At 36.8% G+C, this 68188-nt stretch overlaps 2 protein-coding genes and 1 long non-coding RNA gene across 6 annotated transcripts; 2 read left to right on the forward strand and 1 right to left on the reverse strand.

Annotated features, from left to right (window-relative positions):
• Positions 1–18953: 18953 nt before the first annotated feature.
• Positions 18954–36388, forward strand: LOC114388051 (nuclear-pore anchor-like). 4 transcript variants are annotated; one of them, XM_028348384.1, is made up of 14 exons: positions 18954–19510; positions 20558–20690; positions 32142–32311; positions 32585–32681; positions 33140–33218; positions 33366–33406; positions 33606–33655; positions 33746–33848; positions 33934–34032; positions 34125–34187; positions 34519–34740; positions 34849–34896; positions 35563–35619; positions 35696–36388. In XM_028348384.1, exons 1-14 carry the CDS (start codon positions 19155–19157, stop codon positions 35780–35782), a joined length of 1605 nt encoding a protein of 534 aa, XP_028204185.1. In that variant the 5' UTR covers positions 18954–19154; the 3' UTR covers positions 35783–36388. The 4 variants fall into 4 exon arrangements, with proteins under 4 accessions (XP_028204185.1, XP_028204186.1, XP_028204187.1 ...); XM_028348385.1 differs by having other exon boundaries at positions 19388–19510; positions 20620–20690; XM_028348386.1 differs by having other exon boundaries at positions 19399–19510; positions 20563–20690; positions 32590–32681.
• A 1997-nt stretch (positions 36389–38385) lies between these two features.
• LOC114386581 lies at positions 38386–43530 on the forward strand. Its single transcript, XR_003661116.1, has 3 exons — positions 38386–38847; positions 38908–38996; positions 43217–43530. It is a non-coding gene; the product is annotated as an uncharacterized LOC114386581 (long non-coding RNA).
• Positions 43531–44225: 695 nt separating this feature from the next.
• Positions 44226–45161, reverse strand: LOC114386125. Its single transcript, XM_028346126.1, has one exon. It carries the CDS (start codon positions 45159–45161, stop codon positions 44226–44228), a length of 936 nt encoding a protein of 311 aa, XP_028201927.1.
• Between the last annotated feature and the right edge of the window lie 23027 nt (positions 45162–68188).

Raw genomic sequence — 68188 nt, forward strand, 5'->3', positions numbered from 1 at the left:
ACAATGGATTACTATTGGTCTGTAATATTTGCACCTTAAGTTCATGCATTCTACTTTTGTCAAATTCTGTCTAAAAAGGGGGAGTAATAGTATTATGCATGATTCATGAATTTGAGCAGTAGGATACTATGTATGCAATAGTATGGCAGTAGGATACGATGTATGCATGATTCATGATTTTGAGGGGGAGTTGTATGTACATGATTTTGAGGGGGAGACTGCTGCTGCTGATGATGACTGATGTAAGCTACTAGTAGCTGATAGAAGATGCTGGGAGCAGAAAGCTGATGTCACATGAGATGTCTTGACATCCTGGAAAAGACTAGTAGCTGATAGAAGATGCTGCAGTAGGAGCATGGAGACAGGGGGAGCAGAAAGCTGATGTCACGTGAGATGTCTTGACATCCTGGAGAAGACTTGTAGATTTGCAACTTGCAGAATTTTGCTGCCACCACTACAAATACCGCTGTGCTTGATTACTCTGATAATGAAAGTTGCTGATCCCACTTGCATAACTGCTCGTACCTGCTCAGGAAGTGTCTAAGTATGTTTTAGACAAAATTTGCCAAAGGGGGAGATTGTTAGTGCTTAGCTCTACTGAGTTTTAAAAGATTGGCTAAGATTTTGTTAAAACATAAGCACTTAGACAATGAAGGAAAGCTGGAGTTGCTGCACATGATGTCCAACGTTATGTCAAAGAATAAGATCGGGCTGCACAATGCACAAGGCAAGATGAAATGTCAAATGAAGAATTGAAGCTGCAGGATTCACGATGTCGGATACAATGTCCAGGACATCCTGCCTGAAAATACTGGAATTGCTAAAAGCATTGAAGCTGCAGGATCCACGATGTCGGATACAATGTCCAGGACATCCTGCCCGAAAATACTGGAGTTGCTAAAAGCATTGAAGCTGCAGGATCCACGATGTCGGATACGATGTCCAGGACATCTGGCCCGAAAATACTGGACATATAAATCTGTTATATCTTTAACAGATTATTGTGCAGTTAGCAAGAGATAAGATGATCTATCTTTAGGAACGAATTAAAAGATAATTAAAGTTCGAATTACAAACTAGAAGAGTTCGTTCAGGGATTAAAGATTAAAGATTAAAGATAAAAACTAAAAGATCAAACTGTATCTTTTAGATCTTTAAGTGCAGATTTTTTCAGAAGAATGATAGATCTCATCCAGCACAAGAAGTTGCAGCCCAGATACGCTCACTGCTATATAAACACGAAGGCTGCACGAGTTCTGTACCAAGTCCGGGATTGAAGAGTTATTTTGTGAGTTTTGGGACTTGAGTGTTTTGTGAGCCACCTTGATGGTACCCTAACATCAAGTGTTGGACCTGAGTGTGTAGAGTTGATCTCTAGTGTGTAGAGTTGATCTCTAGTGTGTAGAGTTGATCTCTTTTGTTCAGAGAGCAATCTCTGGTGTGTCTTTGATTTATTTGTAAACACGGGAGAGTGTTTGAGAGGGAGTGAGAGGGGTTCTCATATCTAAGAGTGGCTCTTAGGTAGAGGTTGCACAGGTAGTGGTTAGGTGAGAAGGTTGTAAACAGTGGCTGTTAGACCTTGAACTAACACTATTTTAGTGGATTTCCTCCCTGGCTTGGTAGCCCCCAGATGTAGGTGAGGTTGCACCGAACTGGGTTAACAATTCTCTTGTGGTATTTACTTGTTTAATCTGTTCACACACTCAAATATAACCTGCATGTTCTGAAGCGTGATGTCGTGACATCCTGTACGACATCTGGCATTGGTATCAGAATTTCAAACTACCCACATTCCTTAATTCATTTAATACATGGGAACTTATTTCAAGGATTACCTAATGAAGACCCCTATGCATACTTGGCAACGTTCATTGAACTATGCAACACTGTTAAGATTGCCGGTGTACCAGACGAAGCTATTAGGCTCAGCCTTTTCTCATTCTCATTGGCAAGAGAAGCCAAGAGGTTGCTCCACTCATTCAAGGGTAATAGTCTGAAAACCTGGGAAGAAGTTGTTGAAAAGTTCCTAAAGAAATACTTCCCAGAGTCCAAGACTGCGGAAGGGAAAGCTGCAATCTCTTCATTTCATCAGTTTCCTGATGAATCTTTGAGTGAAGCATTGGAGAGGTTCAGAGGCTTGTTGTGAAGAACTCCCACTCATGGGTTTTTCGAGCCAATCTAATTGAATATTATAGATAGGCTGAGACCACAAACCAAGCAACTGTTAGATGCTTCTGTAGGGGGAAAGATAAAACTGAAGACCCCAAAAGAAGCAACTGAGCTAATTGAGAACATGTCAGCCAGTGATCATGCCATTCTATGAGACAGAACCCATTAACCCACGAAGAAAAGCTTGTTAGAGCTATCATCACATGACGCTTTATTGGCACAGAACAAGTTGCTTTCTAAGCAACTTGAGATTTTAACAAAAACACTCGGTAAGCTGCCAACTAAGTTGTCTATTGGTCAACCTACGCACTCTTCTATTATGCAGGTTACAGGTTGTACCATCTGTGGTGAGGCTCATGAAACAGGCCAGTGTATTCCCACTGAAGAAAACACTCAAGAAATTCATTATATGGGAAATCAACAGCGACAAGGGTATACTCAAGGAGGGTTTTCAGGCTTCCAGCAGGGTCCCTATAATCAACAAGGACAGTGAAGGACACACCCTGGCAACCAGTTCAACAAAGACCAGAGTGGGCCTTCAAACAGGCCAATTCAACAAGGACCTAACATATTCCAAAGGACTACTAAGCAGGAGGAGACCTTGACTCAATTTATGCAGGTAACAATGTCAAATCATAAAAGCACTGAGTCAGCACTAAAGAACCTTGAGGTCTAGGTGGAACAACTAGCCAAGCAGATAGCTGACAAGTCATCCAACAGTTTCTTGGCAAATACAGAACAGAATCCCAAGGAGGAATGCAAAGTTGTGATGACAAGGAGTAAAAGGTTTGTGCAGGCCGAGGATGAGGATAGTGTTGTACATAAGAAGAAAACTACTGACAAGAAAGGTACTGATGGCAAGAAAAATAAGGTGAGAGGTGAAAGTAATCAAGAAAAAAAGGAACAAATAATGGTCAAGAATAAAGAATTGAAGGACCAAGAAAAAGAAAAATAAGTAGAAAAAGAAATAGAAAATGAAAAAAATGAAAAAGAAGAAAAAAATAATAAGAATGCAAAGAAGAGTAGAAGTGAAAAAGCTATGGATGAAGGTGTGGAAGTACCATATCCTGTGGTATGTTCCAAGAAGGAAAAAAATTGTCATCTGGCGAGATTTTTAGATATTTTTAGGAAACTGAAAATAACCATGCCCTTCGGAGAAGCTTTGCAGTAGAAGCCACTCTACTCTAAATTCTTGAAAGATATGTTAACAAGGAAGCATAAATATATTCATCAAGAACACATCATAGTGGAAGGAAACTGCAGTGTTGTGATCCAAAAGATCCTTCCACCCAAGCATAAAGATCCTGTGAGTGTAACTATTCCTTGTTCAATTGGAGAAGTCAATGTGGGAAAAGCTCTTATTGACCTGGGAGCCAATATCAATTTGATGCCACTCTCCATGTGCAGAAGATTGGGAGAGTTGGATATAATGCCCACTCGAATGACGTTACAATTAGCTGACCGCTCCATTGCCAGACCATATGGAGTAATTGAAGATGTGTTGGTCAGAGTAAAACATTTTATCTTCCTGACAGACTTTGTGGTAATGGATATCTCTGAAGATACTGACATCCCTGTAATATTAAGAAGGCCATTCATGTTGACCGCAAGCTACATAGTTGATATGGGAAAGAGAAAGCTGGAGCTAGGTTTTGAAGATCAGAAAATTGATTTTGATTTGTTTGTTAAAGACAAGCCTGCTCCAGAACACAATGTCTGCTTACAGGTAATGGAAGGAGGTCAAGAGGTTCTGAAAGTAAGAACCAAAACATAAGATCGCCCAGTGAGGTAAAAGTGTCAAGCTAATGACGCTAAAGAAGCGCTTCCTGGGAGGCAACCCAGTTTTAATTTCTGTAATTTTTGTTTTTCATGCATAAGATCATTGGGAACTTGCTGCATAATCTGTACATAGGAGTATATCAGCCTATCTTTGAATGTTAGATATAAGGGTTTCAATTTGTTGAGGAAGGGACTGAAAAATAACTTATAAAATATTTAATGAAAAATAGTTCTTTCGCTAAGCGCCAGCTTTGTGCTAAGTGCATCTTTGGTCATGTGCTAAGTCGAGAGTCTCAAGCGCTTAGCACTCAACCCTTGCATCTGAGGCTGATTTGGTCAGCTAAGCTGGCCAAGGATGATCTTAGCCAACTTCAATTCGATCTAAATTCGGCTAAGCTACAGGCTGATCGCTAAGCGACAGCTTATCCTTGGCTAAGCGCGACCTATTGTCGCCAAGCCAAATTCCTTACAGCCATAACTGAGGTTCATGAAGCTAAGCGTCAGTCATGGCAGCTAAGCTGAATTCCTTGTAGCAATGTGAGCGCTAAGCGAGTCCTTATCAACTAAGTGCATGCTCCTTTGTACTTAAAATGAATCATTTTAGCTAAGCCGGCCATAGCCTGGCTTAGCGAGAGTTGCAGCTTTTCGGATCTACAAACCTCGCTAAGCGGTCTTATCCTCGTGCTAAGCCAAGCCTGTGTGCAAAAAAAAAATGATTTTGAATTTGAAACATCGGCTAAGCGCGCGGGTCCGCTAAGCGAGCCTCGTTGAGAAACCAAACGTCTCTCTGGCTCGCTTAGCACAACGGTCCGCTAAGCGAACGTATCAAAAACTGCTTAAGTGAGTATAACAGCACTTACACTCACACTTGCCAGATTTCGAAAACTTCGTCTCTGCATTCTCTCTCTCCAAAAATTTGCACATTTTGCCTCTGTGCTTTCTTTTTGCATTATCAACTTCAAAGCAACAACCATACACCATCCAAGTAAGTTCCTTGATTCCTTTTCTCGGTTTTCTTGTCCAAACTTTAGGATAGAAGACTTCACTTGTAGTTTCAGATTTTTAGGGTTTTAATGTTTTGTTAGAATTAGTTTAAGATTAGGACTATATACATTTGTATACTGTATTGAGTATGATGCACACATTGCATGTCTAATATGCCTTTTAGAGGCTTGAAAAGTGCAAGAAAACAAACTACGTTTTCTGCGTTTTCTGGAAACGCGATGAACTCGCTATGCGAGCATGCTGCGCTTAGCGAGTTCATCAGTACTCATTGTATATAGGCATTCTCTGAAGAACTCATTAAGCACGCATACCGTGCTAAGCAAGTTCATCACTACTCATTGTATATAGGCCTTCTCTTAAGAACTCGCTAAGCGCGCTTACCACGCTAAGCGAGTTCATCCTTTGAGGATGAATACTCATCCTCTTGCTGAACTACCTGTGGCTAAGCGAGGCAGAATCGCTAAGCCCAGGTAACTTAGACAATTTTTTGTTGATAGCCGCACGCTAAGCCGAGCTTTCTTGGGCCAAGCACAATTTGTTACGGCATTCACTCGCTAAGCTCCCAATACTTATTGAAATTTTTGAAGAGTTGGTGCCACTAAGTGCAACCTTTAAGGAGCTTAGCGCATATCCTTGCGGCAGATGTTCAACTTAGTGGGCACTGTCCAGCTAAGCCAATTCTGCAGAAGCTGAATTTTTGCAACTTCCGCTAAGCGGCTCCACATGTCGCTAAGCGGTAGTGTTTTATTTGCAAAGCTAGCTAAGCGGACCATGTCTCACTAAGCAACCAGTGTCTTTTTCAGTTTTATTTTTCAGTTTTGATTTTTAATAAATTGAGTCCTGATCAACTGTTTGATTCCTTTGTCTACAGATGGCTTCCAGAAAGAGAAAGAGTATTGGTTCAAGACCCACAGTGTAGTATGACACAAGGAGATTCTCTTCCTTAGATGCTTGGACCAAATACACAGATAATGTTCTGGGGAGAAACATTTTACCAGAGAGGAAAGTAGAGATATATCATTCTGAGCTAGATGAGTTTAAGGTTGAATTGGAGAGGCGTAATTTCCATAAATGCCTCACCAATTTAGTCGATGGGAGCATAGACCTAGCTTTGGTGAAAGAAATCTATGCAAATTTATACAGTTCTGAGGATCATCCACCAAAGCAGTCCAAAGTCAGAGGTCATTTGGTGAAGATTAATGCTAACAGTCTCAACACATTCTTGGAGACACCTGTGGTATTAGCTGAGGGGGAGACCTTACCCGCTTAGTCCAGATACTACAGGTTGCCTACAGACTACAGAGAGATAGAGGCTGCCTTATGCATACCTGGCCGAGGGTTCATCTTGAACTGAGAGGGCCATCCTGGGAAGATTTTTAGGAAGGATTTGACTACACTAGCTCAGGTGTGGAGTGTCCTCTCATACTCTAACTTGGCCCCTACATCACACACTTCTGACTTGACAGTGGATAGAGCTAGGCTGGTATTTGGCCTAGTCTCTCGCTTGGATATGAACATAGGAGCGTTGATCTCTGGCCAGATGACCTCTATAGCCCAGTCTAACACTTCTAGACTTGGGTTCCCTGCTCTAATCATCGTATTATGTAGAGCCAGAGGAGTTGTCTCTGATAGCCTCACTTTTGAGCGCCTGAGCCCAGTCATTAACTTGGCCTACATTAGGAAGAACTATTGGAACACTGAGGATCTAACTGTTTCTATTCGAGGGGCTAGGAGGGCGATGCTTCAAAGCATTCATCGGGGACAAATAATTTTACTACAAAGTTTACAGGTGGTGGCGCCTCCAGGATCTATTCCTTCAGTGGAGCAGTTCACTGAGATGGTAGCCTGGCCCGGGACCCAACCTTCTCTTCACAGGGAAGATGAAGGTCCCACAGCCCAGGTACCTCAGTAGGTGGAGGATGAGTCATCTGAGGCCACCATCCCAGAGCCATTTGTTATAAGAGAAGAGGCAAAGGAGACACAGGTGAGACAGGTAGCTGTTGCCACACTTGAGCGATCCCTTGAGTCTACTTCAGAGCCTTCTGCACAAGGGGAGGATATACCCTCACCTCAACCTGCAGCAGACCCCTCCACTCCTTTTCTAGAGATGCCAGAGGACTCGACTACATCAGTCCTGGCTATGGACACTTCTCCTCCAGCTACTCCAGTATTGCATCTAACAGATGAGGAGGATGTTCAGACACAGGACACCTAGGACCAGTCACAGGAATTTTGATTCCTGATGACACTTTTTGTTGTTTGGTTTATTATTATTATGATTATAGTTTCAGTCCAATATTTCTTTTATGTTTACATACACTGCTAGTTTTATTTATGGATAGTTGGTTTGCTTATTCTGAAGCATATGGAACAGTTTGACTTGATTTTTGATGATATGGCAGTGAAGCACTTTTATCTTTTTGTGAAAAATTGGTGTATGACTTTATTTTGAATTGAATGCATGATTTTGATGGAATTTGTGTTTCTTTTCATGAGTTTGAGCAAGTGTGTATGTTAGACAAAGAAATAACAAGAATGTGAACTAGCATTTAGAATTGTTAGTCAGTAGACAGATTGATTGTGAAAGAAAAGCTTGAACCAAAACCGGTGAGAGTGTGACCTTACTCTGTGAGTGAACGACTAGCTGTGAGTAATAATCTTTGCATGAATCTCTGAATTTTAGAATGATATGTGTAAATGAGAACATGATGAAGGCCATGATTTGTGTATACACAAGCCTTTTGACCAAACAACTTACCTTGCAAGATAAATGTATCCTTTGCTCCTTTTATAAGCTGAATGATTTTGTCATAAATTGAACCCTGAACTTTAATAATTATCTCTTGATACCTTGCTTAGATTCTAGGAGAGCATATGGTTCAAGACAAAATTTACCCCAAATTTGGGGGAGTAAAGTCAGTTAGAATACAAAGAAAAAGGTAAAGCATCAGCACACACAACAAATAAGTTGTATGTTTAAAAAAAAGAAGAGAAAAGGAAAGAAAAAATTGTGTTGTTACAATAAGGTCAAAAGCAAATTAAGAGGAAAAGATAGTGAGAAAGCTACTTGTATGACACAAGATCATTTGGATAAGTCTAGGATTTATGCTCTCTTAGAATCTAAACCTTTGAATCCTAGAAAAAACCAATGAATTTTTTGTAGCCAAGCCTCACTACAAGCGTGAGAAAGTCCTTCTGATTCTGCTTATACATTTCTGACTTTATGGCATGAGATGAAATTCAAAGATTGGACCACCTCCTGCTAGTTGTTATTAATGAATAGCTTAAATACTTGTGCTTGAGTGAAACAGTAACTGTGAGATTGTGGTTTAAGCTACTTTCCTTAATATCTGTCTTATGATTAACTTCATCTAATAGTACAGCTTACATTTTATTCTTCTCTTTGAATGGCTGCATATTTTGTGAAAGACAAGTGATGAGTACATAATGCTTCATTCTCTTATCATGTAATCAATAACTTTTTGTTGCATACACCTTTGTACATAGTCACTGCATGTTATTGTCACTTGAGGACAAGTGAGTACTCTTTTTGCTTGAGGACAAGCAAAACTATAAATTTGGGAAAGTTGTTAGTCAGTGAATACGACTAACTTTTGTGTATAAAACTTGTGTAAATTGTATCAAACTCTTCCAATTTATGGTCATTTTGTTGTGTTATAAGTATTTGCTGTTAAGTATAGGTAATAAATACTTAGTACTTCCATTTTGTGTGTTTAATAATCATTTTCTCTCAATTTTAGGTTAATTAGGCAAGCTTTGAAAAGTATTGTTTTTCACCTTCTCACTATGCCAATTTGCTGGCTTAGCAAGCGTCCGCTAAGCGCAACACTCATGGGCTAAGCGCGAGGAAGACTCTAGAAGAAGATTAGTTGTACAGGTTCACTAAGCGCACCGCTTCATCTCACTAAGTGCACCGCATCAGTCCATCCGCTAAGCGAGAAAGGCACGCGCTAAGCCAAAATTCACTAATGTGCGCTAAGCGGACCATAATTGCGCTAAGCACACGAGAACGAACAAGGACACCTATTTAAGCCAGAAATGAGATTTTGTGAAGGGATTTTGGAATGGGATTCAGAGCTTTGCATGCCTATAGATTCTAGAGAGAGAAAGGTCCAAGTTCCAGAGAGTTTTGAGAGATTTTGTTGTGTGAAGATCTACAGAGACTAGAGCTTGAAGCAGAAGCCGTTCTAAGAGCTTGAGATGAGTTTGTGAGTGATTGTGAGATCCTAGAGGTGAAGGAGACATCCTCACCACTTGTATTTTTGCAATCTTTCATCTTGTTCTTCTCTTTGTTGTAAATGAGGCTTCCTGGTTATGGAAAGCTAAATCCTCTGTTGGATCTTCCCTGTAGGTACCTGATGTAAATATATTTCTATCTAATTAATGATGTTTTATGTGTTCTCTGTGCTATCTGCTTTTCACTCCAGTATGCTTTTACCTTGATCACGCAGATGCATGCTTTGTTAGGGTCATTTAGCAGTGGAAACTGGTCTGATTCTAAAGTCCTTGATAGTATAGGGCTAAGTTGTCGTACTATCATGAGGAATCGGGGTGCAATAATTTAGTTGTGTATGTGTGTCTTAATGCGGTCCTGGTTGAGTTTAGTCCAACAAGAGGAATCTGTGGATGATGCTTGATCAGGATTAGGCTAAACTATCATGAGGAATCAGGGTTTAGTATCTCAGGAGACACCATAGGAACACATGAGCGTTGTTAGATAAAGAATATCCTTTTAGCATCAGACACCTATTAGGAAGGCCAACGTGTTTTCTACTTGTTTTTACACATCATTTCTCTCGCGTGATTTTCCTTTTTGCACAAATAGTTTACACACCTGTCCATATTAACACTTATCTTTACACACCAGACACCTATTTTCTGAAATAGCTTACCAAATAACACAAGTTAACCGAGAGTTCGATACTCAATTCTTACCGTTTTATACTACTTGTGCGATCTGGTGCACTTGCCGGAAGCGAACAAGTGGCTGGAAGCAATTGCTAGTGCAACTAATGATGCAAAAATAATGATTAAGTCCTTAAAGAGAAACATCTTTGCTAGGTTTAGAGTGCCAAGACTTTCAAAGGTCCTCCAACACTACGATATTCGACACAAAGTAGCACCACCCTATCATCCACAAACAAATGGATGAGTTAAAGTTTCAAATAGGGAGATCAAAAGGATACTAGAAAAGACCGTAGCTACTTCAAGGAAAGATTGGGCTACAAAGCTTGATAATTGTTTATGAGCATATACAACAGCCTTCAAAACATCCATTGTCCTCTCCCTGTTTCAAATGGTGTACATAAAAGCATGCTACCTACCAGTGGAATTAGTTATAAAAGCTTATTGGGCCATGAAGTTCCTCAACTTTGACTCTAAAACATCTGAAGAGAAGAGGAAGGTACAACTGCAGGAACATGAAGAGATGTGACTCAATGCATATGAATCATCTAAGCTCTACAAAGAAAGAACCAAGAGGTACCATGACAAAATGATCCTCCACAGAGAATTCAAGCCCATACGACAAGTATTGCTCTTCAACTCAAAATTAAAGTTGTTTCCCGAAAAATTAAAATTGAGATGGAGTGGTCCCTTTATCGTCAAAGACGTTAAGCCTTATGGAGCTATAGAGATAGAGGACCAATCCAAAGGCAGCAGCTAGTTGGTTAATGGCCAAAGGTTAATGGCCAAAGGTTAAAGATCTACTTTAGAGCAACACAAAACATCAAGCTAGTAGCATTAAAGAAGTACTTACTGGGAGACAACCCAACTTTTTAACTCTTACTTTTTACATTACATTCATTTAGGATAGTTTTTAGCAATAAGTTTGGAGTCCAAAAAAAAAATTATTATCACTCAGTAGCATAGCACTAACTTGCATTTTTGAGTTTTGTTCATGTGCAGCCTTATTAATGGCCAGCTCGTTTAAAGGACCATGTACTTGCTTTCTTGGGAGGTGGCAAGGATGCAATGGATAAGAGAAGATGTTGAGGTCTCTTCAAACCTAACTAAAACTTTCTCTACCCCTTTCTTTTACTTTTTGTTAATTTCACATTATTAGTTTAGTTGTTTGGTATATGTGTGGTAGTTTAGGAATATGTTTATTATTACAAAGATAAGGAAACACAAGTGATTAAGAAGCATCACCATTTTCTTGCAAAAAACACATAAAATAAAACAAATTTTTGTGCTTAAATCATTCTTTGTGTGGTTGAACTCAAATACTAAAAGTGAAGACCATTGATTTTTCTTGATTGAAATGTGTAATGAGTTTGGCATGAAAAATTAAAAGCAAATAAAGTAACTTTTGTAGACCTAGCCCAGTGAGTGAGTGATCCTTATAATGATACAAATATATATTGAGAGGCATTCTTATTTCACTCACAATAGACTTTGATTGAATCTCTTGTATATTGATTGCAATTGTATGCATTGAAATGATCAAGGCCATGCTTGCATGTTTAGCCAAGAGCCAAAAAGCCAACCCTACATTGTTTATCCCTTGCACCTTACTTTGAGCTTAATTGATGTATTCTTTTATAATTCCCTAACCTTGAAATTTATATTTTTATATAGCCGCTACTACCCTTAACTTAAAGGATAGGAGAGCATAAGTCTAGGAATTGGGAAAAGTTTTAAGTCTAGAGTGATAATGCACCACTCAAAGGGAACAAAATAAAGGGTACCAAACAAGCTATCACGTGAACAAAGGTTGAAAGCATTATCCTCATTCTCTCTTGCAAAGTATTGAAAAACGAAAAATCTGAAAAACAGACAAATAAAAAAAAACAAGAAAGAAGCAAAGTAAAGAAAAAATAAAAAAAATTGAGGACAAAGCAAAGTATGCATGAAATTGAAAATCTAGGGTACAAAGGATTGGTAGGAAGTGAATGAAATGAAATGAATAGACTAATGCTTTCCTTCCTCTAAAATTACTTTGAAATATCTAGAAAAACCAATACTTAGCCCCTTTACAAGCCAATAAAGTCCTTAGTGATCTCTGCATGCCTTTGATGTATTGATTAACTTGAGATGAAAGTCAAAGTTGAAATTTGGTGTTCTAAGATGTGAATTAAGTGAAACCCTTACCCAAGCGAAATCATGAGCTTAAGAGTGAAACACTTTATGAAAGGACAAGTTGCTATGTGATTAGATTTGTAATGCAACTCTTGTTGCATGTTTTGAACTTTGAAAATGATTGGTTGAGCTAAAAAGCTAAATATAGGCATCGTACTTAGACGATTGAAGCACATAATCAAATAAATCATTGAATAAAAAGGGGGAATGCAAGAAAAGTGTGCTTATAACTTATCATTGTGAATCCTTGTTCTTATTTTTAGTCTAGTTTTATTTTAAGTTTTCACTGGTCAGTTTTTTTTTTCGTTCAGTCTTGCTTGAGGACAATCAAAGTTCTAAGTTTGGAGTGTTGATAAACGTCAAATTTAACGTATTTTCATATGAAATTTGAGACGTTTATTTGATACTTTAGGCCTTGTTTCGAATCAAATTCATTATGTTTTTAATTTTTAATATATTTTAGATAGGAATTATGATCTTAGAAGTTTTTAATATGAATTTGTGAGTTTTTACAGAGAAATAGGGCAATTTTATAAGGTAGCCTCCCTTACGCAAAGTATAGGCCGCTCAAGCCAACTCAAACAAAGGAGAAGATGAAATTTTACAGAAGATATCTCGCTTAAGTGAGGAGCATGCCAAACAATATGTCTAGAAACTGAATTAATTCAAAACAGAAATAATTATGGAGATAAAGCTCGAAGATAAATGAAGAAAATCACTTGGGAGATAATTACAACAATTAAAAAATATTATATTAGCTGAAGAGATAATTTCCTTGTATAGATTATATTATTTTGTAAAATAAGGAGATTATTTGCCTTTATTAAACACATCTATGATTCTATAAATAGAGAGGCATAAGCAACAACAATAAAACACCTCAATGTTAGCATCTCAATGTTATTGTTTCCATCTACAATTATTATCATGCCAACAAGTAACTTCTTACCTTCTATTTTAATTTCTGTTATTAAATTTTCAGCACATTAATCTCTAGCAAAATATATATTTTATTTTTTGTTTTTATTAGTTTTAGTTTTAGGTATTTTAAAATATGAAAACACGAAAATATTTTTATCCAAAAGGTTTTAATTTGAATATTCATCCTTGCACTATTCCCTTCGGAGACGACCTAAGCTTCGGTTCAGTACTACAATTGGAATTCGATTACACTAGGTCGACGTAAATCCTAACATAATTAAAACATTAGCAAACATCAAGAACATTTGTCAGAAGCTCTAAACTTGGTCCAATTGTGGAAAGAAGGATATACAAGTATTGATCCCTTTAACTATCCAACATGGGGAACTCATCTAGATGGAGAGGTGTCTGTTTTTCTTACTACAAACAAGAACTTATTTTTAGGGAGTTTCCTTGAAGGGAGCATGTGAAGCTTAATCTTAATGGTTTAATCATATAACACTCTCCTTCTAGCAGAAGATGATATCCTCCTGGAGTTCAACTGTAAAGAAGCATTGATGCAACTTCAAATGCCATGTTGTTCTTAAAGCTCGTGGATCTAAAATAGTTGATAGGGATCATTGTTTTTCTTAATATCATCTTGCCCTGGGTCTACTAGACCTTAGAACAACATTCTTTACTAAAGACCTAGACTTAGGTTATTGTGAAGGAAGTTTAATGTTCAAGCTTTGGGAGAAATTAGACTATAATATTGAACTAAAGATGATGTTGGCTGTCTACTGAGAAGAAATTCACAAAAAGGAAGCATTTTACTCTACAAAGACACGATGTATGTCTGCCTTTTCTGTTTAGAACACAATTTCATTGTGTTGCCACTCCATCCACTCAGTTCAAGATATCAATGGGCAAATTGACTCATTTTGGTCTTGTTCATTGCTACAAAGGGAAGGAAAAGCTAGTTGAAGAAGATGAAGATGGACCCCCAACTCACTATATTAGAGTTTGTTGAGGTTGTCCTTTTCAGCATGAGATTGATGAAATCATGACAAAGCTAAATAAGATCAGTGAAGACTGGAAGACTCTTTTTAGGGTAAAGAAATTCAGGGCACCCTACTCTGGTTTGGAACCAAAGGATAAATTCCCTATAGATGGGTATCATCTAAAGAATGGAAAAACCAATTTCTGCTTTGGTCACCAAGGCTTTATCTATCCATCAAATCATAATACACTTGTTAATCGGACAACGTGATTCTATTATCAGTTGGACAAAGGATACTCCTTTGTTGTTTATCTACCTCACTTAATCTTTTTCTTCATACGACCAAAAGATGCTATTGTTGAAGATCCAAACGAGATTCTACAAGAATATCAACCTCCATATACTATCAATACAATTATGAAGATTTGAAGAATGAGTTGTGGGCAACTTAGGCTACTCTACAAACTTCTCTTCTATATCAAAAATATTCTAAAAAAGATACTAAGAAGAAAAATTTGATTGCAAACTACTTCTACAAGAAGCTAAGTTTGGCACCTTCATCATCATCATCTGACTCAAACTCAAATTCCTCACTTGGACCTTTTCCTGGTGAGAATACTTGAGTATTTTTTTATGATTGCCAACTAAAAGGGGGAGTGGTTATATAAAAAAAAAAAGACATGCTTTGAGGTAGCAAAAACAAGATTAAGAGAAAAGAAAGCAGATCATCATCCAAAGGGGCATCAATCTCAATGGGAGTATTTAGTCTTATCTTTTTCTCTTCTTGTTTTATTCATGTATCAACCATAACACATCATCTTGATGTGAAAATCTTTATCTATAAAATGAGATGTTCTTGAGACTTTATACTAAATTCTCTTTCTCCTTTTATAGCTTCTTTGATATTTGATTGAAACATATCTTTTAACATGGCTCATGGCTTGCGTCTTAAAACTCTTGCATCTTTTCTTATTGTGTTTTGTTGTTTTGGCTGATGTATCTAACACTTGATTCCCTCATGGCTTTTAACATTTTTTTTCTATATAAGGTTTAGACACTTGGTTCAACAAAACAAATACTATCATACTTGTATAAATAAATTTGAGCTAATGATATCATTAGTACTAATTCATTAATAATATTATTAATATATATATATATATATATATATATATATATATATATATATATATATATATATATATATATATATAGTGTGTGTGTGTGTGTGAATTTGAAACCAATTAAGTTATGTATGTTATACTTTTCATTTACATTTCAAGAAATCCTATATGCCTAATGGTTAAAGGGTATTTCTTTATTGTGAAAGTATAATGTAAAGGATTCTATCCTCACCACTTAAACTTTTGATCGATAATATTTTCTCCCTTATTTTCATAGGCCACACCAACAATGACACATTAGTATCCGCATTAACTATCTCATCAATGCCATTTCATTGGTCATGTTATTCATCAGTGCCACATTGCTCTCTGTTTCAATTGTCAGTGCCATGTTAGCAAAATCTATTAAAAATTAGATGATTGAATTGGCTAAAATGAAACTTGGGGAACTAGAATCACATAATTGTGATACTTAAGAGACCAAAAGTGCAATTAAACCAATTAGTTTTAGGTCCTTACATTTTTCACTTTATTGAATTAGCTCCATATCCTTATTATTTTTACTTTTTCATCCCTGAATTTTTTGTTGTCACTATGATTAATTCCCACTATTAATTAGTTTGTCTATGTTAAAGCCCCATGCCACTTGAATTCCAAAATCACCAATTGTCATGTGTTAAAAATTTGCATTTATTCATCTATATATTTTACTTCATTTTTTGTCATCCTACTCAAACCATTGTGCTTGCTTACCTCTTCCCTTGTTGTCGTTTCCCCCAAGGTCCTCAAGCCCTTCTGGTTCATCACATGCACCTCTGTTAGCTCCCCAACCTTGATATGGCGACAATCTTAATGGGCCAAGTGCAAGTTAGTTGTTTCTTGTCGCTAATATTATTTTTCATTCATGACTTGCCCCATGCACATCATCATCATGATTCATATTAGGGTTGAGGAGCTACCAGAGGTGGCATGCAACAAACTGGAAGGGTTTGAGGACTTAGTAGAAACATTATCAAGGGAAGAGGCAAGTGAGGATAGTGGTTTAGAGTAGAATAAAAAATATGTTAAACATACAAATGATTGGAAAGGAATGGCAAGTGAGGTCAGTGGTTTAGAGTAGAATAAAAAATATGTTAAACATATAAATGATTGGAAAGGAATGCTTCTATGAGAAGGCTAGGGCAAGAAAGGAAGGAAAGTAAAATGCCCTAAATGAGCAATTGAAAAATTATTGAGGCTTGCATGTGTTGTGTAGACAAATAGTTGAATGTGTGTGATTTTTCTCAATTCTTATTTTTTTTATAAAACATACAAATAATAAATTAAAATTAAGTTATATTAAATAATTGGGTTGGGTTTGGTGCATGCATTCAACACCAAAAACCACTACCCAATGTAAACAACAAAGGATTTGATTATGTTGGATAGGATTTTACCTAAACATCTAAAATACCCTACCCACAAAGAATTTGGGTTGGGTTGGATTGGTTTGAGTTCATAGGTACTCATACTTGTGAACGCCTCTAGTTTTTATTCCTCTTCATAGTTGCCTAGATTTCCTTTTTGGGTTCCTCTCAAACTTGAGTCTTAGGTTGTCACCCCTTTATTCTTGGAGAAATTATCAAGAAAACCTTGAACAACTACCTATATATGGTCCAACCAATATTTATACAATACATAATTAAATTTTATGATTAACAAAAAAAAGTTAATAACACTAACAAATACTATGATAATTGAGGACTACTTAATAACCGAGAGAGCCAAAACTCTTTTTGAGATGGACTCGTTTGTTGCTATCAAAATGGTTCATAGTGGGAATGCCCACTCAAAATATCTGGGATATTGTCTGCCCTAGTCTTGATGACTAGTCTCCAAATCTCTCATACTCTCGGGGAAACGAATAAATGTGCAGATTTTTTAATCAATTTTGAAACAACAACAATCACACTAGAAATGAGGTTGAATAGTGTCTTAATCAAAGATAATAACTTTATACAATACAAAGTTTATCACAAGTTCAAAAAGATATATATACTGGAGTCTTCTACTGATAAAAAATAAGTTTTGATAAAGCTGAGTTCGAATTGTCTAGTAAATATATGAAATAGAGTTCTATAACAGTTTTTCAAGTCAACACTTGGTACAAAAAAAGGTGACAGAAAAAGCTAAGAAAATGCTTAAGAAAACCGATAAGGAGAAACATAGAAACACTTGATTTATACTGGTTTACTCAAATAGAGCTATGTCCAGTTCTGCTTTACACAATAGTAAAGGGTTCCACTAATGAAAAACTTTGATTGCAAAACAAGTATTTTATTCTGCCACTCCTGGCTATAGAAGAATTCTTCTAGCCACTTCTGACACTATCTTAGACTCTCCCTGAATTTAAGAAAACCCAGGTATTTTTTAACACAACCATTCTTGGATTTCACAAACAATAGTTTGAATAAATACAAAGATTCAACAACACTCAGTGAGTGAATAAACAATAAAGCTCAAGTATAAAGTAACTTTTCTTAGCAAAGGATAAACAATGAAAGATTAGATGTATTGTCCAATAATTTCTGTCGGGTTTCACTTAAGAGATTTTCTCATTTCTTTATGATATTTTTTCGTTGTTTGTTTTTGGATAGAGACTTCCTTTTATAGACTTCAGTGAAGGAGCCGTTATTAGATTTGCATTGAGTCTTTGAAATGACCATTGTCTCACACTGAGAGGCGAGGCGACATGGCACACTCTGATTGGAGAGGAAAGGAATAAAAGTACAGATAACACATGTGTTCCTTGTCCTCATCAAAAACAACCCTTGAGGAATATCTTGTATATATAGACATTCTATTCTCTTCTATTTTGTTATTTCCTTAAATTCAACTTTTAGTAATTCAAATAGAGACAAAATGAATTTTTGAGCAAGAATATCTGCACTTCCCTCTTCAGCTAGCATAACTTTTTATACTTCATTGGATGTCACATATAAGAGTATATAAGAGACTTATATCAACTGGACACTAGTGTTCAACACACTTAGTGTATAACAATGATTATCATAACGAGTGGACACTATAGTTTTTACAACGCGTTGGACATTGGTTGTATATTTTAAAACATTTTTCACCTTTAGTATGGATGAGTATGGACGAGATATGTAAATAACAAATAAGTTTTTTAACAAAGTTGATCTGATCCACTTAACATTAGTTCATTAGATTATCAATAATTTATACTTTTTATAAATATCAAAATCTAAGATGTGAATGATTGTCAAGACCTAACAAATTTGAAACATTATGGTAGTTACATATCACTATTTTAGATTAAGCTTCTCCTTTACTCGCCTTGTTCATGAAGGACAACTCCACTAGAGGTTGCTCTCTTTCTGAGTCTTGTTTTTCCTTTCATTATCAAAGAAACATATATAAAAAAATAGAGGGACCACACGGCAGTTGCTAACAACGACCTTACACATAGTTGTTCCAAACCTTAAAAGTAGCGTAATCTATCAGAAAAATAAGCCTTTGCCAGGAAACTGTGCATGAAGACAAAGCGCTATAAATATATATCCAAATGAAGACAATTGCTATTAATTTGCAGTTTTGGAGTCAAAGTTCAAGAACCCCAATTAGTTTTGTTTGAACACAATTGCCTTCTCAATTTCCCCTTGAGTTTCCAAACCAAGTTAAAATACGGTTTTGGATTTGGTCCGTGGACCCCACGCCTCAAATTCAACCTCAATTTGGCTGGATATCTACCTTCTCAGAAAATGTTTACATACACTTAACTCATTCTTTATTAATATTACACTAGACTCGTTCTCCCTTTTGTTTCTTCTACGTAATTACACTAGCTATCAACATTTAAAAAATCAAAAGTGAAGAACTCGGTGAAACAACATGGAAAATCATGCAACTAAAAGAAAATAAAAATACGAAATATGTATAAAAGGACACTGATCCATTCTTCCACGACTCCAACCATTATTTACCAACTACGTAGCACTCTCTTTTGGTTTGTTTTAGACCTCTAAATTTTGTGATAAGATAATCACCAGGTTTTGGAATTTGGATGCCCGTATATGGTGGACCTAAATTGGCTTTTTGTTTTACTTGGTTTGGGAGAAAAGGGAGCACCCATTTCTGATAACACCAAAGCTTGGCATCAGATATTGTTGCTGACAATTGTGATTGGAATCTGGTGGCTATTGTGTCATTTTGCAGATGATAGAGAAGTCAATCCCAATATCAACGAGGTTGATGACGAGCTGGGGGAGATGGAGCACCCCAATGATGAACTAGACCATTTTTTTGATGAGGATGATCACCGGGCAGCCGTCGTGGTCGGTGATGAAGCTCGTGGGAGACACGGTGGTTGTTCCATCTGTGGGGATTTTAGCACCACAAGGTGTGCTCGCTGCAAGGCTGCTAGATACTGGTTAGTACAGTTAAATGGTTATATTTTATTTTGATTTTAATTAATTTCAATATATTAATGATAGTGTAAAAAAATATTTACTTGTTATTCGATCATTAATATTTAAATATGATCAAATTTCTATTTTTTATGTTAAAATATAGTTTTGATATAATCATGGATAATTTTGACTCAAATTAAGAGTTAGAAAACTATAAAAATATATTATTTTTAAAGATAAAAGATGAAAACAAATTTTAATTAAAAGATAAAACAAAAACATATTTGAACCTAATTTTTATAATAACTACTGTCAACATTATATTTCAAATGATTTCTAAACGAATGACGACTGTAAAAATGTTTAGTCTGGAGAATCATGAAATTAAACTCATTTATTTTTCATTAAAAAAACTCATTTATTTTTTTAGATCGATTTTTAATTCAAGACCACGTCACAATATCTTAGTTGCGGTCCTGCGGATTTTTGTTAAATTGCGCAGGGAGTATTTTCTGGTCAACATATATAGTAATAGGGATAATTGTTAGCAAGTTAGCATTTTAAAATTTTAACGATACAACTTGTATGTGTATATATTGTCCAAAAGAATAATTAATGATTAACTGACACACTGTGTGTGATGCATAGACCCCAACTGAGAAGAAAGTTCACAAGAAAAAGAAAGAAAGAAAATGTTAATTGTGATAGGTGACCAGAACGATAGATGTGTAAAAATATATTTAGCAGAAATTGGCCATTTGACCAACAACGGCCAAGAATACAACTATTATTTAATAAGATATAAGGATGATTAAGTGGTAGTTGGAAAAAGATGATGGAAAAAAAAGAAGAAAAATATAATGTGAATTTAAATATTTTAATTAATATTTTTAACAAAACTAATAAATTAACATTCATCTATAAAAGAAACAACAATTATTTAAAAATCTTTGTTTCTTCTATGCAAATTGAAAAAGGAAAACAAAACAAAAAATATTAATTTCTTATGAATTGATATGCAAAGTGATTTTTTTTTCTTTTTTGCGGTTTTTTTATTTTGTTATTAGCTCAGGGAAATGCCAAATTATACATTGGAGGTTGGGGCATAAATATGAATGTTCTGAATCAGGGACTGCAGCAGATGAAGCGAGACCAACTCATGATCATGGAACCTCCAAGCTTGTCGAGAAGTCGGAAATGGTAAGGTTTCTATCAAAACTCTTGTCCTTTTATTTTTTAATGTCAACGTACACCTCTCCTTAGTTAACTAGGTCCATATATTATTGTTATATATGCAAGTTGAATTAAGTCAAAACTAGCAACTAGCTTAAACAGCTATGAGCTATACCTTATAGGGTCTAGCAAATGAAAACAAAGGAATGAAAGGGGAAAACAACGATAGATTAACAACCAGGGAAAACAACGATAGATTAACAACCAAAATATGGGGATCCTACAAAAAGAAATGGTGGATTATAAAAAGGTTGAATTAGTTCTAGGTATTCATATTATTATAAAATTTTATAATTAGGTTGTTATGCCCTTTATATTTTTAATTGAGTCGTTATATTAATTTTAAATTTGTAATCAGGTCTTTATATTAATTTGTCATGAGAAATCTGACGAAATTTTTCATCATATACATGCACATATGTCTAGTGTTAATTTTATGTAAGCCTAAATGATATTGTTGTTACATATGAAATTTTTTAATTTTTTATCTAACACACCTCAACATTCACTTTTTTCATTCCCATCCGATCCATTACCTCTCAAACTCCTAAAATGTGAATTTCGTATTTCCAAGACCATAACCCCATCCCTAATGCATAATTAATCCTTAGTTTGTTTGTAATGTTGTTCTTACTTCCTTAATCACCTTTGTAATAGTTAGGGATTTAGGGTTCACATGCAACTCTATAATCAGCTTAGGTGTACTGGTACGGTGTAAGATTCATATTTACGTGTGTGTATATAAGGTGGAATATTCTATCAAGTCTGATAGATTTCTCAGGACAAATTAACATAGAAATCTAATTACAAATTTAAAATTAATATATGGATCCAATTAAAAAAATTAAAATATAAAGACCTAATTAAAATTTTTGTAATAATAAGAGAACCTACCGAATAATTTAACCTTATAAAAAATCACAATATTATGTTTTGAATGTTGGCCAGCTTGAAATTTTTATGTAACTTAAGATTTATAGAAGAAGAAATGGAGAATTGAAACGTGAAAAAATTGAACAAGAGAAACAAGGAAGCTGAAAAAAAAAGGACTTGGAATTAGTTAATAGTGGCGATAAATTAAGAGTGTGAAAGGTTGAAAAGGAGCCAATTTAACTATGCATTCAAGAGCTTGAAAGCTTGAGGATGAATATTATATTTAATTAAGTAAATTAATTTGAACTTTATATAGAATTAGAGTGACTTAAATAAGTTTTTTTGTCTCTGTAATATATATATATATATATATGTTTTATGTTTTTATTCCTTATAAAATATTTCTTATGATATTGATCCTTACAAATTTTGTTTTACAGTTTTGGTACTTAATAATAGTTTCTTAATCGTTATGAAATTATAAATTTTTATATCAAATTATCTTTTATTACAAGATATTTACTTTAGTCCCTATTATTTAAAAAGTGTCATGTCTTTTCTTTAATGGATGGTTGACATGTCATAAATAATTATTGAGTCTTTTTTGGAGGCCTAATCCAATGAGCTAGGCCATGGAATTGGATCTATGACTTTAAAAGTATCGTAAAGTAAACGGCCAAGACATTTAGTTTTATATATTTTCATTTTGACTTGACATGGAGCATTAAAAAGAGTTTAAAAGAAAAATAAATTAAATTTTCTTCCGTATAAGTAAGAATCAAAGTTATGTACAAAATTAGATAAGACATTCCAATAAACTAGACAATAATATTAATTGTTTCCTTTCAATTTCAAAATCTTGGTAAATAAATAACTTAATTTCAACTTATGAAAAAAAATATTACCACACTAATTGTTGGGATACCGAGAGGGATGAAATATTGGAGAGTTTTCACCAATAGACTAAGAGCACTCCACACAAATGAACTTAACACCATCTTCAATCCAAAACCTTAAGACATTAGATTTTTTGGTCTTTCCACTTATATGTTACTCAACTTACCAATTTTCAGCCAATGTGAGACTTCACTTTCACACTTATACTCTAATAATATCTCCTTCAAGTGTGAGCCACTTCCACAAGGTAGTTTCTCCTCAAGCAAAAACCTTTTTTAATCCACGAGTATTCAGTTGTGGCTCTTAGAGCTTAATTGTGGTTGCCAATATGCTCTCTGTCGTTAGGCCTTCAGAGCTTAATCGTCGGCACCAACATGTTCAAGATACATGTACTGTCACTCCACTGTTTCACGGCCAAGGGACACACTGCCTAGTCTCCATGTTACAATAAAGACTTTCGATGATCTCCCATATATGGACTCACCTCTAGGTAGACTTTCATTACGAGGGATCCCCATGACTGCATCCATCGCCACTTCCATTATACTCGCATGAGTTGATCACCTGATGGAACAATCGGCTTTGATACGAATTGTTAAGAAATTGAGGGGGTTAAAAATATCGACGAGACCTTTATCAAAAGGTCATGAGCACACCACACAAGTAAACTTAAGACCACACTTTAACCCAAAACCTTAAGGCTTAGGTTTACGGGTATTTCCACTTATATGTTACTCATATTATCAATTCCTACCCAATGTAAGATTTCACCTTTACACTTATACTCTAATAGTAAGTTTTAGGAATATTGACTAAACAAGATGAGAATGAGACTATTAGTAGAGAAAGGAATGAAAGAAAAACTAGATTAAAAAATTCCTAAATCTTGTTTGCTCTCCTTTACAAATCAATATAATATAAATTAGCTAGTATTACTTTATTAAAGTATTATTGTGTATTGATTGAGTCAAGTGGCTTGAATATTGATATATGTAGACATGATTTTATTCAATATTCTATTGTGTCAAGATTTGTAACATTAATTAAGAAGACTTTATTTTTTTATAATTGAGAAACATGATTTATCTTGAATTGAAGTACTTACTATCAGGTTGGGTTAAGAGTTGTGTTTTAACTTTCAACTTAAATGGATTGTTGGCCCTGTAAAATATGGACTCTTTTTCATTTTAGTTCTTTGAAGAGTTTTCTTTGGATAAACTATGTGTAAAGGCAAATATTACAAGAAGAGGGGTTGAATTGGGATATTAGAAATTTTTAAAGCCTTTTTTTCAATCAAACAAAGCTTTTGTCTAAAAGCAAAACTCTATAAAACATATAACAATTTTTTTAAAACATATTCAGACGATGATACATGATTTTTCTAAGCAAAAGATATTTTCAAATGTTTGAAAGAAAATTCAAACCCTAGGTCAGTTAAAGCAAAAATAAAATGAAAATAAAGATCAGATGAAATAAGTTATACTGGTTTGTCTCTACCACTGAGACTATGTCTAATTCTTGGCAAACCACCAAGTTCCACTAACTTCACAAGTTACAAGTATTATGTGACGGCCACTTCTGGCTCTACATAACAAGCTCTACCCCAAGCTTGATCAACACCTAGTATTCTTTGTCTATACCAAGCCACTGTTGGCTCTACACAAATCAAACGAGATTTGTTGGTTGTCTTTGCATAATGACTAAATCTATGATCATCTTAAAGATGGATTTACAATTAGCACTTGGTCTTTTTTCTCAATATGTTCAAGGTGTTTTGAGAGTTTTTTCTAGCTTTTCAAGAATACACAAAATGCTTTTTACATAAAGAATAATGAATGTTTTTGCGCAAAAGTTATCTTTCATATCTTCAGAGCTTATGGTATATGTAGGTTTCATCTTCAAGTGTCCATTGTCTCACGATGAGTAGAATTCTTCACTTCTTCTTTGTCTGATGAATGTGGTCGTTGGAGCATTTATTGCTTGCATTAAATGCATATCCTTTCTTCATTCACAGAGACTACTTTTGGTCACTAGTCTGTCAAACAATTCAGCATGTAGTCACTTCCTTTTTTGTCAAAGCAGGTCTATGCAATAAAGCTCTTCTTTTGATGATGGTAGAGAAATTTCATATCTTAAACTTCATTTATTCATAGGATTCAACAGATCTTATGAAAATGTTTTTCTAAAATAGATCTCAAACACAAAATATTAAATGAAGTCTTAAATGTCATCTTTAATATCATATCACATCATGCTTCTACCTAGCTATCGTCTGAAGCATGAGACACAGATTTTACAAGGCATGTTCTGATAGTGCATAAGACTCAACATTTAATGTTTAATCAAACTAATTAAGGGTTATGATTTGTCTTAAGACACAAATGTCTTTTGACCTAACAATCTCCCCCTTTTTGATGATGTCAAACAAACACAAACTAAAAAGATGAAGGCAACCTTATAAGATATTGCATTAAAGTGCTAGTAAGTCTTATCAAATGTAGAGAGTATATAATAAAGCAGATCATAATGCATCATAAGACTTTGAGATATAAAGTCTAAACAAATAACAGAAAGCATCTTATTTTATTCGTTTAAAGATTTTCACATCAAGAAGATGTGTTTTAAGTACAAAATAAAATGGTTCAGGATAGGAATAGCATAAATAACCATAAGAACTCCCCCTGAACTAATGCTTTCTTCAGACTTTGTCATCCCCTTCAGATGATGTCAAGCTTCAACCTTTTACTTTTCCTCCCCCTTTTGTTTAGCAACTTCTTCATCAAGCTTCCTAAGAAACTCATCACCAAAATCGTCAAAATCAGATGACAAATGAATAAGGCTAACCAAGTGGCATTGGAAGACAAGGATGTTTCCATTTAGTCATTTTCTTAAAGAAGTAGTCCCCAATTAGGAACCATTTGTGAGCTTCCTTCTCAGCATGAGCACCTGAAAAATACATAACAGGCTTATCAATGGCTACCTAAAAATAAGTCTCTAGAGTAGTCAAGAAAGAAAATTGTAATTGTGACCCTAGCAAGTAAGTGTTGTGCCTTTGAATTCTTCGAAAAGAAGCTTTCCTTGATATGATCTCCTCTCTATAGGCAAATATATCCATTCTTAACTCTAGGCCATAGTCTGGGTGTTCCCAATCTTGAAAATTCAGACTTTCTTCAGGTGCCTCCAACTGAATATCCTCCGTCTGAAATGTCTCTCTAGACTTGGTGCAATCCCATGGAAGAACAACATTGAAGGTACATAGAAGTCCCATAAATTGTTGTAGATCCAAGGGAGTAGAGAAAGAAATTTCATTAGATGTAGCCTCTCTACTTTTCTAAACGCCTGCACCAAGAGGATACACCTTTTTGTTTTGAGGTCGATGCTCAAAGATTAGACTGGTAGGGTTTGGAGCAGTAGTTTGTCTTGAAGGGAACTTCTTGATTACTAGTTCCCTATTGCTGTAGGTGCCAAAGGCATACTCTTCTTCTTTAGGCAAGGTATCATAAGATGGATAAAAGAAAGCATCAGTACTTGGAAAACCTTCCTTCCAGAGCTTAGTGAGATTGAGCTTTTCCAACTCCAATTATTACATTTCTGGATGAAAAGTGTGAGTCCCAATATCAAATTGTTCTTTCCATACTTTATTGCAAGTTTGCCACTCCCGCACTATATGTCCTCTAAAGCCAGGGTAGTATCTAATATTGACATCATGCTCAACAGGAACACTCTTGAAGGTGATGGTAGAGGCAGAGACCTTGAGGGGAGTAGCCACTCAGTGGCTTGTTGCTAATCTCGCCTCATCAGACGACAGTCGAGTTTAGTAAAGAGATTTGCCGATTTGATAGGTTCTTAAATTGCGTACAATAGTTTCCTTTGTTCCAACACAACTTGTACTTTTTTTGCTTTATCATATGTTGGTGATCCATATATAGTTTCAAAAGTTCTAATCATGTCTTCATTCGTGGCTTCAAACAATATAGCTTTAACTGCCCTTTTGTTAGCTTTAGACACTGGTCTAGGTCTGACAAGTGCAATACCAATGTCTATCTCAATGTTGTTATCCTCAGATTCATTTAGAGAAGCTTCTATAACAGACTAGACCATAGCTTCTTCAAGAGCTTCTTTCTCTTCTAGGTCCAAGTCTTCAAGAATGATAGCCACTTGAACTACTGTTTACCATGTAGCAAAATTTGTAGAAATCAATTTAGTTCCATAGATTGATTCAACAATCACTTCCTCACACACTAGCTCACCATCAACCATAGTAGCCTATTCTACAACTTTCCTTTGAACTTCCTCAACAAACAAGGTCTTTAGAGACTCCAGAATAACATCTTTTAGAATTTCTTCAGAAACCATTCCTGCCAAGGCACCCAACCTTGCATCTTCAACCAACTTTTTCTTATGCTCTTCCATAGATAGAGCTTCCACAGAGGCAATGATGCCAACTTCTTCTTCTATAACATCCTTTTTGCTTAAGAGTCTTGTCTAGCTTGGTCTTCTTCTTAGACTTTGCAAAGGACTTCTTCTTCATGCCTTAGCCAATGAGCAACATCTTTCTTGCTAATGTAGGGAGAAACTAGTTTAGGTTAATGTTAAGGAGTTTGTGGTGGAAGTGCTAAAGAGGGTGAGGGTTGAGGAGTTACAATATCAAGAATCACAACATCAAATTCTTGTATGTTGGATGGTGAGTCTGGTTTGGGTGGTATGATAGGTGCAGGTTGAGGGTGTTTTATTTTTATGGTTGGTCGCTTTGGCGGGGGTTGAGATTCAGGTTTAGACTTAGATTTTGGTTCCTTCCTCTTTTGGGTTGTTTTAAGATCTGTAGGTTTAGGGTTAGATGGTGGTTGTTTTGTGGGTTTCTTTATTTGATTTGAGGGTTTCGGGTCAGATGATGGAGGAGGTGGTTCTATTTCTTTGGTTGGAAATTTGAGTCTAGGTTGGCTAGGTTCAAACTGAGTAGAGGGTTTTGGCTTGGCTTGAGCTTGCACCCTCTAAATCTGTTGAGACAGTGTTCTAGACTCTAAATCCACTGACTACTTCTAACCCCTTCCATCTGTCTTGCCACAGACTGTGATTCCTCCTTAAGCTCTTTCTTGACATTTCTTTTGGCATGCTTCTTAGTATATTTTGGGAAATTGTCAACTATCCCCATCTTAACAAAGATTGCACTTTTTAGCTGTACGACACCTACAGATGGTTCTAACACAGAAACATCCATACCACCATTCCTTATGATTTGAGTGAAAAACATCCCATAAGGAATAAGATTCTTCTTGTCCTTTGCATGGAATTTGTCCTTGAATGCTTGAAGCCATTAGAAAAAGATGTCTTCAAGCAGATTCATCTTTTCACTCACCATCACCTTATAAATGCAAAATTTTTCCCTGCCACTAACATAGTCTCTTGATCCCAATTTGGGAATCACTATGTTGAATAGAATGTTGTGGATGAGTCTTCACATATATGTGAGGTTCGCAGTACTCAAGAAACTGACAAAAGCCTTCTTGTTAGTGGTTTATGGACGTGGCTTTCCATATAGCATGATGTCCACCATCTCCTGGGTTGTATCCTTCTCTCAATCTTTGTAAAAAACTAAACCCTCCTATGGACAACCACATGCAACAGCAAGAGGCTTAAGTGAAATAATCACCTTTTTTCCATTGATGGTTCCTTGAATGCTAACTCCATCTTGCATTGTTGTTCCCTAAAATAAGGAATAAGAACAATAGTGCCATGAGTTGAACTTCTCCGCCTTTTCCTTTTCTATCTTTGATAGCAAAACCCTTTTCCATTAGACTCTGAAAGTTCACCCACTTCCCAGGAATGAACCAGTCTTCTAGAAATACCTTCTTTGCTTCCTCAATGTTGTTGATAACAAGAATCCTAATAGTTTCGCTCTTCTTTGGGGTCATTGTTCACAAAGATTCAACCTTTTTGAGAGAAAAGAAATAGTTTTTTTATTAAAAAAAAACAAATTCTCATATATGCAAGCAAAAGGCATAAGAATTTTCTGAGAGTTCAATTTTTCAAAAGTCTCTCTAATTTTCTGCTTTTTCCTTTTCTAGGTTTTTGAAACGAAAGAGAGAGATAAACATCAATAGTTCAAATCGCATTTAATATTTTTTAAAAACTATTTTTCAATCATGGCAAAAAAAAAAAAAGGGTGGCACACATTCTTCAAAGGAAAACTAAAAAGGTTTTGTCTTTGTGAACATGCTTCCCCTTTCGTCTATACACTTGAATACTTGTTAGTCCAAATAAATAAATGAAAGAGTATAAGATGATGCCATCATCTGAGACAATGTGACATATATCATTAGTCTAATAAACTAACCATATTTAAATATTCCATATACAAACGAAGCGATCTTTAGACAAAGACTTAGTAAATATATCAACTCATTAATGATCTACGTCCATAAATTTTATATCAAAAACACCTTTTTGCAATGATATCTCATCTCTATATGTGTTGCCTTTGAATGTTGTATGAGATTTTTAGATTGATTGATTGTACTGGTATTATCATAATATATAGGAATATTGTTTTCAAAACTAGAGTAATCTTTTAATTGATACTTTACCCATAACAACTGTGAGCAACAACAAGCAACAAACACATATTCAGCTTCAGTTATAGATAAAGCAATGGAGTTCTGCTTCTTACTTGCCCAAGATATTAGACAGGGTCCAATATAATGGCAACCTCCACTTGTGTTTTTTTGTTCTACTCTATCTCCTACATAGTCTGCATCACAGTATCCTACTAACCTAAAATCTTGATTTTTCTTATAGAACAAACTTTAGTTAGTAGAGCCTACTAGATAGTGTAAGATAAGATCCTCTTTAACAGCTTTGAGATGTGACTCTCGAGGATCAGACTGAAACCTAGCATACAAACATACACTATACATAATACCAGGTTTGCTAGCATTCATATATATAAATGATTCAATCATACCTTTGTAGATCATCTAATCTACTGGTTTACCTGATTCGTCTTATATGTGAGTTTTCATTGGTTTAGCACCTTCCATCTTAAACTTATTTAGAAGTTCCTTAGTGTATTTTTTTTATAGATGTATATACCTTCGCTATCTTGTTTGATCTAAAGCCCTAGGAAGAACTTAAATTCTCCCATCATGTTCATTTCAAACTCACTCTTCATCAAATCAGAGAAATCCTTGCACAGAGATTCATTAGTTGCTCCAAAAATAATATCATCTACATATATTTGAACTATAATGAAATCTTTGCCAACATCTCTTCTGAAATAAGTTGTGTCTACCTTGCCTCTCGCAAAGCCATTTTCAAAAAAAAAAAAAAAGAGCTCAGTCTGTCATACCAAGCACGGGGTGCCTATTTTAGACCATACATAGCCCTTTTAAGTTTAAAAATATGGTCTTGAAGAGTATGAACCTCAAAACTAGGAGGTTTTTGACATACACTTCCTCTTCGATAAAGCCGTTTACAAAAGCACTTTTAACATCCATTTGAAAAAAGCTTTATGTTTTTATGACCAGCAAAGCCAAACATGATTCTTATAGCTTCAAGTCTAGCAACAGGAGCAAAAGTTTCAGTGAGATCTATACCTTCTTGTTGGTTATAGCCTTAAGCTACTAACCTAGCTATGTTTCTTACCATTTTTCCTTGTTCATCTAGTTTGTTTCTGAAAACCTATCTTGTTCCAATGATGCTTTTGTTTTCGGGCTTGGAAACAAATGTCTAGGCATTATTTCTAGTGAACTGGTGAAGTTCTTCAATAATCTAGTCATTTTCTGTTAGAGCTTCATGTATGTTTTTAGTCTACAAACTTTTTTACATTTATGATTTTGGTTCTTAAACTTTTTGGTGATTGTTCAATGTCCCTGAACTTCTTTCTAGCTAATGTTCTCATCATTTTCGTACATTTTAACTGCTAAGTGGTGACGTGATGTTGCTTTTATTACTATTTTATTTTATTGCGGTTAAAAACTATTAAAAATTGGTTAAGTAACTTGTTTGAAAGGTCCTACACATATTATAGCAACAAAAAGTTGCAAGAAATTGTTATATCCCAATTCCAACTTCACTTCAAAGCAAACCACATCCAAACGCACATTTGCAAATCAAATAAAAACCATAAACAAAATTATTAATAAAAACATTACAATTAATTCATTTCTGGAGATTGGTCAATGGATTCCATACCTCGAAAGGAATGAAATTGAATGAGAACTAAGAATTTCATATCTATATTAGATCTAGATCTAGATATGAGTTCGAGATGGAATTGGCCTCATAGAGCTGGTCAAAGGAGACAAGGCTTTCGTTGATGAAATAGACAATGGAGGAGCGCAATGGGGACAATTTGGAATTAGGATGTCACTTTGGAGACAGTTGTATGAAATTTAAGAAGAAGGCGATGAACTCGACTAAGGTTGATTTTGGAACTTTTGAAGTGTTTCTCCTTGTTAGATTTTGGAACTTTTGAAATTAACTGGTTATTCAACTATTGAAGTGGTTTTTTATTTGATTTGCATGTGTGTTTTGATTTGGTTTGCTTTGAATTGAAGTTGGAATTTGGATACAATGGTTTCTAGTGGCTTTTAGCTACTAGAATGTGTTTAAGACCTTTCAAATAAGTTACCCAAGCAATTTTTGGCAGTTTTTAATCACTACAAAATGCAATAAAATAAAATAATACTAAAAGCAACGTCACATCATCTCTTAACAATCAAAATGGACGGAAAGGACAAAAAACATTGGACGGAAAAAAAGTTTAAGGACATTGATCAGTCGCTAAAAGGTTTAAGGACCGAGACCATAAATGTCAAAAAGTTCTAAGGATTAAAATTATAGTTTACCTTTTTGTTTTGATTGTAGTTCTTAATTTAAAGTTTTTTTTAGTCATTGTTGTCAAGTAATTACAACATTAAATGAATGATGTTGGTAGTCCATTTATTTATCATGCACTCAAGGAAAGAATCAAACAGGGTAGTCAATTTATAAAAATAAATAAAAATTATATTTTTAAATTCTTATTTGTTCAAAATTGGTGATGCAAGACTAGTTGATAAGAAATTTAAAAATATAGATTAAAAAAAATTATAGGTGATTACCTTGACAGCAAGACTAAAATAAAAAAAATTAAAATTATAAAGGACTAAAACAAAAAAAAATTAAAAGATTAAAATTAAAAAAACTCTGTTTAATTTATAGGGACCAAAAGGTATTTTTATTACACCTTTTGTTTTTCAAAATTTTAAAAGAATATGTTTTTGCTTGTTAAAAAAAGGTATTACTTTTAGCAATTTTTTCTCCTCCTGCATATATTGCACTTGAGCTTTTGCATGCGTACAAATCCCTTAACTTTTCTTAATTTAAATACTTAATCAAAGAGAATTTTGATTTATGAATTAGTTGGCACCAATCCTTGGTCACTGGGAGATAGACGGTGAACGCGTACCAGCTTTTCTGAAAAATTTCCTAAGAACCTAATATAATTTAAAATCTCGATAAAATGAATAAATATGGACAGGTTTAAAGCTTGAATATGGTGTGGTGAGATCTATAGAACTTCAAGTGTTAAACTTACCAAATACTACTACATCATTTTCCTTTAGATGATTGCACTTTGTGGCTTAGTGCTAATAAGAGTTGTGGCAGGAGAGTACCTCTAATGGGTCCAATGTTGATGATGGAGTGGAATGGAATCCAGAATCTCATGTGGGAGAGGAAGTATCCAGTGGCAATGATGTTAACAAATTCCATGGTTGTGAAATATGTGGTAGCCCAAGTACCACAAGATGTTCACGATGCAAAGCCGTCAAATACTGGTCAGTCTCAAACTTTCTTATGTTTTTTTAATTTGTGCCATGTTATTATTACCCATGACCGATCACGTGGATTGATTAATACAAGGTTATTTTAATTTAACTAGTGCTCTCAAGTTTAAGTATTGCATATGTAACTGTATTAACTAGTCAGTCCTATCTATCTTAAGCAGAACTGTCCAGCTCCTACCAAAAATACATGTACGAACAAAAATGTCATCGAATTAGCTTCGTTCATGCATTTGTTGGGTTATTTATTTTCCTTTTTTTCTTCAGCTCAGTGAAGTGCTTGATTATGGACTGGAAATGGCATAAAGATCACTGCATTGCAAGAGACGTGGATTCAGCTCCAATAGAAAGATCTCGTAGAGATGTAAATTTACTCCGAGAAACCAATAAGATGTCAAACTCTATGTACTCGGAATACAAATATGATGGAGAACGATTTATATATAAAGCTAAGGATTTGTTTGTGAAGAAAAAATATGGGAGATGGTGGTAGGGTTGGTTATATGAACATGCTTAATGGATGTTTTACACTATCGAAAGTTGCTAAAAATGTCAAACCCTGAATTGCATATATATCAAATGACAATGTGTTAATGGATAAAGTTTGTAGGGTAAAAGAAGGATAGGTAATTTTTACTTAGTGAAAAATTTTCTTTTTATCTGAGAATTTTTCAAAATGTGAAGTATACAAGAAATCATGATTATTTTTATGGATATTTTACAACTTCTGAAATTTTAATTTATGCTTGTCTCCTCTAATTCCATTCTCCATCCAAACATAGCTCATGTTACAGTTGATGGTTTTAACTACTTTCTTTGCAGGTTGGATTTCTCAAGAATTCTTATGAAGAGGAAGAGAGTATTCGTTCATCTTATCCCCTTTCTTTGGAGTTTCATCCGGGTTTCTACCCCTTTCTCTCTCTTTTTTTTTTTTAAATGATTTTCCTTTACTTGCTTAGAATTTGATAAGAAATATTTTCCACATTGTATTTACAATTCCAATCCTTCATTAATTGTTAGTATTCTTGTCTTCATTTGGCTGTTGCAGAAGAAAGCACAAGCTTCAAGTCTCCAATTGAAGTATCACAGGTACAATAGACATAATTTGGGCACAATAGCAACAAAATGTGAAATTATGTGAAATTTATGCGAGTCCCACTAAATATGTAATTCTCATTATTCATTATAGTGGGTCTCATTTCCAAATTGGCAAGTTGAAAGAAAGTATTAGCATGTATCTTATATGATAAATAATTAGTTTTGTGACAAAATGTATGTTATAATGAAGGATCCTACCAACAAAGTGTTATATCTTGAGGACGAAGTAGCCAAGTCTAGGTAAATGTTTTCATTTTTCTTGATGTCTAGTGTGGTTTGCATTTAAAAAATCATCAACCTTAGTATTTTCTTTTTGCTGGTTATTGTAAGGAATGAGATTTTATTACTACAGTCAGAACTTGACGAGTGGAAGAATCGAGCGAATTTCGCAAGAGAAAAATTCCAAAGCCTCAAGAGAGAATCAAATTACCAGGTAATTAATAGGCGATAAGAATTGAGGGCTGTCCAAGCAATTGAGACACTTTAGTACAACATTTCCTTCTTTTTTCTTTTTACAGTTGCTTGTGTTGAAGAATGAAAAGGAATCAATAGCAGAGGCTGAAACTAGAGCTCGCAATGTGATTCACAGTTTACATAAAAAGCTAAACCACTTGCAGGTTTTGGATTTGACTATTTGAATTTCCAGTACTTGATAGTTGTGCCATTTTTTGAGTATCAACCTACTTGGGTTAATTTAACAACCACACAGAATGTAGTGCAAGAAAGCATTGCAGAGAAGAGAAAGCTAGAAGAAGATATACAAAGTTTAGAGGTCTGTTTTCTTTGTTTCTGTATTGATTAAAAAAAATTACAAACGAAACTTAGTGCAGTTCCTTAAAATGCTTCTGGTGTTTCTACAATCAGAATTGAAGTTTCACCATGATAATCTGCATCATAAAGGTTTTGCATTAACGATGAACATAGATTATGAAGATGAAACTCCAATTTTGACTAGAGAACTGCACCAAAAACACAAGGAACTGTATCTAAATTTTGTCCTTTTTAAATTGCCTTATCTGTAGGTTTCATTGACTAATGAATGAAAGTCATAGGTCTTTCCATTTGTTTAGACATATTGCTCATTTGTTATTGTTTATGTATAGAGTGAATGTGCTGACCTGAAGAAACAACTGCAAGAAGAGCATAAACATGCTCAACGCCTTACAATGGAATCTGACAAGAGTCGTGAGGCTGCAAAAATAGCTATGAGAGAAGTTGAAGCAGTTAGACAAGAGTTACAAGAAGAGCGAGAACATGCTCAACGACTTAAGGAGAATTTTCATAGAGATGTTATATTTTCTGAATCCAGAGCTACCTTTGCTGAGGTACTTATTGATATCTCAATTACTCTATTGGTTGGTTCCAAATTAATACTTCTTATTTAGGTGAAAATTTTCTGAACCTTATAGTTTATACTCTTGGTTTGATCTCAGGCAAAACTCAGTGATCTTTATAGGAAAATCAGAATGTCAGATTATAAGGTGATTTTTTTCAGCTCTACATTATGTGTGTTTCTTTGCCTTTTTGGCTTAACTGTGACACACCTTAGCTTAGCCTGTCATGACATAAGGAGGCGTTTTACTCAAGCATCTTCATTCAATTCAAAATTCCAAGAAATGTTGGATACTATTGAAATATTCACTTGTTTCTTACTTTGGGTAAGATCATAATTATTCCAAATTCCAATTTTCCCCTGCACCCCACTAGAGGGCACATGATGTGTCCCAAATCATTTAGGAATACCATATTCCAAGATATGAAGCATAATATATTTTTCATTGATAACCTATTTTTGCAATTCATCACACATGCTTAGGAGTATAAGGTGATTGTCAACTGTCATAACCAAAATGGGGATCTTGAATACCTATGCATCTTATGCCTTGGAGTCCAAGGAACTCGGGAATCCAAGGTGTAATTCAATAAATGACATTATTATGGTGTACTCTTAATCTAAATGGCAATGTGAAGCAACAAGGACCGAATGTATGCATTATGGAAAGCACTAAACTCACATACATCTCAGTGGCACATATGCTGATATGAATTGTTAGTGAAAGAAGCTCATGTCCTCTATAGATTGCATATACAGTTCTCTTTTCCTTAAGGTTTGTACTAAGCGGATATACATTTCTCATTAAATGTAGGTCTGTTCTATATGCCTTTCCAATGACAGGGACTTGGCCTTTGGATGTGGGCACATGGTGAGTTCTTCCAAACAGCATTCCTTCTTTTTCATATTGCTTTACACACGATGACTATGAAGCAATTCTTTTGCAGACTTGTAGAGACTGTGGATCGAAGTTATCAAAGTGTCCTATATGCCGTGAGCAGATCACAAACCATATCAAGCTATTTACTGGGTGACTATGTTTGGATGCTCATATATTATTTTCTGTGGGTTCCAAATATATTATGTACATAAAATCCTGAAACAGTTTTTTCCTACTGTTACACACATTCCCCTTCGCACCTCTCTTATGGTTCTACATGTGCACACTCTGGTTACTCATACCTCACTCTAGTATTACATACTTGTTATGTACTCTTGGAGACAACAAATATGTACAGTTCAGCTACACAGTTTGTTGAGTCGAATTGCAAAGTACCACATACCATTGGAAAATAGTCAACAAAAGTATTCCAATTCTCTCATGGCTAATGCAGTGTTATATGGTGTGAAATGGAAGATGGGATTTTTTACCTCACATCCTTGCATCTGTTGCACTCATCTAGTCCCTGATGTCTTCTTTTATCCCAGACAGAAAGGAACAGGTATATATAATGATGCCATCAACTGACCCTTGAATGTAAACAGTGCAAACATCTGGTTATCTTGAACACCTATGTATTATGCATTTCCGCTGAAAGAATTCTAGATAGCCTATGTGAATTTTCCATCTGAATAAAATATATAGTCTCTAGTCTGCAGATTTTCTTGTGCTCCATTAAATTTACTTCCTTTCTGCTTCCCTTCTTTTGCTACTATTTTCATTCTTGATTATCGTATAGAACATGGAACTGCAGAGAATTTTTAGTATCACTTAGCTGAACTGTTAATATTCCCTGCTGTTATAGCTTGGACCATTAATTGATTTCTGCCTTCTCTAGTGAGGGAAGAAATAGAAAAGGTTACATTCAGTTATGTAATCCATACTCATGGATGAAAAGGAAAGAGTTGCAGAGAATGTGTATGCAGGTTATCCGATTGCCATAAGATGGCAGATGTTAGGCAATTGTCTAAAAGCTTTTCACAGGCAAATATAATAAGAAACATCTGACTTTTCTGGAATGAATAAACTATGTGTGACTTATATTGAGGGTTGAAAATTGAAAAGTAGGCATGGATTGTAATGGTTATATTTGCTTCATTCTTATGCTGGTTGAGGGTTGAAAATTGAAAAGTAGGCATGTATTGTAATGGTTTTAATTGCTTCATGCCTCTATGAAGTAGATGATCCAGTATGTACTTATACATATGATTTTTATTTATTTTTCTGTACTCTGTTTCTGGACATGTACATCACTGTATATTTGGTAGGTACAACAAAAAGATATCCTTATCTACTATATAAAATAAAGAAAGTGTCTGGTATTTCTTCATGTGAATTTTGACTTTATCATGTAGATTTTGACTTTGTCCTTTGACAATTACTGACATGCTTTCTAATTATATCATTAATACTTATTAAATTTTTAAATCATTAATAATCATATTTATTATTTTTTACCATTTTCTTATACTTCAATTTCAATCATTTCTTCATTTTCACCGCATTATCTATTACATTTATTATTTTCCTTTTCCCTTATCTTTTTATTCTCCTTAACAATCAGTCACTAATAATTATATTTATTTATGCGATACTAGTAAAAAAATTTCTTTGGTTATTCGCCCCTTGGAAAAATATTAAAATACTTATTGTTATTAATCAAGATAATTTTTTCATTTGTTATTAAAATACTTATTGTTATTAAAAACAAAGGGATACTACTAAAAAAATAGCTTTTTAGGGCGTAGTTCCTACATTGTCCCCCGAAATTGTCTTAGTATAATAGGCAGTGATAATTTTGTAAAAAGGAAGTTTTTAAATGAAGACGATTTTACTAAAATAGCTTTTTACGACGCAGTTCCTATGTCGGTTCCCTGAAACCATCTTCAAATGATGTGTACAACGACGATGAATTGTATAACCATCTTAAAAAAGACATGGTGGCATTTTTGTAATTTAAATCGACGTCATTAATGACGTTTATTTTGAAATTGTCTTTGTTTTGTTGTGTAGAAATTAAAACTCTTTACTTTTCCTCAGTTTCTCGTACGACCAAACTTTTCTCTGATTCTAAGACTTTTCCACCTCACTGTCATACCTAAGGCTCGTTGCTCCACCCTAGTCGCTCCGTCGTGATTTATTCCTTCTATCGTTATGTTGTGCCACCACTGTCGTCGAGTTGCGTCGCCGTCAACGACCAAGGTGTGAACCATAATTGTCGGTTTTGTAGAAGTTTGTAAAGCATAAATGTATTTCTACCCATTAGGAACATTCTCCTTGTTTGTTGAAACTAGTTTTAAATGGAAAATTAAACCCAAGGTAGTAAAAGTATAGTGGCCTTCAACATAATCTGCTTATTGGGTTTGACCTCACTACTACAATTTTTAGATTTAACATCGCATGATTAACATCGGTTATTCATAAAACCGATGTTAACAAAAGCGTGATGACATTTTTGTAAATAATTAGACATAGTTAACATCGGTTTCGGAAAAACCGATGTTAAGTACTCGATATTAACATCGGTTATTTAAATAACCGATGTTACTATGGAGTAGTTAACATCGGTTTTGGAAAAACCAATGTTGGTATGTCGTTGTTAACATGGGTTTGGGAAAAACCAGTTGATTTTAACATCGGTTTTCTTAAAACCGATGTTACCTAGTTGATGTTAACATCGGTTATTTTTAAAAAACCGATGTTGTTGTCATTATATATTAAAAATCTGAAATTGCAGAACCCGCGCGCTCGAACCCTATCGTTCTTCTTCTTTCTCCTTCTGCTTGAGTTCGTCTTTGTCGCAAACTGGGTTGCGCTTCCGTGACTGCAACCACATTGTGGAGTTCATGTTTGTGGAGTTTGTCTCTGCCACTTATTGATTGAGGTACGTCCTTTCGTTTTAACATTAGGCGTTCCTCGTTTTAACATTTGCTCGCTTTCGCAGGTCGAAGAAATCTAGGAAAGGAAAGAGTCCCAGAAAGGGTGGGAATCGATTTTGGAAGTGCATTGTGGTTCACCTTAAGACTCCCAGGGCGTTCTTCTTCTTTCTCCTTCTGCCCTAAGTTCGTCTTTGTCGCAAACTGGGCTGCACTTCCGTGACTGCAACCACATTGTGGAGTTGGTCTTTGTGGAGTTCATGTCTGCCACTTATCGATTGAGGTACGTCCTTTCGTTTTAACATTAGGCATTCCTCGTTTTAAGATTTTCTCACTTTCGTAGGTCGAAGAAAACTACGAAAGGAAAGGGAGGGAAGCGATTTTGGAAGTCCATTGTGGTTGGCTTTAAGCCTCCCAGGGAAGCCATTGAAGGTATGTCTCTGTTGTCAAGTTATGTCTAAATATGAAAAAAAATATAATGCTTGAAATGGAGTATGGGTGTGAGATGCTAAAGTATATTGATTGCTTGCTCTTGTACTATTTGCATTGTGGGGATATAGTGTTGGATTTGTTATGGGAAATTCTTTGATAAACCTAAAACTCTATATGTCATCTTAAAACCTAAAACCTAATGGTGTTATTCTGCTGTGAGGATATGATAAACAACCTGGGGTACCTTTCTGCTAGTGATTCCTGTTGATTAATCCACTTGTGTTTCCAGAATCTAATTTTCTCTCCATCTCCCACCTTCCACCTCATGTTATTTTGAATAACCATTACCTATTGTGATTGATTAAAAGTGTGTTTTAGATCCCTCCACTAAACAGATTGCTTTGCTGAGTTTCCTGTTTCTTCAAGGTTCCTCCATCCATCATATTTCGATTTCAGAACTCTGGTCCACAGCTCACCATTTTCTTGCATTAATTGCCACTTCCATTTTCCAAGTAGTGCGAGGTTGAATGTTTCAATATCCTTGATGCCCAAGCCAGCCTTTTCTTTTGGTAAGCATACCGATTTCCATTAAATCCATGCAATCCTTTTGTGAATTGCCTTCCTTCATAAAAAGCTTCGCTGCAGCTTTAAAAATTGCCTTCTGAATTTCTTCATCCATGAAAGGTGCCAGAAGCTCGTTATTTTGCTGTTGATTAACAGTTTGAAACCTGATTCCATCAATCTTGGGTCACTGACCAATTGGTTCTTGGAACCTATGGAAGAAAAAGGATTTCACCTCTTCCTTCACCTTGTGTGGGTCGTCAGTCCATGAACCATCAATGAATACCCCCCTGATAGAATTTCTATTTCGGTTAGCATTCATCAATAGGTGGAAAAAACTTGTGTTACAATCGCCTTCTTTTAACCATCTTCATCTGGATTTCTGCCTAAGTAAGGATTGATGGGCTTGGGCAGCAACCCAAAGAGATTCCTGTAACTGCTTCCTCTCCAATTTTTCTTGCTCCGTTAACTTTCTATGCATTGAGTTCTCCTCTAGTTTATTTAAATCTGATTCCAGCTTTGTGACCTTTTTGAATGTATCTCAACAAACTTCTTCTTCCTCTCTCATGAAGAATTCTTCTTCTTCTTCCACTCAGAGGAAGTGTGCTTTTGCTAGAAAGTGTGCTAGGCTGGTCAAAGAGCAAAGGGCTCGTTTCTACATCCTGAGGCACTGTGTCATTATGCTCATATGCTGACATGAGTACAATGATTCATGAAACACAACAAAAAGGATCTACCAAGTTCAAAAAAAGTTCTCTTTTTTTTCTTAAGTCCCTCTTTCTTCACTTTGTATGAGATCCTTCCTGTTGGGCATGAGCTTTTTCTTGGAGTCAACAAGTGTACATAGAATTTTTTTTTTTAATTTGTCTTCTATTGTGGGCTAGAATTATTGAATCATGGTTTTTTGTTAGGTTGGGGTTTGAACTTCCATTGAAGGGAGCTCATCTTCATGGTTCTGGTGGTGTTTTTAAGTTTAATTTCTTGTGTACCTGAGAATAGGGCAGATATATGGTACATTAGAATTGATATCTTCTCCCCCCTGTTCATTGTCAAATAGATATCTTCTCCAGGAGAATTTCCACTCCCAACCAGATTCTCCAAAGATCCCCATGCTTGCCATTGTCTTTAATTTTTGGGATGATATTTGATATAATTATGGGTATCTGTCTTTAAGAGTAATTCCATCTCCCACCCAAGAGTCTTCCCAAAATAGGATTTGATCACCACTGCCCAGTTTCCAGCGAAATTGCTTATTGACAGCAACCATGCTGCTGTGATGAATAATAGATCTTAAGTTAGACCACCGAGAGGAAAAAATCTGCTTAGGAGGGCCCTCTTCCAAGCCTCTCCAACCCCTGTACTTTGAGGTGAGTATTCTGCTCCATAGATGATCTTGTTGCTGGAACATCAACCATTTCCACTTCATAAGAAGAGCTCTATTAAAAGCCATCCAGATTGGGTCTGTTCAAGGAAGGTTCTGCAAATCTGCCTTGGAAGTGCTGGAGAATTGCAGCCTTAACCACAACAGGGTTGTCTACCCATCTACCCTCAATGTGCAACCCTCTCAAGGCATTCCTTCTTATGCTAAAGTTTATAATTTTGTGAAAATGAGAAGTGTTGCCATCTCCCTCTATGATCCACTTGCTTCTAGACTTCTGTCTCACTATTGATTCATGAAGAAAAGACTGCTCCCATAGGTCAGCCTGTGTCCTCTTGAGCTCTTGGACTTGCTGATCAGAGGGGTGAGTGATGCAATCCTCCTTAGGAAGGGACCAATCACTAGAACCATGAGCAAGAGGCTCCAAGAAGATTGGGCTAGAGGTGCTGAAGAAGGCCCTAGGGTTCTCATGAACCTTAGGGTAGATTTCTGAGCCCATGGGCCAAGGTTGGGTCCATTTATCTTTGTACATATTAGACTAGGATGTCATTATATTTGGTACTTGTATTTAGGGCTCCATATTGTAGGTAGGGTATCCTAGAAATATAGGATTTTTCAACCCTTGTATTTTTGGGCACCTAGACTAGTTTTTGTATTAGGGGTAGTTTTGTAATTTCACATGCACTAAGTGGATATTTGATGTGTGTGGTTGGAAATAAATTTAATTGAATTGGTAGAAGCCCAATCCAATTAAATTTTAGAGGGGGAGGTGAGCATTTGCTTACTACACCCCATTTCCACATCATATAGTCACACTTTGTGCATGTCCTTCATGCTTTTCATGCCTCATGACACCTAAGCACACTTAGTGGAGAATCTTGGAATTGATCTTGGATTAGTGGGCTGAACCATAACTAAAATTCACTAATCATAATTAGTGAAATTTTGGCTCCAAAGTTTGGCTCCACAAATTCAATTTCAAATTCAAGTGAAATTTGAATTTCCCTCCAATTTTGTGTGACACTTAGGCTATAAATAGAGGTCATGTGTGTGCATTTTTTTCAACTTTGATGATTTGAATATTAAACTTCAGATTTCAAAGCTCATTTAGAGCACAAAATTTCGTGCTCTTCTCTCCCTCTCCCTTCATTCATCTCCTCTTCCTCCAAGCTCTTATCCATGGCCTCCTATGGTGGTGAGCTTCTTCTAGACTCATCTTCTCCTTGAAGTGGCGTCTCCTCTCTCTCTCCCTTTCTCCATTCCGCTGCCATTCATCTTCTAAGAAGCAAAGGAAACCATTGATGAAGAAGATCCTAGGCCTACAAGCTCCAATGGAGCTTGCATCAGTGAGTTGTTAGAAAGTTCTCCAGATCATTCAACTTTTTCTGTGTTTGCTTCACCTTGCTGCCCAAATCTCCACAGTTATCTCTACTCCAAGTTTTTAGCCTATGCTTGAGGTTCTGAAGTTTACATTTTAATGCATAACCCCCCCATCCCATAGGCTGATTTGCAGACCAGCAGTCCCTGACCACCTTAGTGTAATCCTTATTAGACAGCCAAGCATCAAAGAGCCTAAAAGGCTTAGGGCCCCAATCAGTATGTTTAGAATTCATGAGAATGGGGCAATGATCTGAATAATTCCTTTCAAGGATGAATTGGGAACTATCAGGTCATTTACATAACCAATCATCAGAGGCTTCCCCACACAGGGAATATCATCTACCTCCATTGCTTCTTTTCTATCTCTGCACTCCATAGAGGCATAGCTGTGAAGAATATCTGAATTAGTTGTAGCTGCCTCCATGCCTATATTTTCTCCAAGATGCCATAAGTGTTGAGCCTCTTCCAACACCTCTGCACTGCACTCAATAATGCTTTTTAGCCTCCTTTCTGCTTCCACATTACTCTGATTGCTAGCCTTATCCTGGTTGGGAGTTTGAATTGCTGAAACATCATCTCCTTGTTGAAGCTAAGGGTGATTTTCCTCAATCTGCAGGGGTCGAGCTTTAAGGAGGGAGTGTTTTTGCCGTATAGTATGATTCAATTAGAACTATCAGTTTATGCCGTATACATGGTAAAATTTTGACTATGATAGGAAAAATTTTGACTATGATAAGCAAAATTGCCTTATTGGCCAGAATTTGTTTATTGTTGCAGTGAAATTTTCTTTTTCTGCTGGTTTAAGTTGATTATGGATGTTGTATTTTAATTGAAATGTAGATAATAGGCTTTAAAAGGGTTTAAATACACTGTGGATAATTTCTGTATGCTTTTTTTTTAGGCTTATCATTTACTACTGCTAATTGGCATTGCTGTGGAAGCTCTTTGATTATAGCAACTCTAGGTACGTTTGTACGGTCTACTATCTTTATATGTATTATGATAGACTACTGTTTTGACATTTGTCATAGCATTTATATACACATATACTACTGTATTTGTTTGGTAGATAAATTGTTGTATTTGTTTGACTAACTTATCTAAGATCAATTCAGTATTTGTCAATAGTACTCCTCCCCTAAAGCTATCTTTGAAATCCAGCTTGTGCTGTTGACACACACACAGGCACACACACACACACACACAGCCACAGACCCACACACACATTGACACACACACAAACACACACACACAGAGCCAGGCATACAAAGACACACACACAGCCACAGACACACACACACACACAGCCACAGACACATAAACACACACACAGACAGCCACCCACACACCCACACACACACACAGCCACACACACACACCGACATAGACACACATAACCACACACACACACACACACAAAGTGACACACACACACAGACACAACCACACACACACACAACCACACACAAGAAACACACCCACATCCACATACACACACAGCCACACACACAGAAACACACACACACCCACACCCACATACACACACACACACAGCCACACACACAGAAACACACACACACCCACACCCACATACACACACACACAGACACACACAGACAACCACACACACAGACACCATCAGCATTTTCCTATAATTTTCAATAAATTTCCATCTTTCAATTTGTTAATCAGTGCCCTTAAGTGGTATATGTTATACATGTTTTCTTTTTTTTTATCAGCAAAGATAAGTATATATATAGATAATTGAGTACCAGAGGTACTGAAATACAATTTTTGTTGCCTAAGCTAGTGGTTCGAGATTAGACTGAATGGAGTCTAAAAAGGAACCACAGCCAGCCCATAGACCATATTAATGAAAAACTGCTAATCAAAAGTTCTATTCTGAGCTATTACACTATCCCTTCTCTAAGATTACTAGACCATTGGTTAAAATGAAAAAAAAAATCCTTCTCCAAATGCCTCAGCCAAGTCCACAACAAGAAAGCTGCTTCGCCAATCAATTTGTTGCTGTCTAATGTTTCATTGGAGAATACTATCGTATTCCGTTGCTGCCAAATGGTCCAGGTCACTGCCACCCACCAGCATTTCCACCTAGTAACCCTTCTCCCCTCATTCAATATATCTCCATGCTGTAGAAAATGTTGTCTTGGATCTTTTGGAAAAGCTGCAGATTTGTTCACCCAGGATAATGATTCCCACCAAATACGAATGATTCTATTGCAGTGGAAAAACAAATGTCCTTCTTCCTCTTCCTCTCTGCTGCAAAATGGGCAGTGCCTATCCAATATATCTATTTGTCTCCTGTGTAAGTTTATTCTAGTGGGTAGTCTATCTCTAAGACGCCTCCATGCAAATACTGCATATTTGGTTGGAATCTTCAGCTGCCACAGCTCCTCAAAAGCCCTGTCCTTGATCCCATCAACTATAGACCCCCTCATTACCTTGTATGCAGATTGCACCGAGTAGCTCCCACTTGGATCTGCCATCCACACCCATGCGTCTCTTCCATTTTGCTGAATAACTGACCTTTCAACATCTTTTAGGAAATTGACAGCCATTGCTATCTCATTGTCGAACAATGGCCTTCTCCAAGATAGATTCCACTCCCACTCCCCATCTTTGTACCCTCCCATCTGCTGTATTAATTGATTTTGTTGTTCCGAGATTAGGAACAATCTAGGATATTTAACTTCCAATGAAACCTCATCATGTATCCACTTATCCTCCCAAAATTTAACCCTTTCTCCACCCCACCCTCCATTTGAGCTCGTTGAAAGATGCAGAAGCTCGGTGGAGATATGCATTGATGACATCATAAGTACCATTGTCAGCAAAGACAAACTTTGTCAGAGCTCAGAGCTAAATGCATTGCAAATGCCTAGCAACTTTGAACTTATGTCGAAGTACACATCAATCCATTTGTCCTCCCAATCACTCAGAGGAAGCTCAAGGGCAGTCATAAGGTGAGGATTTCATACCCACAGACCCTCATGATACACACTCACACACATATACCCAACTACAATAATGAAGCATAAGCACCCTTGAAACCCAGCATTTGAAATTAGTTACATAAACAACCGCTGATGTCTATATTTGTCTGTAATTGAATTTGACCTTTTGTATGTTGTTGTATGTGATCAGTGTAATTTGCTATATAAACAATTGTTGTTCATGGTGAGTGAACCTTAGATTCCCGTTTGAGACTGAATGCAATGACTCTTGCGGACAGTTTGCATTAGCCATTGTATTTAGTCTTGAATTGTCCGTTTGGACAGTTTGGGGAGACTGGTATTTTTATGTTAGATTCATTCGTGAAGGTTATTATTATTTTCATTAATTTGATTAAATTTCGGTTCAATGCATTTCAAGTTGTTCTCCTAGTGCATACTTGATTATCGGGAAATTCATTTCACCGATGCCATGTCGTGTACTTGGAGACCAATGTGAAATGCTGCCGAAATTTAGTCAAATTTTTGTAAATAATGGTAACCCTGACGTTTGAAGCTAACATAAAAGACAATTTTCCTAAATGGGATAGGGCCACACCTATAAATAAAAAAGTGAGATTTTCATGCATGGAATTGCTTAGATGGATCGAAGTTGGATGAATGAAAGTCAAATGAGCACAGAATATAAGGATGGCGTCGAACAGTTCTTGCAATTTGCATCAGAAAGAAGTCGACCGAATGAAGAAGGAAAATATTATTGTCCTTGCATCAACTGTTTGAATGGAAGACGACAATTACTTGATGACATACGGGACCATCTATTGTGTGATGGGATTAAGAAGAATTACACGATGTGGATATGGCATGGTGAAGCCACAGACATGCAGAGTGGGTCCTAATCTGAACTGTTTGATGTAGAAATAGGAGATCGATTAAAGGACATGATTCGTGACCTTGGACAAGAGTCTTTCCAGCAAGCACACGCCCCTGTGTATGAAGGATTTCAGAGTGATTCTAAGAAGCCTTTGTATGCAGGGTGCAAGATTAACCCTGTTGTCTGTTGTGTTAAGTCTGGTTAATGTCAAGGCCAGGTATGGGTGGAGTGACAAAAGTTTCACCTCACTGCTTGAGGTAGTGCACAATCTGCTTCCAGAGGACAACACATTGCCTAAAAGTTACTATAAGGCGAAAAAGATATTGTGTCCGATGGGTATGGAGTATCAAAAGATTCATGCTTGCCCCAATGATTGCATACTGTACAGGCATGAATTCCAAGAAATGTCCAAATGCCCTATCTATGGGACTTCACGGTACAAAGTGAAGGATGAAGAAGAAAGTAGTTCTGATGAAAACTCCAACAAGGGCCCCCCAGCAAAGGTTTTGTGGTATCTTCCAATCATTCCAAGGTTTAAGCGTCTTATTGCTAATGAGGACGACGCAAAAGACCTTACCTGGCATGCAAATGGAAGGATTTCTGATGGAATGGTCCGTCATCTGACTGATTTCTCCCAGTGGAAGAAGATTGATGGTTTGTATCCGAATTTCGGGAATGAGCCAAGAAATCTTAGACTTGGACTAACCAGTGATGGAATGAATCCATATGGCACCTTAAGCACTCAACACAGTTCATGGCCAGTTCTGCTAGTAATTTACAATTTGCCTCCTTGGTTGTGCATGAAGCGAAAATACATGATGTTGTCTATGATGATATCGGGCCCAAGACAGCCAGGAAATGACATTGATGTTTATCTAAGTCTGTTGGTTGAAGATCTGAGAAAGTTGTGGGACGAGGGGGTTGTAGTCTTTGATGCGTTTCGCAAGGAGACCTTTGAAATGCGTGCAATGCTTTTTTGTACCATTAATGACTTTCCAGCATATGGGAATCTCAGCAGTTACAGTGTTAAGGGTCATCATGCATGCCCCATCTGTGAAGAAAATACAAGTTACATACAACTTAAACATGGGAGAAAAACAGTCTACAGTAGGCATCGCCTCTTTCTAACACCCAATCATCCTTATAGGCGACTGAAAAAAGCTTTTAATGGAAGTCAAGAGCATGATATTGCACCGATATCGTTGACTAGTGAGCAGGTATATCAACGGGTTCAACACCTGAATACTGTATTTGGGAAGACCCACAAGAAGGATAAAAGTCAGAGTTGCATATGGAAGAAGAGGTCCATTTTCTTTGATCTTCCGTACTGGTGTGATCTTGACGTTAGACATTGTATTGATGTTATGCATGTGGAGAAAAATGTTTGTGACAGTGTGATTGGGACGCTCCTTAACATTCAAGGCAAGACGAAGGATGGCTTGAATACCCGTCAAGATCTAGCTGATATGGGTATACGATCACAGTTGCATCCAAGGTCTGATGGGAAGAAAATTTACTTGTCCCTATCCTGCCATACTTTGTCAAAGAAGGATAATATAAGTTTTTGTCAGTGTCTTCGTCGGGTGAAGGTTCCACAAGGATACTCTTCAAATATTAAGAGCCTTGTGCAGTTGAAGGAGCTTAAGCTTGTAGGGTTAAAGTCTCACGATTGTCACGTGCTCATGCAACAATTGATAGCCGTGGCTATACGAAACATCTTGCCAAACAAAGTCAGGTTAGCGATAACTCGCCTGTGCTTTTTCTTCCATGCTATATGTAGCAAAGTCATTGGTCCAGTCATGTTTGATGAGTTGGAAAATGAGGCCGCAATTATACAAAGCCAGTTGGAGATGTATTTTCCCCCTACTTTCTTTGACATCATGATTCACTTGATTGTGCATCTGATCAGAGAAATCAAATGTTGTGGTCCTGTTTATCTACGATGGATGTACCCGGTTGAGCGATACAATAAGATCTTAAAAGGGTATACAAAGAATCTATATCGTCCAGAAGCATCTATTGTTGAGAGGTACATTGCAGAAGAAGCCATGGAATTTTGTTCATAATACTTAGAGAAGGCTAAACATGTTGGGCTTCTGAGTCTCGGCATGATGACAAAGTGGGTGGTAAGGGTTCAAGAGGACTGCATGTGATCACTCCAAGTGTAGAAGATTTGTTACAAGCTCACTTGTATGTCTTGAACAACAGTAATGAAGTTTTGCCATACATAGTTAAGCATGAAGCTTTAGTCAAACAGAATAATCCGAAAATGTCAAAGAATTGGGTGTTGAAAAAGCATAACAAGACTTTCTGTGATTGGTTTAAAGATACAATCTTTGCAGATGAGAATGCTTCAAAAACATTAAGAAAGCTAGCAGATGGGCCTAAAAGAAATGTTATAACCTGGCAAGGATATGACTTAAACAGGTATTCATTTTACACAAAAGCACAAGATGACAAAAGTACAATGTAGAACAGCGGGGTCACCCTAAGGGTTGAATCTCAACACTTTGCAAGTGTCAATGACGCCAATCCCTGTGTAGCTTCCATCCCTTACTTTGGGTTCATTGATGAAATTTGGGAGCTTAATTATGTGAAATTTACGGTATGTGTTTTCAAATGTAAATGGGTTGACAACAACACCGGTGTGTGCACCGATGATATAGGATTTACGCTGGTAGACCTAAAGAAACTTGGTTACCACAATGACCCTTTCATCATGGCAGAACAAGCTAGACAAGTATTTTACGTGCAAGACCCTTGTGAGGAAAGGTGGTGCGTGGTTCTACAGCGCAAAACAATTGGTGTTAATGTAGAAGATGATGATTCATACATGGACACCTATGTTAGTCCTTTGACCGCTCAAATCACTCGTAATGTTGTCGGAGAAGAAGAACCTGACGACGTTCATGCTAATCGAAATGATCATAATGAAGGAGAATTGATTAACATCGTCTAATGTAATTTTCTGCAGAGACAGAGGTCACCAAAGCAAGTAAGTCACAGCTACATTTTTCTCTGATTGAGGCATCGGTTTTTTGTTTTAGATGATATCCTTAGGACTTCATACAGCTCATGTTTGTCACCAGTTTCATCATCCACCACCCTTTTCTTCTCTGTCTTCTCACGTTTATTGTTGTTAAACCCATATTTATGCTTTCTTCCCTTCATGTCTTGTTTTATCACAACTTTAGCCGAATCTCCTATCTTCAGCACAGTTGAATCTCCTGTCTTATTCTCCAATGACACACTTTGATGGCCTGTATCTCTTTTCTTCGTATGTTCTAGTGCTTCAACTTCATAATGCATAAAGCAATCAGAATTTTCCAGTGATCACCAAAGGCTTCTGCATCAGCATTGACACTCTCCACCCTCTTTGGTTTAGGTTTCTATCCTGCATTCCGTGCTTCCTCGTTATAAATCTCAGATTTATTAGAGGTTGCACAAGAAGGATCAGCACCAATCTGTGCTTCTTCCTCATCTACCAGCTCAATATCTTTCCTTTCAACTTTTGTTTTGTAAATTACAAAGTAGTTTACAAAAGCAAAGGTGAAACAAAAGATATTGAGCTGGTAGAGGAGGAACAGGCACATATTGGTGCTGATCCTTCTAGTGAGACCTCCAATAAATCTGTGAATTATAAGGAGGAAGCACGGAATGCAGCACAAAAGCATAAACCAAAGAAGGTAGAGAGTGTCAACGCTGATGCAGAAGCCTTTGGTGATCACTAGAAAATTCTGATTGCTCTATACATTCTGAAGCTGAACCACTAGAACATACGAAGAAAAGAGATACAGGCCATCAAAGTGTGTCATTGGAGAATAAGACAGGAGATTCAACTGTGCTGAAGATAGGAAATTCGGCTAAAGTTGTAATAAAACAAGACATGAAGGGAAGAAGGCATAAATATAGGTTTAACAACAACAAACGTGAGAAGGCAGAGAAGAAAAGGGTGGTGGATGATGAAACTGGCGAAAAACATCAATTGGATGAAGTCCTATGAAGATCCTCCTCATTCTCAAAGAGGGGAACGAGCAACAATTTGAAGGTTGTACATTCAGGAACTAAAGAATTCAAAATAGCTAGTAATAAGAGGGATTTGTTTTTGGGATTTTCTGAGCACCAAGAGCGGCTACACAAGAAGCTTGCACTTGAGGAGGGAAGGATATTTGCAGCTAATCAACAACTTTCTTAACTATTTGTCCTTTAGATTTTACTGTTTCTTTTTGCTAATATGTAAATATAAATAGTATAAGGCTATTGCGTAAAAACATGGTCTATATTTACTTCTAAGATTGTTAGGGGTAAAAAAGACCATGTCCATAAGCCATAGCCTTATACTATTTATATTTACATATTAGCAAAAAGAAACAGTAAAATCTGAAGGACAAATAGTTAAGAAAGTTGTTCATTAGCTGCAAATATCCTTCCTTCCTCAAGTGCAAGCTTGTTGCATAGCCGCTCTTGGTGGTCAGAAAATCCCAAAAACAAATTCCTCTTATTACTAGCTATTTTGAATTCTTTAGTTCCTGAATGTACAACCTTCAAATTGTTGCTCGTTCCCCTCTTTGTTTTCTGCAAAAAAGAAAATCAATATCAAAGAAAACATGGATGAAGTCCTAAGGATGCCATGTATATGTGTATTTCTGAAGATATAGTATTTATATTCCATCAAGCATACATTGACTTTTGATTACATGTAATAGACTTTTTATAACATGGTTGCCCCAAATCACAATTAAAAAGCACAACTACCAATCTTTCAGAGTCCTTTGGTTAATTTGTCTTGTCTCCTTCTGTGGTGGGGTTTTGTTTAATAATATTATACTTTTGCCTTCCAAAAAAAACTGATGACTGATCCTCTTTTCATTAATCCTATTTTGTATGTTATTGTATAAAAGATCATGGTTTCTCCACCTGCCTGCACTCCTCCTCCTCCTCCTCCTCCTCCTCCTTCGGACGCATCGGCTTCGCCGTCTGCCGTGAAGCGGACACGCAAAGCCTCACATCTACGATCGTTGTCCACTAGACCACCTGGTGTTGAGAGACCAGTGGTGCATGTTGATCCTGCTACCGGGAAGGCTGACGGTCCCCACAGGAAGAAATTAAGAACATATTTGGGGATTGTGGCACGTGATAACGTGGACATCACCTACAAGAACTGGAAGGAGGTCCCTACTGCTCAGAAGGACCTAATTTGGAAGGATATTCAGGTATTTGTCTTTTCTTATTTGATTTTTTTTAATTAATAGCCAAAAAATACATTATTGTAACAAATAAACTTTATTTGATGTTGTCAGGCGGAATTTGATATCCTAGAAGCTTCTGACAGTAGGACGAAAAGGAAGTTACTACAGATCGTGGGGGAGAGATGGAGGCAGTTTAAATTAGACCTCACGAGGAAATGGGCCCTTGCAGTCGATCAGGATGGTGTCGAGGACACTGTTTGTGAGAAATACGACATCATCAAGGAAAAGTGGGCCCAGTTTTGCCAGACTCGCAGAGACCCTTCTTGGGAGGTATGCTTCTTGCCATTTAAGTTGTTTTTCATATTAAACATGATGTTGTTATACTTCATTCTACCCATTTCAAACATTATTGTTTAATTTTTTCAGGATGTGCGCATGAAGGCACAGGCCATCCAGAAGCAGAATACTGCCCCCCATGTTTTGTCTCGTGGGGGTTATGATTATTTGGAGCAGAAGCTCCTGGCTGAGAAGACGAAGAAGAAGTTGGAGGAAGCTGCACAGTCAGGAAGCGTTGATGGCGTCATCGACCCTCCATCCCCGGTCAGACGCCACGTGAAGTGGAAGATGACCCGCACGAAGAAGACAGGGGAGATGACGACTGAGGCCGCAAAGGAAATCGCTGAGAAGATTGTAAGTCATTTTCAACTAACCATTACAATTATGTTTCAATATTTTGAGAATGCCATGTACCACTGTGTGTTTTCTGTGCATGATTCGTTTGAGGAGCAGGCCACACAGGGATCATTCGTCCCCCATAGACGTCAGGATGTTCTCGCCGCTGCTATTGGGCGTCCAAAGCACCCTGGACGTGTCCGTGCTGCTGGAGCTGGTGTCACCATCAAGCAATACTTTGGATTGGCTCCACGGACGTCCCGCAACGCTTCCTCCCTGCCTCCTGACGAATTACAGCAGCTGACCCAGCAGATCAGGGACCAGCTAGAGGAGTCCATCGCAGAGAAAGTGACGAGGCAGGTCATGGCATCCTTCAGCCAGCATCAGTCGCAGATGCAATCTCAGGGACTTGCAGTGCCTCCTGAGCCTCTGGTTGGTCCCTCCGGTCCTCGTGTGAGCACAAAGGGGAGTTGTGTTGATCCCTCAGGAAACGATCCTGAGACGGGTGACTCTGACAGGTGCGGCTTATACATAGAAGTAGATCCTGCCTGCCTGGTTGCCATGGGGAGAGTTTATGAGGGATCCACTGTTGTTCATAACACTCCTTTGTTGCCTGGCCAAGTAATGGTGAGTGTGGAGGAGGTTACAGATGCAGATGCTCCAGTTCCTGTACCCACTGATGAGGTTTCCTTAGTGGGACAGGCACTTCACACCTTCCTTGCTTGGCCGACACATCTGGTCAAGTCTTTATCACAGCAGGTACTTATTGTCCTTACTATATGTTTCTTCTTTTTAGATTAATTCATTAAGCGTGCCTCAAATTAGGCTATTTAACTTTGTTTCATGAACAGGTAGCTGTGTCTCTGGCAAAACCACCTCCGAAGCCCGATCCGAAGGTCGATGATCCACTTTATCTGATGACATTGACCATCCCAGAGCTTTTCTTGAGGCCTTATCAGGTTAGATGGGATGCCACCGTGTTCGGGGTCTTTAATCCAGATTTCCCCCTCTACAAAAAGCACGAAGACCTCTCCGAAATTGCACATGGTGGTCAATGTCTCAACATATCAGTGTTACACTTGTGGATTCTGTAAGTCTTTATATAAAAGGCTTTTAATTACATAAGTTAGGGCTTTCAATTCATAAATATTTAACTTTGACTTAACATAAACAGGCATCTCACTGAAACATGTATGCAAGTGGGAAATTCTGATATCTATGGATTCCTCGAGCCATAGTCCATTCAGAGGTCTGGGCAATCGCAGTTTGAGTCTGAAAGTTACATAAAGAGTTGGATGCAGAGTTCACAACGCGATGTCTATCTTGGAGCCTACCTAAATGGGTAAGTCACAAATAACTAAATTTAATTAATGTTTACTAATGTACTAACCCATTTTAGGTTCCACTGTAGCGGACACTGGCAGATGGTGGTCATCCTGCCCAAGGAACACCTAGTTGTCTGGTTTTGTTCATTGCATAACAGGCCAGACAACTACCTTAAGGGGATTATTAATAGGTTAGTGTTCTTTTCAATACATTTTCATTGTAATACCTCAACGTACAACACCAGTTTTTAATTGTTACTCATATGGAACAGTGCTATCAAGGGTCTTGATGATGCTCCACAGCCTAAATCAAAGGCTTCTGCTAGGTGGATTGTCGTCAAGGTACATCATTTACATAAAACTTCCACTTATATATATTTCTTTATGTGTCTGTACACTAGTTGTTTAATTAATATCCAAATTTCATTATGTATTTAGTGTAATAGACAAAAAGGAAGTACTGAGTGCGGCTACTATGTGATGCACTGGATGTCCACCATCATTTTAGGAACTTTTAGGAATAATTGGGAAGCGGTAAGTTTATTTCAAACAAAATCGATTTATTTATAATTTGTATTACATTATTAACTTATTATGATTTATTTCATCATGCAATATTTTAATGATCCTAGACCATTGGACTTAGAGAGATTAAAAGCATTGCGGATCCAGTGGGCACAGTTTTATCTTCGAGTTAGAGATCAGGCCTAGGATTTAGGGACATTATCTTTAGCTTTAGTTTACTTTGGTTTAACATTTTTTATGTAACATGAACATTGAATTCATTTGATGACTGTTCTTTATGATAAAACAATTATTTGATGTTTATTATCATTAAAACTGCTTGAAAGCAGAATAAAATGTTTATTTGCTGTGAATTGGGCCTGAAATTGCATTTGACAGGTACAATTTTGAGTTTACTGTAAAAACAGAAAGTATATATAAAAAAATACTTGAAAACAAAATCGGTTATTAACAAAAACCGATGTTAATATCATAAACAACATCGGTTATTTACAAAAACCGATGCCGATATGAACCTTAACATCGGTTGTAATAGAAAACCAATGTTAACGTTTGTATATTAAGATCGGTTATTTGTGTATAACCGATGTCAGCGTTTGTATTTTAACATCGGTTATCTGTAGATAACCGATGTTAACTCTTGTACATTAACATCGGTTAGTTATAAATAACCGATGTGAACATTTGAATATTAACATCGGTTATGTACACATAACCGATGTTATACACAAAGAACTACACCAAATATCATCAACGTTGACATCGGTTTTCTAGCAAAACCGATGTTAATGGAATATATTAACATCGGTTATCGTAGGAAACCGATGTTAATGTATTACATTAACATCGGTTTTTCTAAAAAACCGATGTTAATATAACATATTAACATCGGTTTTACTGGAAAACCGATGTCAACGTTCATCATGCGTACACTTTTTTTGCTGTTATTCATTGTGTTTAACATCGGGTATTTAGAGAACCGATGTTGTCATATACATGTTAACATCGGTTCTCCAAAACCGATGTTAACATTGATACATTCAACATCAGCACTTTCAACATCGGTTTTAGAACCGATGTAGAATGTTCTAAATAACCGATGTTGAAAGTGTATTTTTTAATAGTGCCTCAAAGGAAAATAATAACGAAAGTACTCTGGAAAGATGTATTTCCAAGTTTTCTAAGGATAACATTCGTTGTTGTCAAAGAAATGTGCTTGAGTTGTTTGATGCATTGCAAATTTTTAGTGTTTTGTGTTGCCTGTATATATAAACAGGATCTATAGCAAATTAAAAGTAGTCACATGGAATGGAAGTAGTCATTTGTCAATTTTGGATATAAGTTTTAACTCTTATAGCTAGGTCTCACTCTCTCAAGGTTGGGGAATTCTCATAAGTGACAGTAATATCATTGCAGATTATTTATTGTTTCGAGAGTGTAAGCACGAAACTGATAGATATATACCTACAAATATATCTCCTATGATAGATTGACTTATCTAGTGACATGAATAAATTAATATTAATTAATATGGCATGCATGAAAAATATTGTAACTATATTTTGATAATGTTATATGAACATTTAGCCAAAGTATATGCCAGATATTATAACATGTGGTCATATATACTCGTAAGACTTATCTATAAATGGAATTCAACTATTCTATTTCACAATTTAATATCAATAGGAGTAGGGCACTGTTTGCCTGCTACACAAAAAAGATAATTAAGCAAAATATATAATTAGTGGAAGTCTATCATGTGTGGATTGCTTCGGTAGCTGAATTTTATTTCTCATTTTTTGGTCGTTTCATATCTAACAATCAATATTTCTTTTCCGTCCTATTTGTGACATTACTGATCATTTGCATTGATCAACCTCTTTTACGAATGCAAACCACGTTTTCAAATCGTATTAGAGGTAAAAATAAATTGAATCAAGTTATACTCAAACAATTAAATTTCATGCTTCACTTGTAAGAAAAGAAAGTACTCGACTAATTAACCTAATTTAAACCCAAAAGACAAAAAACTAGAGTGGATTTAATTAATTCACAATTCTAATGAAATTTAATTATTTAGAACTCGAGATGTTCAAGTCGGGCTTTGGATCTAAAATTTTTGAAATTGATCAACTTGATAACCTAAATTGTGACACCCTTTATCCCACACATATATGTACAAATAATAAAAGGAATATAAATGTGAAATTAATTAAAATTTTTAAAACACATTTAAATAAAAAAATTTCAAAAAGGATAAAAGATTCACATTCTCTTTTTGAACATCATAATAGAACTTGTCCAAATAAATGATAAAATCATCTCGGCTCAAAATAAGGTCATCCAAATGATTGAAAAGAAGTCAAACTAATAGCTAAAAACATAAAACAACTATATTATTCATGAAACTATAACACATGAAATAAAAACCGCATGCCATGATGTCATATCTATCAGAGCATTTCCCTTAAAAAGGCTAAGCCTCTTCATCTTCAGCGTCGAACTCGTCATATGTTGGCTCACCTGAAACAAAATGGCATTCTGCCCAAACACAAACACACATCGGGAATGAGTTATCACATTCGTATATAATAAAACTCTAGAGCATGTGAAACATATAAATACATAGAGCTAAATTTACATAAACATCACCATTTCACAAAATCAGAAACAAATATTCACACTCATTAAAGTTCACACACTCCAGAAAACAACACCAAGATGTCAATCGTTAACTCAATGAAAGTCAAACACAAGTGTTATGCAACAGGTACACTAGACTCAAGTCTACATGCAATGTGGTACCATTTTTAGTGAAAACCTCATTGGGTGCCTAGGAGTACATGACAAGTCAGGTCTCACAATGGGTAAGTTAGGTCACTCTTGCTAACTGAAATCATAGGGAGACCAGTCAGGGTCACTCTATTTTGCAAGAATGCTCCAACCATGTGTGATGAGAATCCTGAAACTGGCCAATTACAGACTAAAGGCCCAAGTGAAGTACGAAGGCTCAAGTGAAAAAGGACAAAGCCCCCGAGTGGAGAAGGATGATGATGTGAACCTTACGGGGCGGAACGTTTGATACAGGCTACAGAGATTTGGATGACGCCACTTGCAGTGAAGGAAGATAAGTCAGGGTAGACACCATAAGGATTACCTTGATATGTCTGAGATTGGTTCAACAAGGAACCCAGAGAGAAGCTCTCACCAAATTTTATGAAAATGCCAAAAGTTTCTCTTATTGAAAACAAAAACCAATACTTATAGTGTGTCTGAACAAAAAGATAAAAATAGACATGGGCCTTCTAAACAGTTTAGGCCAAAATTACAATAAATAAAAATTATTAATAAAAATAGAACATATTTGGTATGGGCCTTCAAATTAATCTGGGCCTTCAGCAACAATTAATAGTCTTGGTAGTGTCTCTGCCTCTGGGCCTTCATCCTTCTCCACTCGGGGGCTTTGTCCTTCTCCACTTGGGCCTTTGTCCTTCTCCACTTGGGCCTTTAGCCTGTATTTGGCCAATTTCAGGATTCTCATCATTCCCTCCTTCTTGGAAACATTTGCCCTCAAATGTCCAGGATCATCACCGGGTTCAAGTACCACTTCCTTCCTTTTCTTGTTGGCTTGCCTGGCATAGCTTTTGTTCTTCTTTGCAATTTGCACCTTCACTTGGTCATACAATCTTTTCACATACGCAACTTTGGCCTATGCATCCTTATGCTGAGTCTCTTGGGGCTTGCTGTTGTAAGTTGGCCTGTTAGGCAATGAAGCTTCTGGAAGGAGATCAACTTGATGTTCTATGCTTCTTAAAGGTGACAGTCCATGAGGAATATCCTTGGGAAAGACATCTTTAAATTCCTACAATAAGGGTTGAACACTAGGAGAAACATAAATAGTTAACTGATTAGAATTATCACTCTCTCTCTCTCTCTCTCTTGTGTATCACTCTATCTCTCAAGTGTATCACTCTTCCTTTTTCTATTCCTCTATGGTGCCTCACTATTGTCTCTCTCTTGTTCTCTCTTTTCTCTCCTTATGATTTGGTCATCACACACTTCTCTGAGGGATAGAGGTTTAAGAATAATTTTCTGGTCATGGTGTTGGAAAGAAATCTTGTTGGTGAAGCCATCATGCACTGCTTTGGTGTCCTCTTCAATGTTGGCCCTCACTAGTGCCATCTGCATCTCCTTGTCCTCAACAATCAAACTTCCCTGGGATAACCTCTAGAGTTTCTGTCGCATGGTTTTACTGTAGCTAGTTGGAACATACCTCTTTCGCATAACCCTTCTCATCTCAGTCCATGTATCTATCTCCCGCCCTTCTTCTCTCTTCATCTCTCTTTGATTTTTCTTCCACCAAACAAGGGCATAGTCTGAGAATGTAGCTGCTGCTAACTTCACCTTCTGCTCTTCAGGATAATCATTGTAGGAGAATGCATGCTGAATCTTCATCTCCCAATCAAGGTAGGCATTTGGGTCACTCCTGCCTTTAAAAAAGGATACATTGAGTTTTACTCCCTCAATTTTGTCTTGCCCCTCTATTCGGTTCGATCCATCATTGACCCTTCTGTTGCCACCATAAGGTCTCCCAGCATTTGGATTCATTTGGTGCTCTAGTCCTTCTATTCGCCAGTAGAGCTCTTCATTGTTACGGTTCAACAAATGTTGCATTTGTGTAGTCATCACGTCCAGTAATAAGCACTGAGATCCGTCCAGTTGATGATATACACCACCATTGTCACCAGCTCCTGTCATGATTAAGAAACAAAGAATTTTGTAGTAATTTAAAAAAAAGATTCAGGACCTCACCACACTCTACTCACATGTTTCTCTCTTTGATGGTAGTTCACTCGTGTTTGATGCTCTCAATATAGGCTTTTGTGTGATGTTTTCACTTTTTCCTTTTACCACTCACTCCCTCTTAAGTTCCTAGATGAATCAAATTAGACACACAAGGTATATAACAGGAAAGACAGTTTAATTATCACAGACTGTGTAGCATATTTAATTTGGATAACAAATCAGATTTGATTTTGATTAACAGATTAGACTTGATTTGGATTTGGATTTAGATTTGATTTGGATAACAGATTAGACTTGATTTGGATAGCAGATTGGATTTGATTTGGATAGCATATTTGATTTGATTTGATTTGGATAACAGATCTGATTTGGATAACAAATTTTGATTTGATTTGATTTGGATAACATATCAGATTTGGATAACAAATAGAATAAACAAGGAAGATAACAGATAGAATAAAAAAAATTGAATAACAGACTTGCAAAAAAAAAACGCCTCTAACGGCCTCAATTTCGTGTTCAAAGATCAAACACCCATTTTTTTTCTTTTCTTCTCTTTTTTTTAACTTGAAAAAAAACTCAAACAGATTTTTTTTTGACACAAAATCTGAAAGAAACAAGAAACAAGAACAAGAACAAAAACGTGACAAGAACAAGAACAAGAACAAAATAAAAAAAAGACATAAACAACAACGCAACAAGACACAAACAAGAAAACAAATAACAGAACAAGGACAAAAAATCAAAACGCAACAAGACCCAAACAAGAACGAAACAAGACGCAAACAAGAACGCAAATAACAGAACAAGGACAAAACATGAACTTGGACAAATTACAAAGAAAAAAATAGGATAGGATAGAACCTGTATCAAGAGCCAAAGCTCTTATACCAGATGATGTGAACCTTACAAGGCGGAACGTTTGATACATGCTACAGAGATTTGGATGATGCCACTTCCAGTGAAGGAAGATAAGTTAGGGTAGACGTCACAAGGATTACCTTGATAAGTCTGAGATTGGTTCAACAAGGAACCCAGAGAGAAGCTCTCACCAAATTTTATGAAAATGCCAAAAGTTTCTCTTATTGAAAACAAAAACCAATACTTATAGTGTATCTGAACAAAAAGATAAAAATAGACATGGGTCTTCTAAACAATTTGGGCCAAAATTACAATAAATAAAAATTATTAATAAAAATATAACATATTTGGTATGGGCCTTCAAATTAATCTGGGCCTTCAGCAACAATTAATAGTCTTGGTAGTGTCTCTGCCTCTGGGCCTTCATCCTTCTCCACTCGGGGGCTTTGTCCTTTTCCACTTGGGCCTTCGTCCTTCTCCACTTGGTCCTTTAGCTTGTATTTGGCCAGTTTCTGGATTCTCATCAATGTGGGATCAACACAAGCTTAAAGGAGCACTCAAATCGAGTGTATTTACCCCTAAGGCCTGGACTCTGAGGAGTCCGTCAGGGCCTCTCCCTCCTGATTCAGGTCTAACCTAGAAAATATTTTAACACACAGACTCTACCTATGAACTATGCAATACATACAACTACTCAATTGTTTTCAAAATCTCAATTATTTTCATAGTCATTTTAACGCATCGCACCTTAAGTGATTTAACTCATCGAGGTCCCACAATGGGACCCATCACAAAATTCATTGCACATTTACTCATCACCCTTAAATGGTCTTATAGTTGTGTAATTGCACAGTTCATAGCTCACAACTCAATATATACAATGTAACATCTCATTTTTCGTAAATAAATTAACAAGATTTTCTAGAAAAAGATAGAGTTTTAGAAAATGGTGAGATTTTTTATAATTAAATAAATAAGGAGAAATGATGTTATTAATTAAAATAATGGTTTAAAGGGAAAAAAGATATTTGATAAGAAATAAAATAGAGTATTTGTTTATAAAATAATAAATAAAGAAAAATAGAGTAAATAATAGGTTGTGAGTATCCTAGCTATAAATAGAGGAATCTTAGGTCAGTTTTTAGACTGACAATACTCTCTACCCCTCCTCTCCTTCTCAATTTTGTTTTCCCCTCTCCTCCTCCCAAAACCCTCTCTTTTTCCCGCATACCACCAAACCTATATGAGAAAAATGATGATCTCGGACTCATTCACTGTTGGATCATCATGAAATTTAAGCACCAAGTTCGGAACTCATTTCCAAACATTCTTACCATTTGGAATTATGAAAACATGTCGAAGCTGAGAGAAATACCCTTTGCATCGTAGATTTTACCTTTCCCATATAAACCCAAAATTGTCTCAGTAAAATTACGATGCTGGACTTGTTAACCGTTGGATTGTCATTGGGATTTGCAAAATAACATATGCAGAGGGAGAAATACTCATCGCACGTAGACAGTGGAACGGAGGCTTCAATCCCTTCTCCTTCTCTCTAACATTTGGGAACCCTATCAGAGCAGTTACAGGAAAATATTGAAGAATCTTAGGAAACTGCTAGAGATGTCGCTATTGTTGTCACAATACACATGTGAGCCCACTTAGAGGTAACAGATGAGTTTATCGCAATTGGGGTTAGAATGAACATGTGTAGGAATTCTTAGGGGATCAAATTTGGATTTATTTTGGGATTTTTATTGTATTGAAATTCTTCTTGTATGATTATGTGAAATTGTTTCAAGGGTTTTACTCCCCGTGGATTGAGAAATATTTTTGTATAATTTGTTTGTGTTTTGAATAAGATTAGCATAATAAATAATTATATTGGGATTATGAAATTGTGATTGAAATTGTATATAAGTGATAAATTGAATATATGATGAATTGTAGAATAATATATTACTTTGAGATTATAATATTGTTATGGAGATTGAGTATAAGTGCAAAGTTGAACGTGTTAAATTACGAGATACACGTAAACATGATATGGTTGATTGTGACATAATGAGATGTAAAGTTGTGAACATGAGTTTTAGTTGTGAATAAGTGTGTGGTTAACAGTTGATGTGACATTACTTGTATTGTGACCTGTGAATTATACAATAACCCGACTTGTGTTTATCTTGAGAAAAATGTTGATGCGTAGTGTTAAAGGGAAAATGTAGGTTTCCTAGTTTGGAACCAATGTTAAATTGTAGCACAATGTGTTAAATGTGTTTGAAACACGAGTGTGAGGTTGTGGGTATTGTATAATTCATGAGCAATGCCTACTTATAATATTATTGTTGAAAGAGTATAAGTACAAAGTTGAACATGTGTTAATTTGTGAGATACATGTAAACCTGTGATGGTGAATTATGATATTATGAGATTTTAAATTGTGGACATGATATTTGGTTGTGAATAAGTGTGTGTGTTTAACACTTATGTGACAATAATTGTGTTGTGAGTTATGAATTATACTGAAATTCTGATACCAATGCCAGATGTCGTACAGGATGTCACGACATCACGCTTCAGAACATGCAGGTTATATTTGAGTGTGTTAACAGATTAAACAAGTAAATACCACAAGAGAATTGTTAACCCAGTTCGGTGCAACCTCACCTACATCTGGGGGCTACCAAGCCAGGGAGGAAATCCACTAAAATAGTGTTAGTTCAAGGTCTAACAGCCACTGTTTACAACCTTCTCACCTAACCACTACCCGTGCAACCTCTACCTAAGAGCCACTCTTAGATATGAGAACCCCTCTCACTCCCTCTCAAACACTCTCCCGTGTTTACAAATAAATCAAAGACACACCAGAGATTGCTCTCTGAACAAAAGAGATCAACTCTACACACTAGAGATCAACTCTACACACTAGAGATCAACTCTACACACTCAGGTCCAACACTTGATGTTAGAGTAACATCAAGGTGGCTCACAAAACACTCAAGTCCCAAAACTCACAAAATAACTCTTCAATCCCGGACTTGGTGCAGAACTCGTGCAGCCTTCGTGTTTATATAGCAGTGAGCGTATCTGGGCTGCAACTTCTTGTGCTGGATGAGATCTATCATTCTTCTGAAAAAATCTGCACTTAAAGATCTAAAAGATACAGTTTGATCTTTTAGTTTTTATCTTTAATCTTTAATCTTTAATCCCTGAACGAACTCTTCTAGTTTGTAATTCAAACTTTAATTATCTTTTAATTCGTTCCTAAAGATAGATCGTCTAATCTCTTGCTAACTGCACAATAATCTGTTAAAGATATAACAGATTTATGTGTCCAGTATTTTCGGGCCAGATGTCCTGGACATCGTATCCGACATCGTGGATCCTGCAGCTTCAATGCTTTTAGCAACTCCAGTATTTTCGGGCAGGATGTCCTGGACATTGTATCCGACATCGTGGATCCTGCAGCTTCAATGCTTTTAGCAATTCCAGTATTTTCAGGCAGGATGTCCTGGACATTGTATCCGACATCGTGAATCCTGCAGCTTCAATTCTTCATTTGACATTTCATCTTGCCTTGTGCATTGTGCAGCCCGATCTTATTCTTTGACATAACGTTGGACATCATGTGCAGCAACTCCAGCTTTCCTTCATTGTCTAAGTGCTTATGTTTTAACAAAATCTTAGCCAATCTTTTAAAACTCAGTAGAGCTAAGTACTAACAATCTCCCCCTTTGGCAAATTTTGTCTAAAACATACTTAGACACTTCCTGAGCAGGTACGAGCAGTTATGCAAGTGGGATCAGCAACTTTCATTATCAGAGTAATCAAGCACAGCGGAATCTGTAGTTTAGACAAGTTGCAAGTCGTTTCCAGGATGTCAAGACATCTCACGTGACATCAGCTTTCTGCTCCTGCTCCCCCTGTCTCCATGCTTACTGCAGCATCTTCTATCAGCTACTAGTCTTTTCCAGGATGTCATGACATCTCATGTGACATCCGCTTTCTGCTCCCCCTGTCTCCATGCTTAGTAGTAGCTTTACACAGTCATCATCAGCAGCAGCAGTCTCCCCCTCAAAATCGTATACATACAACTCCCCCTCAAAATCATGAATCATGCATACATCGTATCCTACTTCTCAAAATCATACATCATGCATATCCTACTTCTCAAAATCATACATCATGCATAATACTACTATTGCATACATATTAATACCATTACTCCCCCTTTTTAGACATAATTTGACAAAAGTAGAATGCATGAACTTAAGGTGCAAATATTACAGACCAATAGTAATCCATTGTTCAAAGGGACATGCCCCTATAGCTAGTAAAAAGCAAAAACATAAAGGTCTGATGATCATGGGGTGGCTTCAGAATCATCATCATCATCTGAATCTGTATCCTCTGCTGCATCTTCCTCTGCCTCAGCTGCTTCTTCTTCTTCCTCAGCTGCTTCTTCATCATCAATGCCACTTTCTGAGAGCCTTTTGATCAGCCGTTCCAGCTCCATTTTCTTCTATGTGTTGGCTTTGATGGTGGCTTCCAGCACCTTGCATGTGTCCTTGAGTTCAGCAATCAAAGTATCTTTGGACACAGCACCTGAAGCAGCAGCTTTGCCTGATGTCGAGACAATGTCTGGGACATGTGTCCCTTCAAACAGTTTGTAATGCAGGGATAGAGGAGATTCTTTCTTCATCACAGAGTCAGTGTAGTTCAAAATATTGGGGTGTTGACTCAACATAATGCCACATAATACAGTTGGGAAGGCAATGGGTAATTTGACAGCAAAGGATTCTGAATGCTTAACAGTTTGATCAAAAATATAGTTTCCAAAATTAAATTTGGACTTGGTTCCAACAGCATACAGAAATTTACCCAAACCTGTGGCAACAGTGGAAGTATGATTGGTGGGTACCCAGTTTGCAGCTCCAATCCTGTGCAGGATTGCATATTTCACACTTAGCTTCCCTGCAGACAGCTTCCCTTTCTTTGGCCAATGCTGGACTTGTTTGGCAGTGATTTCCTTGGCAATTTGATGCTCAGAGACAGCAATATCCACCACTCCTTCAGTTGGTCTGCCCAGGTATTTGTTGATTACAGCAGGGGAGAATCTAACACACTTTCCTCTGACAAACACTCTTTGATACTCATCACTCTTTCTGTTTGTTATGTCAGAGGGAATGTTGACAATGAATTCCCTGACTAGGCTTTCATAACAATCTCCCAACTTGGTGACAGTCTTCAGCAGTCCAGCAGCCTTGATGAGGTCCATGATCTCCTTGCAATCCAAGGCAGCTCTTCCCAGTTCTCTTTCCAAGGCAAGTCTGCGTTGATACACGAATTTCCACCTTTCAGCATTGCCAATGGAGTGGAATGAGATGTTGTCCAATGGTGCATCAGGGACATTACCAGGCACCTTTTTCCCTGATGTCTTGGTCCTCTTGATGTCGGGAACATCTGGTTCGACATCATCATCAGAATCGGATGAGGAAATTTCTTTCCTCTTCTTGGAAGGGATTGCAACTTTGCTCCGTCTGGATGTGGTAGGAGTGATTGGAGTGCTCTTCTTCTGTGCCATAGTCTTGATTCGTCCTGACCTCTTAATGGGGGTTTTCCCTTTTCGGCTTTGTAATCGTTCTGCAATGCCAGGTGCCAACTTGTTGGCAATGGGTTCCTCATCAGATTCTACCTCTTCTAAGTCAATGAGGTCACCTGGAGCAGGTTCTGGTGCCCGTGGTGCAGGGGTCTCCTTTGTGGCTTGATCCTCTTCCTCTGTTGATTCCTCTTTGCTGGGTGAAGAGAGGACTTCAATATTTGGGGTGGAAGATGTTGGAACATCTTTCTCAGCATCAGGAACAGAAGCATTCTTCAAAATGCTACTCACAATACTGCGGATCTTCTTGTCCATCTCCGTGTCTACTTCCCTAGGACTTGTTGCAAGGCTAGGGTTTTCAGAAATCTTCACACCCTGTTGTCGTTTGGGAACCAGCTTTTCAGGAACAGGGGCTGAACCAGGAATCATTTGTATGGGCTGGATATTGAATTCAGGTCGTTCCTGGTTAGATGGTGCTTTGGTGGATGATGGAGATGATGGTACAGAGGGTGAACCAGGAGCTGAAGTTTCTTTTGGTGAGGTAGCCATGGAAAAGCAGAGCGTTTGGAATGATTTCGTAAATCTCTGAGAGCTGTTGGGGAATGCTGAAAACGAGATTACCACGAAAATATAAGTTTGAATGAGGAATGTAGAGGGACGTGTGAAGCAACGGTCGAATTTGTTTTGCCTCAGTAGTGAACGTGCTATTAATGTTAAGTGAGATGTTTGAGCACGTTCAGATAGCAGTAGTTGCTATAATTCCTCTAGCAGGCAAATGCCCAGCTTGCCCCTCAGTTTTTCAAACTGATTTGCATCCAATGCCTTTGTGAAAATATCCGCTATTTGTTCCTCAGTGTCAACATGCTCCAGTGTGATAACTTTATCATCAACAAGCTCTCTAATATAGTGATGTCTAATGTCAATGTGCTTGGTTCTGCTGTGTTGAACAGGATTTTTAGAAATATTAATAGCACTCATGTTGTCACAGTACAATGTCATGACATCTTGTTCGACATTGTACTCTTTCAGCATCTGCTTCATCCAAACTAGTTGTGAACAGCTGCTTCCTGCTGCAATATACTCTGCTTCAGCAGTAGATAGGGACACACAGTTTTGCTTCTTGCTGAACCATGAAATAAGATTGTTTCCCAAATAGAAACATCCACCAGAAGTGCTTTTTCTGTCATCTGCACTTCCAGCCCAATCAGCATCGCAATACCCAACCAGCATTGAACCTGAGCAATGACAGTACATAATCCCATAGTCACTGGTGCCATTTACATATTTCAGAATTCTCTTTACTTGATTCAAGTGACTTATCTTGGGATTGGCTTGATATCTTGCACAAACACCTACTGCATAGGTGATGTCAGGTCTGCTAGCTGTTAAATATAGTAAGCTCCCAATCATGCTTCTGTACAGACTTTGATCAACACTGGTGCCAGCTTCATCTTTTGACAGCTTCAAGTGAGTAGGTGCAGGTGTTCTTTTATGGCTGGCATTCTCCATCCCAAACTTCTTGACAATGTTCTTTGCATACTTGCTTTGTGAGAGGAATATGGAGTCTTCCATCTGCTTCACTTGGAGTCCCAGAAAATAAGTCAGCTCTCCAACAAGACTCATCTCAAATTCAGATTGCATCTGTTGGACAAAATGTCGAAGCATCTCATTCGACATCCCTCCAAACACAATGTCATCAACATATATCTGTGCTATCATCAAGTTTTCAGCATCTTGTTTGACAAAGAGAGTCTTGTCAATTCCTCCCTTCCTATACCCTTGCTGAGTAAGGAACTCTGTTAGCCTTTCATACCAAGCTCTTGGAGCTTGCTTCAATCCATAGAGAGCCTTCTTGAGCCTGTATACATGATCTGGATGAGTTGGATCTACAAATCCCTTTGGCTGCTCCACATAGGCTTCTTCATTCAGGTATCCATTCAGAAACGCGCTCTTCACATCCATCTGGTACAGCTTGAATTTGAGGATGCAAGCTACACCAAGTAACAATCTGATGGACTCAAGTCTAGCAACTGGAGCGAAAGTTTCATCAAAGTCTACACCTTCAATCTGAGTGTAGCCTTGAGCAACAAGTCTGGCCTTGTTTCTGGTTATAACACCTTCTTCATTGGTTTTGTTCTTGAAGATCCACTTGGTGCCAATCACATTAGTTCCCTCGGGTCTCGGAACTAGCTCCCAGACTTCATTCCTTTTGAATTGCTCCAATTCTTCTTGCATAGCATTGATCCAGAACTCATCAGTCAGTGCCTCTTTCACATTCTTGGGCTCAATTTTGGAGACAAAGCATGAATTGGAGACAATCTCAATCTCCCTTGATCTTGTAGTGACTCCTCTGTTTGGATCTCCTATAATCAGCTCCTTGGGGTGCATCTTCTGGATTCTGATGGAGGGTCTCTTGTCAGGTTGGTTGATGTTTGATTCATCTGTAGCAGAATCAGAGTTTTCTGCATTTTCTGCACTTTTAGCTGTATCTGCTACATTGTCTCCCGATGTTCTGACATCTTCTTCGACATCCTTCTTTCTTGCTGGAGTTAGATCATCAACAACCACATTGATGGATTCCATCACAGTTCTGGTTCTGGAATTGAATACTCTATATGCTCTGCTGTTTGTAGAGTATCCCAGGAATATTCCTGCATCACTCTTGGGATCCATCTTTCTCCTTTGCTCTCTATCTGCCAAAATGTAACATGGACTTCCAAAGATGTGGAAGTGCTTGACAGTTGGCTTCCTCCCTTTCCAGATTTCATACAGTGTGGTTGGAGTCCCTCTTCTCAGTGTGACTCTGTTGTGGATGTAGCATGCTGTGTTCATGGCTTCAGCCCAGAGATTATAGGGAAGTTCTTTGGCATGAAGCATGACCCTAGCAGCCTCTTGCAAAGTCCTGTTTTTCCTCTCAACTATGCCATTCTGTTGTGGTGTAATGGCTGCAGAGAACTCATGAGTGATGCCTTCAGATGTGCAGAATTCAGTAAACCTGCTGTTTTCAAACTCTCTGCCATGGTCACTCCTGATTCTCTTGATGACAC

This window comes from Glycine soja, chromosome 15, assembly GCF_004193775.1.
Source record: "Glycine soja cultivar W05 chromosome 15, ASM419377v2, whole genome shotgun sequence".
Taxonomy (NCBI): domain Eukaryota; kingdom Viridiplantae; phylum Streptophyta; class Magnoliopsida; order Fabales; family Fabaceae; genus Glycine; species Glycine soja.

What these genes read in the sequence shown, in the direction of transcription:
- LOC114388051 (XM_028348384.1), top strand. Translation starts at nt 19,155, where the DNA reads ATGGTGGACCTAAATTGGCTTTTTGTTTTACTTGGTTTGGGAGAAAAG. An exon ending in CCAGAGCTACCTTTGCTGAG is followed by an intron (nt 34,741 to 34,848) that starts GTACTTATTGAT and finishes GTTTGATCTCAG; the next exon opens with GCAAAACTCAGTGATCTTTA. An exon ending in TCAGAATGTCAGATTATAAG is followed by an intron (nt 34,897 to 35,562) that starts GTGATTTTTTTC and finishes CATTAAATGTAG; the next exon opens with GTCTGTTCTATATGCCTTTC.
- LOC114386125 (XM_028346126.1), bottom strand. Translation starts at nt 45,161, where the DNA reads ATGGTACTTATGATGTCATCAATGCATATCTCCACCGAGCTTCTGCAT.